The sequence below is a fragment of the Theobroma cacao genome, chromosome 9 (genome assembly GCF_000208745.1).
Source record: "Theobroma cacao cultivar B97-61/B2 chromosome 9, Criollo_cocoa_genome_V2, whole genome shotgun sequence".
In the NCBI taxonomy this organism is placed as follows: Eukaryota; Viridiplantae; Streptophyta; class Magnoliopsida; order Malvales; family Malvaceae; genus Theobroma; species Theobroma cacao.
The window spans coordinates 4422383-4491194 of record NC_030858.1 but is presented as its reverse complement, the minus strand read 5'-3'; the positions used below and the strand labels follow the sequence as shown (position 1 = coordinate 4491194).

General features: G+C 34.5%; 10 protein-coding genes across 15 annotated transcripts; 6 read left to right on the top strand and 4 right to left on the bottom strand.

Annotated features, from left to right (window-relative positions):
* On the top strand, positions 7588-11707 carry LOC18588368 (IQ domain-containing protein IQM1). The gene is made up of 8 exons (XM_018126441.1): positions 7588-8026; positions 8668-9312; positions 9433-9498; positions 9869-9957; positions 10113-10200; positions 10311-10541; positions 10642-10743; positions 10960-11707. The coding sequence occupies exons 2-8, from the start codon at positions 8719-8721 to the stop codon at positions 11410-11412; spliced, it is 1623 nt and encodes a 540-aa protein (XP_017981930.1). The 5' UTR covers positions 7588-8026; positions 8668-8718; the 3' UTR covers positions 11413-11707.
* Positions 15398-16817, top strand: LOC18588367 (EPIDERMAL PATTERNING FACTOR-like protein 4). Of its 2 annotated transcripts, XM_018126442.1 has the most exons (4): positions 15398-15518; positions 15745-15891; positions 16173-16216; positions 16342-16817. In XM_018126442.1, exons 2-4 carry the CDS (start codon positions 15786-15788, stop codon positions 16567-16569), a joined length of 378 nt encoding a protein of 125 aa, XP_017981931.1. In that variant the 5' UTR covers positions 15398-15518; positions 15745-15785; the 3' UTR covers positions 16570-16817. The 2 variants fall into 2 exon arrangements, with proteins under 2 accessions (XP_017981931.1, XP_007012785.2); XM_007012723.2 differs by having other exon boundaries at positions 15399-15891.
* On the top strand, positions 19405-25373 carry LOC18588366 (casein kinase I). Of its 2 annotated transcripts, none has more exons than XM_007012722.2 (14): positions 19405-19992; positions 20070-20110; positions 21153-21222; positions 21357-21505; positions 21595-21690; positions 21793-21863; positions 22716-22777; positions 22882-22945; positions 23033-23117; positions 23255-23381; positions 23480-23562; positions 23641-23704; positions 23941-24062; positions 24487-25373. In XM_007012722.2, exons 1-14 carry the CDS (start codon positions 19917-19919, stop codon positions 24766-24768), a joined length of 1392 nt encoding a protein of 463 aa, XP_007012784.2. In that variant the 5' UTR covers positions 19405-19916; the 3' UTR covers positions 24769-25373. The 2 variants fall into 2 exon arrangements, with proteins under 2 accessions (XP_007012784.2, XP_007012783.2); XM_007012721.2 differs by having other exon boundaries at positions 19406-19992; positions 23941-24083.
* On the bottom strand, positions 25718-26685 carry LOC18588365. Its single transcript, XM_007012720.2, has one exon. It carries the CDS (start codon positions 26406-26408, stop codon positions 26034-26036), a length of 375 nt encoding a protein of 124 aa, XP_007012782.2. The 5' UTR covers positions 26409-26685; the 3' UTR covers positions 25718-26033.
* Positions 27528-34179, bottom strand: LOC18588364 (diacylglycerol O-acyltransferase 1). 2 transcript variants are annotated; one of them, XM_007012717.2, is made up of 16 exons: positions 33276-34179; positions 32922-33005; positions 32753-32826; positions 32522-32597; positions 32216-32283; positions 31647-31770; positions 31119-31196; positions 30828-30929; positions 30582-30718; positions 30083-30164; positions 29942-29962; positions 29486-29548; positions 29264-29311; positions 28585-28647; positions 28368-28421; positions 27528-27960 (listed from the first exon to the last, which is right to left on the bottom strand). In XM_007012717.2, the coding sequence occupies exons 1-16, from the start codon at positions 33603-33605 to the stop codon at positions 27856-27858; spliced, it is 1509 nt and encodes a 502-aa protein (XP_007012779.2). In that variant the 5' UTR covers positions 33606-34179; the 3' UTR covers positions 27528-27855. The 2 variants fall into 2 exon arrangements, with proteins under 2 accessions (XP_007012779.2, XP_017982745.1); XM_018127256.1 differs by having other exon boundaries at positions 27582-27960; positions 32922-33002; positions 33276-33605.
* On the bottom strand, positions 35996-45078 carry LOC18588362. The gene is made up of 20 exons (XM_018126778.1): positions 44774-45078; positions 44647-44678; positions 44457-44555; positions 44151-44227; positions 43561-43606; positions 43117-43177; positions 42954-43007; positions 42726-42806; positions 42338-42377; positions 42003-42115; positions 41467-41577; positions 41186-41302; positions 40978-41061; positions 40556-40611; positions 40283-40495; positions 38579-38730; positions 38011-38080; positions 37727-37833; positions 37021-37451; positions 35996-36828 (listed from the first exon to the last, which is right to left on the bottom strand). The coding sequence occupies exons 1-20, from the start codon at positions 44966-44968 to the stop codon at positions 36193-36195; spliced, it is 2775 nt and encodes a 924-aa protein (XP_017982267.1). The 5' UTR covers positions 44969-45078; the 3' UTR covers positions 35996-36192.
* Positions 45212-48009, top strand: LOC18588361 (glycylpeptide N-tetradecanoyltransferase 1). 3 transcript variants are annotated; one of them, XM_007012710.2, is made up of 3 exons: positions 45212-45476; positions 45654-47039; positions 47679-48009. In XM_007012710.2, the coding sequence occupies exon 2, from the start codon at positions 45735-45737 to the stop codon at positions 47037-47039; it is 1305 nt and encodes a 434-aa protein (XP_007012772.2). In that variant the 5' UTR covers positions 45212-45476; positions 45654-45734; the 3' UTR covers positions 47679-48009. The 3 variants fall into 3 exon arrangements, with proteins under 3 accessions (XP_007012772.2, XP_007012773.2, XP_017982834.1); XM_007012711.2 differs by having other exon boundaries at positions 47672-48009; XM_018127345.1 differs by lacking the exon at positions 47679-48009 and having other exon boundaries at positions 45236-45480; positions 45654-47315.
* LOC18588360 (telomere repeat-binding factor 4) lies at positions 48635-52250 on the bottom strand. The gene is made up of 6 exons (XM_018126586.1): positions 51921-52250; positions 51666-51841; positions 51096-51183; positions 50332-50415; positions 48944-49202; positions 48635-48850 (listed from the first exon to the last, which is right to left on the bottom strand). Exons 1-6 carry the CDS (start codon positions 52068-52070, stop codon positions 48819-48821), a joined length of 789 nt encoding a protein of 262 aa, XP_017982075.1. The 5' UTR covers positions 52071-52250; the 3' UTR covers positions 48635-48818.
* On the top strand, positions 59119-64261 carry LOC18588358 (lycopene epsilon cyclase, chloroplastic). Its single transcript, XM_018128326.1, has 11 exons — positions 59119-59666; positions 60217-60388; positions 60545-60680; positions 60769-60879; positions 60971-61073; positions 61522-61665; positions 61750-61857; positions 62689-62785; positions 62865-62993; positions 63459-63591; positions 63855-64261. Exons 1-11 carry the CDS (start codon positions 59373-59375, stop codon positions 64018-64020), a joined length of 1593 nt encoding a protein of 530 aa, XP_017983815.1. The 5' UTR covers positions 59119-59372; the 3' UTR covers positions 64021-64261.
* LOC18588357 (disease resistance protein RPS2) lies at positions 65253-68376 on the top strand. Its single transcript, XM_018126578.1, has one exon. It carries the CDS (start codon positions 65524-65526, stop codon positions 68212-68214), a length of 2691 nt encoding a protein of 896 aa, XP_017982067.1. The 5' UTR covers positions 65253-65523; the 3' UTR covers positions 68215-68376.

Genomic DNA, 68812 nt, shown 5'->3' with positions numbered 1-68812 from the left:
AAGTAATCATATTGTAATTTCATTACCTTTACACTCATTTCAACCAAATAAAATCAATCCATATAAATCGAGTAATCAACTTGGCTTATGAATTTCTTAAAACTTTGGCTCGTGCCAAAACTCATACTCGGTGATACCTTGCGCAGGGCATCCAACCGAGTCCGCCAAGGCTGTTAAAATTTTTGTATACACTTAAAATATATTTTTAGCTTGAGAAAAATACAGTCATTCCTTAGCGTTGGCTGAGTTCCCCTTCACGTGGTGGTTTGGCGTGAAGTGAACCCTAAACTTTACCTCAGGAGATACCCTACGCGCCTCTCCGTTCGAGGTAAGAATATAATGGAGTTTACCGTGCCCCTCTAATAGGCTGGTCCACGGAACCCCCTATGCAGTGAATAATTAATATATACTCCACCAATCAATAAAATTCATTCTAGCATGACAAGGCAATTTATCGCAACCTAGCCTCACAAGGCTGAATACACAGTATAAATAATTCTAACTTCAAAATCAGTTTAGCCATTCATGCTCATATATTGTCATAAGCCATTCAATTTAAAACCATAAATTTACAACACAAGCAGGCAGTCTCCAATTACTCTATTTTCAAAATCAGTATTCGATTTTTCAGAAAATTTATAAAATCATTTTATAAAATCACAATTTTTCTTAAAACATAGCAATTTACCATTTAAACCCATTTTTCATAAAATCACATAATTGTATAAAACTACTCTAGATAATTAAGACGACAATAAGTTTACTCACAGTTTTCGAAAACTAAATTCGGGTACTCCAACTATTACTCATCGGGTGCGATTTCTTTGCCCTTGCCAGAGGATTCGCCATCTTGACAAATTGCACAATTAAGAGGTTTACAACTTTGGTACTAAACCAAAATAAAACTAATTTATACTACTAATGCATGATATGAAGTGCAAAATGTCTAAATTTTGCCTAAACGAGATGTTAGCATATTTCGGTCTTTTACCCGATAAATCGATATACGCGTCCGTTTAAACTCCAAATTAATTTTTTTCAGTTTCTATACCTCAATTGCACCCAAATTGACTTAATATTTCTCAGTGTGGTGCAAATTATCAGTCTCGATAGTAAATTACGAAAATACCCCTAATGGGTAAAAATTAGTATTTTTGCTCCGAAAATTCTCATTATTTTTCTAGGCTCATAATTCATCATTATTCATCATAATTCCTCAAATAAACATCAAGATCAGCAGACAATATTCCCTTAGAAAATTCGGCATAATGGGTTTCAATGGGAGAAAATTATTTCTCTAGCTTATTTTTGCTATATTTCAATATAACCTAACTAAAATCACTTAATTCAATTAAAATCAACCAAAACTCAAGTTCAAAACTCATCCATGGAGGTTTGGCCAGCATGGGTGTCCATTCTCACTTTCTAATTTTGCATGAAAATGAGAAAAAAATGCATGGGTAGTGAAAATCACAAGGAAAATCAATTAAATTTACCTTTTTAATGCCTGATTTCTTGATTTCTCTTGATTTTCCTCAAAATTTTCAGCTAGGGTTCTTATTTCTTTTCCCCCTTTTTCTCTCCTGGTTTGGACGGCTGAAGAAGATGAGAATTCTGGAATTTTGACATTTTTTAAGGCTAAAATAATATAATATTATTTTATTTATTTTTTTTGTTTTATTAATTCCTTAAATTCTAGCCATCCATTTATTTCCAAATTTTCACCATACACTTGTCCCACATATCCATAGCTTAGATAAAATTCTCAGACTTATCCAAAGTCTTGGTGGAGTAATTTTTGAAATTTACACTTTTACTCCCGTAAAAGTCAAAAATTACATTTTTGTCTCAAAAACTGAAAAATTGTCCATAGACATATTTTTCATCCCTTATACTCATACCATCCTCCAATTTATCAAATTTGATCTAACTTCTCTCAAAGTCTCAAATTTTGTCCGTGAGTGAAAAAATTACGATTTTACCCTTACACTCCAAAAATCACCGAAATTAAACTTTTTCACTACCAAACCCTCAAATTAAACTCCAATAAGTTTAATATAATCAATCTTAATCAAACGGGATTAAAATTTTCCATATTCGTCCTCAAGTGGTAAATTACAATTTTGTCCCTAAAATACTTAAAGTCTGGATTAACTCCATATCGGACCTCAAACTCTAAATCCTCATTTTAAATCAACCCATGGGTTTTAGTTTTCTCAAATTCATCATCGATTCTCTGTTTAAACTAGTTCAAGACTTATTTGACTGAACCGTACCATTAAGGACAATACAGTCATTTAACTTGTTTTTCGGGGCAATTCAATATACAAACATGCTATCCAAAGCATGTAAATGATATATCACAGATAATATAGGGTCGGGTGTTACAAATCAAATTACCGAATTGGTAAAGAGTAATACATTTGTTTGTTCTTCTTTTTGTGTGTAAGGGTAAATTTCCAATATTGTTGATTCCGAAATACAATTAAATAAAATCATTAAGATCCTAATTTATGTAGGGAAACCTTACCAACATTGTTATTTTTGAATCACTAGATTCCCATTGCTTGGATCAACTTGAATTTCAATATTAAATTACACAGAAAAATGATAATAATAATTGGATATTGTTCCTTTTCTTTTGTGTTTGATTTGTATTCCCTCATGACTTAAAAGTTTAGAGGTAGGCAAGTCTGTTGGAAAGTTAAGAAGTGGCATGGTTCAATGTTTATCAAACTCCTTCTTCCCTTTAAAAAGTTTTAAAAAGGAGCTGTATATAGTTTGTTAACTAAACTCCTTTGAGGCGGCTTGTTGGAACTTGTCAACTTAATTTTTCCCTGAATTAATTTCTTCTCCATTTCTGTTTCATTTTGCCTTTTAATATTCTTTGCGCATCCCGTGTATTGAATTTTCCTGTTAAAATCCAGTTTGCTTTCCAGCTTGCTTCCCCACCATCAACAAATATCTAGAAACCTTATTTTCATACCATTCTCCTTTTGGGTCGAATTTCTTCAGAGATTTGTTGAGCAGTCAGATTAGGAAATTTTGTTATTCCATCTTTGTCTGCTATATAGAAACTTAAAAAAAAAAAAAAAAAAACAAAAAGAAAGACACAGAATCTTAGGGTCTACTCTTAATGCTAAAATTTTCTTCAGCGTAACTTCATGGTCTTTGCTTATTAGTATAATTCCCAAAAAAAAAACAATTTATTTGAGATTCGAATATTCTTCAAATAATTGAGCATGTGGGAATTAGAAAAACATTTAAAGGAGATGTTGCATAATATAATCCAATAAAGAAATGAGAAGATAGTGTTAAGGATTTGGATTTTGGAGTATATAATTTCTTAGGAGCATTTGTTTTTAGGCATAGTTGCTGTTCTGGACTACAGCTAAGCTCCCTCTATATATTATACTCAGTACTTGCCTTTTGTATTATTTTTAGTATTATAGGATTAATACGTTATGTAATTTTCTAACATTGATGATGATGATGACGACTGAGGAGTTGGTTTGTGAGAAGAAAAGCAAAGAAATAGAACCAATAAGATGGAACTGATGATCCCATTGGATTTTTCAATCAGATTCTACTAGATAAACTATGTATGCCGACGTGCAACAAAGAAAACAACTAAATATGCCGACATCCTATTGAAAATACAGTATTAGATTGCCAGTAGCTTTACGGATTACCAACATCGGAGGCATTGATCAGAACTTGGAAGTCCTTAGAGACAGAACAAAAGCAAGTCGATGAGGAGAGGCTTTGCAATTTTTATTAATTTCGTGGTGGTCAATCTTATTCTAACTTGGCTGTTTCGTGTTTGGTTAAGCCCTTTTGACTTATACCAATACCAGGGGCGGAGCTTCCTAATGGAATGGGAGGGCCAATTTTAAAATTTTTTTATTTTTTTTAATTTTCTTAATGATCTCTTCAAAATAAATTTTTATTTAATAATTAATATAAATAAAGAATAATAAAATAATTTCATATGCCTAACTCAATTTTTAATTTTTTTTATTTTTTAAAATTTATATTATTTTTATTTTATTTACTCATATGTTTTAAATTTTTATAAATTTTCTTTTCTTTTATTCTTTCTCTTTTCTTTATGATGTCATATGTAGATTCTATCTTCTACTTATCATATTCTTCTTATTTTTTTATTATGTGAATTTTATTTTTCATGATTTTAATTTTTAAAAATAAATAAATTATTATATAATTCTCATATATAAGTTACAAAGTTGCACTGTTACTTAAAATTTCATCAATATATTATTTTTTATTCAAAACAACCAATGTCTCTTAGCATGTATATTGTAAACTTTAAGTATTAAGGATATATATATATATATATATATATAAATTGATAGAATGAACTAATTATATTTCTTTCAATATAATTTTATTTATTATATTTATTTTTAATGCCTCTCAAAATAATTTTATAAATTATTTGATAAAATTGGAGTCATTATGGTTAGCATATTGCTAGTGAAACCCAACAAATAAATTCTAAACTAATATGTTAAACCTATCAAATTTACAAAAAAATAAAAATAAGTCTACTAATTCAAACTCATTAAGTTTTAATATATATCTAAGCTTATCATAACATATTATATCTTAACAGTCTAACTTAATAGTGTATTATAATATATTATATCTCAATAGTTCAATTCAATAACTCAATATGTTAATTAGTAATTTAAGAAGTAAATAAAAAATAAACGAAGAGTTAGAATATACAAAGTAGAGAGATAATTCATTTAAGTTTAAAAAATTATTTTTATTTTATTCTTGTACGTAAAGAGTGAGAGAGACTTATTTTATAATTTTATACAGTCATATATATAAATGATATCATCGTTACTATTAATATGTATTTTTTTATATTCAATTTGTTTGAATTTAATTCAATTTTTAAAATTAATAATAATTAAATTATATATAAAATTTTTTATTTAATATTTCTTTTTATTTAATTAAAAAAATACATTAACTCCACCTCTGACCAATACCGACCTTTATTAATGACTTGCTTTTTATGGATGAAAGCTCCTTGCCCTGTACCTCTTGCTCAATACTCTCGCCATGTTTTAAAATATTGACAGAAGAAGTCACTGTTAGAGTCCGCGTGTGAGAATGACGAGGATGCCCACTTTGCGGCAATATTTCCCAAACGTTGACTGCAACAAGACCATGCAAGAAAACAATTTAAATAAATAAATAAATTCTTAAAAATGTGACACACACGTCACCAATTGCCGACGGGTCAACCACCCTGAATAGCTATAGCGGAAAATAACGTTTTTTTCTTTTTAAATTTCAACGCAGCATTGTTTGTGAATTTACGAATTAATTTCCTCGAAGTTTAGTAAATCTGCTCTGCTTCCACTCTCCCCCTGTGTTTAATTACGAAAGCGGAAGAAAATGTTCTCCAGTCACGAAATACACTTTGGATAAACGAGAGTGGACAAATTAAATATTAATTAATCAATTAACACGAAATATATCTTCTTCAAAGCATGACGTTATTTGGTGAAAATCGGCGGCTTGATTTTTGTCACATGTATCGTTTCGACAAAGCAAGTGCTTGTGCCATGTTAAATGTTTCAAAAAATATATAAATTATTTTAATTTCATATTTATTTTGAAAAACTTATAAATGTGGACCATATACATCTTATCATTATAAGTTTTTGGAGAACGAATAATAATTTAATAACAAAGTAATATCAAAATAAATTTAATTTTTACAGAATTTATATCAAGAAAATATATAAAGTGATCGATAACAATAAAGATATGGTCAAATTTGATAAGGAAGAATGTCACGCATTTCAATCTCATTTCAAGCAAGTAAGAGGATTTTATAAAATTTATAAACATGAGTGTTACACATCCTATTAAGTTAATTTTTTTAAAAAATGATAATGAATATCATGATACTTTTTATTAAATTTTTTCTTTGCATGAATTTTTCTTATAAATTCACTTGTTGATATCATCACTTTGTTAACTTAATAACAAATCTTTTTTAAAACAAAATAAAACAAGTAGGATGTAAATGTGAAAAACACTTGTTCAAGTAACTTGGTTGATTGGTTACACAAATGTGAGTCAATGTAAAAACAAGCTAAGACTATTATGTAATTTCGGAAAAGCAACTATTAGAGATGTTAGTCAAAGATTTGATAAATAATTCATGAAGATACTAAGAGCTGTTAATCTTGTTTTAAACACTGAATAGTTTTGTTTTAAATATTAAAAATAATGTATTTGAATATTTAACTCATTGATTAATGTATGCTTTTTTTATTTAAAAAATAAAATTTAAATTTTTTTTCTAAATTCAAAAAAATATTAAAAATAACTTACATGATTTAAATCTGTTTAAAGTATCTTTGCTCATTAGTTGAAACTTTGGTTTGGATTAATCAAATTTTAGGTGTGACCCCGGTAGAGGGAAAAGAAAAAGGTTGAGGTTCCCTAGTCGCCAACCCAATCAAATCGAAAGACAAATTGACGATCTTGATTTTTGACCAATAACTTAAGTTTGATTTTGACCCACGTACTCTGCGTTCATTTTAAATAAAAACATTCCCTGCCTTCACAAGCTACTGCAGCCATGCTGTTTCCCTCCTTCTTTGCTTATTAATTAATACTACTACTACTTAGATGGCCACTGTCTACTAGCCAAATTAATGGCTCCTTCATCAACAACTTGTAGAAAAAAAAATTGTGATGCAGGCTCACTTCCATATTAAAACATGAAACATACACACGTATATAACAAATAAGATTTACAAGTATAATACTAAAAGATACTTATAAAATTGAATAATATAGATATAAAATCGAGGCTTTTCATCATATAAATTGAACAAATAAGAATAGGTTAACAAGAAAATTATCCTAATGGTATCTTTTGGTAATTAATACTATTTTTTCCCGAAATTCCAACCAATTTATATATATTGTTTTTACTAATATTATTAAAAGGAGTTAATGTACATAAAGAACATGTGTTACACATATATTAAAAACATCAAATATATAAGATAAAGTAAAAAAGATGTCAAGCACAGTGATCAGTACTTGACCCAGCTGGAAAAGAAATGTAAACTCTTGCATACCTTTATGGTCTCAGCAATAAAATTCTAGTCTCATTTGTATATGTGTGGATGAAAAATCAAAAATCAGTTTTCTCTTTGACAAGAAAGTGGGGTTACAAAGCAATTTCGTGTCGCAAAGAAAGGGCAGTCAAGAAAAGTGGTAAGAAATTGGCAGTGCAGGGGCAACGGCAACCGTGAGCAACACGAACAGGGAAAGAGGAAAAATATACTTGGAGCAAAAAAAGGCATGTGCATGACCAAAGCCATGACCAAACACTCGTTGACTATTATAATACAACACAACAAAATCCCAGGGCGTGTGTGTGTGGAGATTTAAAGCAATCTCGCGTTTTTACATGGAAGCCTTACAAGCTTACTTTCTTTGACCAATCTCATCTCTCTCTCTCTCTCTCTCTCTCTCTCTCTCTTCTTCTCTTTGTATATCTCCAACCTTCATTTTGTAAGCTTTCGAACTTATGGTCCCCAAGCTCCAGCTGGTTTCCCGGAAGGAAAGGGAATGACCTTTAAGAAGCCCTACAGATTTTCCATAAAGAATTCCAACATTTCAAGCTTTGAATCCATCAAACCAATAGTGGTCTTTAACCACGAGGCCTATAACCGTTGAATTAGACCCCTTTTTTTTAATCCATTTATAATCCAAAAACCATCTCAGTTGATAGGTACGAGATTTTGGAGGACTGCCGTGGCCGTTTGGGGTAGGATTTGTACGTATTTGAAGGTTTAAGTGGACTCATACTTTTTTCCCTATTAGTTTATTGTACTATATAATAAGAGAAAGGGCAGTCAGAGTTAGTAACATCTTTTTGATTTACTCGAAATCTTCATTGAGAGAGAGAGAGAGGAAAAAGGAACATATCTGAAGGTCTGATTCAGGGTATATACAGGTAAAGAGATCATATGCCAGTCAGTCATGTCTTCTTTGCTACATAGGATGCTTGATTGAAATGGTTTAGTCGTCCTCTATATGGAGTCTGTCTGTTGGTATTATTTCAGATTTGTTCTGGTTATAATGATTCTGAAGTGATTTCCTTTTTTTTTTTTTTTTATCTTTTTTGGGTTAGATCACTTGACATTCATGATGGCAGTTGCATAGGACTTGATGTTTTTCTTTTTCATTTCCTTCAATTATTGGAGTTAATGATCAGTTGCAACTTGCAAATGCTTTGCCCTTTATCTTTAGCTTTAAGCCTTTAACTTAGCCTTTTTCAATTTTGTTTGGGTCATGAATATACATTGTTTGTCATAGCCAAGGTCACATCAATTCCGAAAAGTGAAGACGAGGGAGGAGGGGGGATTCTGAATTCTTACCGACCAAAATGTTTTGTTGAATTCAAGTATTCAAATATCAATGAAATTAACAAGATGAAATCGATTTCAAATTAAGTATTCGTCTATGGACTTTGTGATACAACAATATCTAATTGTTTAACACGGAACTGGCCATTTTCCTGTAAGAGTTTTGTCTTTTACAGCTTCATCCCATCTGTATTATCTTGTAATTTAGTTTCTCAATCATGTTGAGCAGGTACACGATTGTCTTGTCCTAAAACCAAGTCTGTTCGATAATTGAAGGCTTATGGGATTGTCACTTTCCTTGCTTCTATCGGCCTGGCAACAAATTCTTAGCCACAGGTTTTTCGGTTTGGCCTACAACATCAGTCTCAGTTCAAAAGATGGAGAGGTGACCTTGAGGGTAAATAGCTTCAAGAGAACAGATTCAGAAACCATGACCAACTCAATTGGAATTGGGTCGGATAAATTTCAAAGAAAAAATTCGATAACATTGAGAGGTTGCAAACCTGATAAAGTACTGCTTGAAAAAGCTTTTTCTTTCAAGAATCTAATTCAAGATAGTCAGCAGTCAGGTTCAAATGCTTCGAATGGGCTTACGCATAAGCCAATGCCCACACTCTCTCTACCAAAACCAACGATATTGTTCTCACCAAGACCCGTTAGTGAGCTTGATGCGGCTGCTGTTAAGCTTCAGAAAGTTTACAAGAGCTACCGGACTCGCAGAAACCTTGCAGATTGTGCAGTGGTGATTGAGGAGCTATGGTGGAAGGTTTTAGACCTTGCAGAGCTCAAGCAAAGTTCTGTGTCATTCTTCGATGTTGAAAAACCGGAATCTGCAGTTTCACGGTGGGCAAGGGCCAAGACAAGAGCAGCCAAGGTGCTTTTTAACACATTCAGATGCTTTTCAAGTTCCAACGACAATTTTATGTTTCGAGTGACCTTTGTGCCCCTTTCTTTGATGTAATAATAATGTTATTTTCTTCCTTATTAATTGCAGGTAGGAAAGGGTTTGTCCAAGGATGAAAAGGCTCAGAAACTAGCCCTTCAACACTGGCTTGAAGCTGTAAGTCCTTCAAAATATTTTAGAATATACCGTTAACTTTGTAGCTGCAACTCGAACTTGGGTTTGAAAGGCAAGAACTAGATGTCAACAAGTTTTTCTTGATCCACATTTGAGCCATCATGGAATATAGAAAAGTTTTTTCAAGACTTTTTGCAGACAAATAATGAAGAAATGACGAGATCCTTGAAACTGTTAATGGATATTCAAATTTACTTTTAGATATTCAACAGTTGAAAAGATATGGGGCTAAACAAATAAAGACATATAAGACTTTATCCTCTTTGGTTCATTCAGTTTATCTAGACAAAATTTGCAATATCTATAATCTAACTGTATGGCTGCGCCTTTCTCTTTCTTTGTGTTCTTACAGATTGATCCACGACATCGTTATGGGCATAACTTGCACCTATACTATGACATTTGGTTCTCAAGTGAGAGCACACAGCCATTCTTCTACTGGTAATTATTTTATTTTGTTGTTCGCAGCCTTTCAAAATTCTACTACCCAATACTTAGAGAAGTAGGTGTAGTAGATTAGTGCTCATCACATCCCCCAAAGTCAAAAAGTGCAATGTATACAATCTAAAACTTTTTCTTTGTTTTCTTTCTGAAAGGTTGGATGTTGGAGATGGGAAAGAAGTAAATCTTGACAAATGTCCGAGGAAAAAACTACAACAGCAATGCATCACATATCTTGGACCAGTACGTTCTAACTAAGACCACTTGACAATTTGAGTTTCAATAATAGCTGCCTATGTATACAATACAATAATTGTTTAACATCTATCTACCTTTTCAATAACTATTTGCAGAAAGAAAGGGAAGAATATGAGGTAATAGTTGACAATGGGAGGCTTATTTTTAGGCAGAGTGGCTTACCGGTGGATACAGCAGGGAAATCCAAATGGATATTTGTCCTTAGCACAACTAGGTCCTTATACGTGGGTCAAAAGGAAAAGGGTAAATTCCAACATTCTAGTTTTCTGGCCGGAGGTGCAACCACCGCAGCTGGAAGATTAGTTGCTCGTGATGGAGTTCTTGAGGTACGAACACACTCATGCATGCATGAACGTAATTGTAATGTCTTGTTCGTATAATCCTTGATAGTATTTGTTACTCACTTTTTGCGTCATTGCTTTTCAGGCTATATGGCCATACAGTGGTCACTATCACCCAACGGAAGAGAACTTCATGGAATTCATTAGCTTCCTCGAGGAAAATCATGTAAATCTCACTAATGTTAAGGTAAACTCTTAATGCCCTTACTGTTTAATTATTATGGGGTCAAAAATTAGTTAAGTAATACAACTCTCTTGCCTATGGAAATTGGATTTAATCTATAAAATCCTCTTTCTTCAATTGGCCTTTCAATTAGTATAGGAAACTTCTCCATTTTCCAACCAGATACTACTTGGATAAATTTGCTCATGGTGCTTGCAATACTATTGTTTTTCTTTACAGAGGTGTGCTGTTGATGATGACTACATTTATGGGCAAGCCCCAGCCGAGGAACCCAAACCAGGATCAGTTGTCGGTTCTGATGAAACCAGGAAAGCTGATGTGCGTGATGGAGCTGACAGCATCAGGGGGGCAACAGCCACAGATGATAATCACCAAGATGAAAAGACTAACACCAAGGGTGCCAACGCGGAAGCACCGGTGTTCCATCTGGCCAAGAGATTGTCATACAAGTGGACCACGGGGGTTGGACCCCGTATCGGGTGCGTGCGGGACTACCCTAGCGAGCTACAGTCGAAAGCACTTGAACAAGTTAACCTGTCACCTAGGGTTACTCCTGGCCTCGTGAAGTATGGTCCAATTCCTTCGCCGCGGCCCAGTCCAAAGATCCATCTTTCCCCAGGCATTGCAAGCATGGGTCTGCCAAGTCCGAGGCCCATAGCAGCAGCAAGCTAAGCCAGTTTTCCGAAGGAGATGGCCTACTAGCTTGCATGCTCAAGGCACCGCTCGTGCCGAAAGAGGACTTCGGAGAATTCACGTGGGAAGATAACAAAGTTACTAACCAAAATATGCATTCTTTATTTTTTTTATTCATCATTTTTAAATGTAGTTAATTTCCTAGATGTAACTGAGCCAGGCAATTTTTGAATCCTACTTCTGGCTAAAGGTTTTTAGTAATAAATAATCGTGAAGATTATTCATGTATTTGTACTTCTTGTTGTCGTATAAAAGTCGAATTCTTTTTAAGCAATTTAAATCGAAATGGAGAGTCCACGTCGAGGTGGTCACGTCTTTCTTGTTAAAAGGGACTGAGGTAATAATTATATGTGCACGACAAGAAGAAATACATGCATAAATCACCTTTTGCAGAAAGCCAGAAGATCGTGGAAGCCATATCAAACCTCACAGTCACAGTGACTCATCAAATCATAACTGAGACAAACACCTAAATAGGCATTATAAATGTCAAAATCATTCTTATAGAATTCTATTTAATAGGATCAAGGTTCAGAGTATCTTGATTAGGGATATCGATGGAGCGAGTTTGGAGTGGGGATCTGCTTCAACTTTGTCCCCATCCTTGCCTTCACGGGGATCTAGAGAGGAAGAAGAAGAATTCCCGCTCCACATTAATTTATTTCTTTTATGAAATTAAAATATCATATTTAATTTTTTTTAATTTATCAAATGAAAATTCATCTTACAAATTTTGACCAAATAAAAATTGTATTTAGTTTAATTTTATATTACATACTTTTAAAGTAATATTGTTGTTATTTTATTAAATATAAAGGTGTAAAATAAATTAACAATTTATAAAATTATTATATTATGTAAAAAATTTTATTAAATCTATGCATAGTGAGAGCAGGGCGGGAGCCATTTTATTACCCGTCCTGGCCCAGACTTCAATTTTCCCTTTTATCTTCTTCGCGTCGTCACATTTCAATCCATCGGGGTGGATAGCGGTGAAATTGACGAACTATTGCTACTCTCCTAACCCCTAAACTTAGGCAGACACGGACACACAGCGCCAAACCTTCCCATCTCTCTAGCTGGTCGGTCTATGCAAGTAGCGTAGCCATGCTAGGTGGGCTGTGTGTACCAGTGGCTACTATGACACTGCCAGCTTAAATGCTAAACCACACAAGCCACAATCATCTTAATCTAAAGGTTGATTGTTTGTTCTTTCTTTTTATTTACTGTAACTTCCCTTGTCACGACTCATGACCAACGCAATGTTTCTCCAGCAGTTTCATGCAGGCTGAAGTACCCCCTTTTTTCTTTATGCTTAATCGATCGGAATTAACCAGCATTTACTACTGCTACTACTTTTTTTCTTACTGTGATTAAATAGCCTTTTTTGTCTTGACTCATGTCCAAGCAACTTCTCTTCTCATGCTATAATATGCAGAAGCAGAACCTGCTGCTGAACAAGCTTCTTTTTTCTGTTTTTTCTTTCACTTTAATTACTTTTGCTCCATCATCAGTGCTGACATTAGGAAGTGAGAAGTGGTCTGCTGAGTAGTGAATTATACAGTAGTAGTATATAATAAATGAGGAGGCAGCGCCACCTTAAGCTATGGGGTTTCCCGAAGCTCGCCTGAGGTTAACTTTCAGCAATGGCAAAAAAAAAAAAAACCCTGGTCATAACCTTTCCCCTTATGCTAAGCGAATGAATAGGAAAAAAAAACATGGTTTGGAGATATATATTTACAAGGATTTGAATTTAAAAGTTGGAACTGATTCACTCTTTGTTCTTTTTCTCCTTAAAATGTCCGGTTATCAGCTTTCTGTTTCTCATGAAGTGATTCCTATCTTTGTAAATCTAGCAAATTATTTTGATTAAGCACTTGCTTCTCAGCCTTTGCTTTTATGTGTTTATTAGTTTCGTTGCATCCCTACGAAGATCGATATGCATGTTAAAAGTAGTGTGTGATCAATTCGTGAGCAGTTTGTTCATAAATTCATCTTGAGGAATGCTTACTTTCTCGACGGGTTATTATTCTCTTTCCTGGTTGAAATCGTTGCGCTGTTGCTGGCTGTTGCCTGATGTATATAAAGGTCTAATGAACTTAAAGTTTGATCTTGTTGTTAATATCTTGTTCATTTTGTTTGATGTTCATTTTAATATTTTTGTTCATTCTGTTTGATGTTCAGGCTTTAGAGCTTAAGATTGAAAGTGCAAATTGAGAAAATGATTCTTAAAAGAAAAAGAAAAGAAAAGTTGGAACTGATTTATCAAACAAATATTTTTTCTTCTGACGTGAAAGTGTTAGGTCTTCGGATACAGACAACAACTTTCTGATTTGGGCATTGTTACCTGCCTTGCCATGGGGTTGTACTACTACACATTTCCAACAAGTCCAAAAGTCAAATTTACAAATATATCAACTGCTTCTATTTATTTGATCATGACCTTTTATTATTATTTTTTCTGCCATAAACACTTGTTGTGCATTAAGATTTATAGAGAAACTTTGTATAGTTAGAAGTCCTGAGAATTAATTAGAATTTAAGTGTGCGGTTGACAACTGTCTCAATGCCTCCGCCATACGTACGTACGTCCTCGTGCTAAACCTGGCATGACCAAACACTAGGCTGTAGTAATGTTTGTATGTATATTTTATATTGTAAATAATAAATTAACTTTTACATGTAATCAATTGACATTTTGATGGGGAAAAAGAAAAGCGAGAACAGATCAATTAATTATACAGGGAAGAAGTCCAAAAATTAGTGATGAGACAATGATGTGAGACAGTGAAAGAGCACGACTTTGAATGGAGCAGCTCTTTTCAAAGAAGACCACTACATTTGCTCTGCTGTCTGACCAGTCGCCATTTAATCACTAAAATCCACGCTTTTGTTGTTAAGCCGATGGTCCTGATTAAAGGGGTCGTGTCTGTTCCTTATCAAACCAACCTGTTCTGAAATTGACCCAACTTGCGCTATTTTACTTAAAAACTCTCATTTTCCTTTCTTTTATATGTGTGTATGCCTTGACACAGCGCGTAGTTTCCAATTATCCAATTGTACTTACTTCTTTTCTAGTCAAGAGATAGCGCTCTGCAACTCTGCAGTGTAGGCACGCAGCCTAAGGATTTTTACTGCATTTCCAAGTTTCATAGGGCTGGCGTTGGGCTATTACTAGGGCCATAAAACGGGAAACCATCCTTTTTGGAATGGCCACACTATCAGTGCCTCAGTGCAAGTTTGATTGATAATTTCGTTTATTCAGGAAATAAAGAAGGCTAAATGAAAAGTGAATTGGTTTCGATAAAAGGGGAATGATTAATTTTTTCATGATTGATCGATTTGTTTAATTCTTTAATAAAATTAAAATGTGAATTTATATTATTTATTTTTATATTTTATTAAAATTAAATTTAATTAATTAGATGTTGATAAAGGATAATATTATAATCTATAATATGATATATGACAGTGGATTAAATTTTAATATTATATCTAAATTTAAAAGTATAGATCTATGTAAGAAATCAATCTTATAATAGATGAGAGTAGAAACTCATTATGTAAAAGGCAAGATTAAGTCCTCTCTTTTGTCTATAATAATATAAAAATATCAACTATTGAAAAGTTAAAAAAAAAGAAAAAAACTAACAAAAAAAAGAAAATATTAATGCATTGAACACTAATAGTTAGTGTAATTAAAATTATTTTCGTTATCAATCATGTATCAAAAATTAAATATAATTTTTAATTTTTAATTTTTATTAATATAAATTATTTATGCGTACACGAATTTTATGTACTTTTACTATAGTAGTTAATTGATGAGGGAAATTTATATATTAACATAAACAATATAATTAACGAGTAAAAAGTACCCATAGCAAAGTTGTTCTCGGTGCTACTAGCAAATATAAGAGTGCCCACTGAACAAATAAAGAGTTCTAGATATATACGTATACAAGAATTTTCAACTTACTGTTCCCTTTCAAAATCTACTACTACTGATAGAGTTGTCAAAAGGAAAAAGGTCCATGATCAGGAAAGCAAGTGTTCCCTAGACCCTAATCTGTTTGATAAGAAAGGTAGAATAACTTGTCTGTGAAGCAAGATCTCTCCACCAAGACATCTGGGGGGGAGAGAGATTTGCGTAGCTCCTTTATCCAATTTGTTTTATTTGTATTTTTGAACGAATATAGTGGATGGTGCTTTTCCCATATTTGGCTTTTTTCTATAAGATTGCTCTACAGAGTTTCCAATTCCTAACTGTTCTGCTTGTCCTCTTGAACTGAGCCCTCCTCTCTCTCTCAGAAAGATCGTCATCGCATTGAGATTGGAGGGTTCTGAGGAAAATGAAGCGAAGAACGTGTTATTTTCTCATTGTTGCTCTGCATATAATAAGCTGGATTCTAGCATCAACCAGGTCTTTAGCATCGCATGATGTTGCTCCTCAACAAGGTTTGTTATATATTCATTCATCTTAATGTACTGCAGCTCCATTTGTCTGATTCACATACTTTTCGCTAGATAATTACTTTCTTTGCCAATTTTTGGCTTTCCCCCCCTACTTTCAGCGGCAAAAGTTTCTTTATAACCTTTTCCTATACTGGTTCTGGCCATAACTTTTTCGTTAATGTGGATAAAAGAATCCAACTCCGAAAGATTTGGTTTCACACAACTTTTCCCTTGTCAATTTCTTCTGTTGGTGTTTTACTAATTATCTAAACTTGATCAAACAGATAAAGTTCCAGAGTTCAAGGGGGGTCCCATTGACTCTAAACAGGTTCATTAAGTTTACTGTCTTCCTTTCTATTTTCAGACGTGAATGATGATCTTGTTCTCTTTTTGAGGTTTATCTTTTGCCTAGTTTTTGACCTTCGGGGTTGTTCTTATATTTTGACCTTTCAGGGTCTTGAAAGCAAGGGTGGAGTCGTTTATGGGAGCGAAGAAACATGTAGTAGAATGCTGGGAAGACTTGGATCAAGGCCACCAAACTGTCGGCGCAAGTGTGGACGCTGCACTCCTTGTGTGGCCACTCAAATTCCTGCAACTTCTGATAAACTGGGAATTCAATATGCCAATTATGAACCTGAAGGATGGAAATGCAAATGTGGCTCCACTTTCTTCAATCCATAAATGTCTGGGGTCAATCCCAACAGCTTTTCTAGTTCTCCTTCTCTCTCTCATTATATGTGTGTGTGTCTTTGTATATGTATATCTATCTGCATTGCCCCATGTAGTATACTCAATTTCACTTTTATCTTTCTTTCTTTGTTTCTGCTCTTTCTTTTTCTTCTTCTCTTCTTACTAAAAAAAAGGAAGAAATTTTGGGTGTTGATCTTCTAAGGTAGCTACTGAAATACATGGAAAAGATTTCAAATTCATGTTCAATTTATGTTGGTAATGGAATGTTGGGAACAGCCATGCACCATATATCAATTTAATCATATAATAAAACTCGTTGAAAATTTTTTTAAAAAATTCTTGAACAAGGTTATATTTTGTTTATTTAATTTTCTTTATCTGGCTACGTACCTTATATATCAAAATTTGAAGATAATTAAGTTCAAAATCGAACGTTGTGTCCACAAATGATAAAGGATAATCTTCATCGTAAGGTATGTTTCGGTATTAAGATATATATAGGTAATAATTGATTTTAGTGTAAATGGAAGATTGATAGAGTAATTGTATGCCTTATAAGTCGATGGAATGTGGAAATTTTGTTTTTGTTTTTTGGAAGGCTATGGAAGTACATTATTAAAGCATTGCGTTGAATGAAGACTTTTCTTACTTGAAGGCACATGGAAATACATTATTAGTATTATTTAAATCATTACATTGAATGAAGGCTTTCTTTACTTATATATTTATGGTTGTCATGAAGTTTTTGTAGTTGGTCAAATTTGGTAAACTTGTTCATTCAGTGAGTATTCACAAGTTAATTCAATTATATTTATATTTTAATTAATGAGATCTATTGTTTATTTGACATATAAGAAACATAATCATTTAATAGTTTATTGAATTTATCAATGTCCAATCTTGAGAAAATATTAATTATAAAGATTTTATATTTTTATAAATATATGTAATAGTTTTTATATTTTTTATCAAACCATGTCTAGTTATGTGGATTTTATCTCAATAGTTAATACTAACAATTGTAAACATAAAGTAAACAAATATTTTATTTAATTTAGTGATTAAACTAGCAATAATGTATTTGTATGTTTAACCAATTGGCTTATAGGCATACATTAATTTTAAGCGTAATATTCAAACAAATTAATTAACTATTTAAGAAAATTTAAATAAATTTTTATTCATTTATTAGATTCAATTAATATATGTATTTTATTTTAGATCAAATAAAGTATTGATTAATTATCATCAATCAAATTATCAATTATAATTTTATATCCATGTAGTGCTGACATGGTACTGATGTGGATAATGAAAAATATGATGTTATCATGTTTTTATGTCATATCGATATATTACATAATTATCCGTTATAACATGTTAACATGTCATATAAGTATTACATTAATATCACGAAACATAAATTTACATGTGACGTGTTAATTAAGTTAATTATTAATGATAAAAGTTATTAGACTTAAAATAAAATTACAAATACTTTTTTAGTTTAAAATAAAAATATAAAGATTTTATTAAATACAATAAAAATATTAAAACTTATTTAAAATTTTTTGAATAGATTAAAGACTTTTTTATATATTATATTTTAATTTTATCAATTTCCCAATTGCATTTCGAATATCAATCATTTTCGTGTAAAGAACTTAAGATTATATTCGCATCCGAGTATTTGACTAATTGGTTAGTGCATTATCTCCTACCTAAATAGTAGGGTTCAAATCCCCCATCTTTCAATTAAAAAAAAAAAAAAACTAAAGACCATGTTCTTATTAAAACAGTCTTAGTGGATAGATTCCCAGCTTATATTTTTTAGGTACATGTTCAATCTTAATGTCACATCTCTTGATTTTCTGTATGGTTAAGGGGTAACAACTGAACACATGTTTAAACCAGTTTTGAAAACTTTTTCTATTATCATCTGTGCATCAAATCAATATGTATTAAAATGATTAATAATTAAATTTTAAATTTACATTAAACAAGTTCAAATTAGGTTTTGATCTTACTCAAGGAAAATTTTTAAAATTTTTTGTTGCGTTTTATGTAACATATGTATGATAGGGCACAACTCATGAAAGGTTATTTAACATAATTTTATGAGAATTCTATTAAAACTGATTAAATAAAATCAAAAATTTAAATTTATAGAGTGAAAGATATTGTTATAATAAATAATATGTACAAAATTTGGAAAATTTTAATAAGTTTCGATATTTTTCAAAATTTTTTTTTATTAAAACTTATAATAAAGTTTTTATCGTTGAATATAAATAGTATTTTTGTATATATATTATTAAATTTTATTAATGCATAAATCTTAATTTTTAAAATTAATTTGTATTTAATATTTTTAACTAAACATTTACAAAACTTAATTTAATGAATTCTATATAAGTTCCTCCGGTGTCATCTTCTGGTGGATGTAGCCATGTGCTGCAAGTTGAACTCTGGGCTCGGCAGAAATTCCTCATTTTAATGGACCCATGGCCCATGTTCAATTGGATTGTAGACATTTCAGACGGCTCAATTGGATTTTTAGCTCGGGTCATATTTGCACCGAGAGCATGCATAAACTAAAGTGGTCGGATAAAAAGATCACGTGGCGAACTCACTCCTCCGATGGATTAAAGACAGATAAAAAAGCACGTGACGGGGGAAGCCCTCCCCTTGACAGTGGCGCGAAAACACCTTTTTTTACTCAAGAGGAACTTTCGCATCCTTTGCACGCGTACTCAACACGCGTGGCCTAGCATCTCTCGGTCTCTCTCTATCAAACCCAGAAATTTATTTTTATTTTCATTTTTTAAAAAAGAAAAAGGAAAGCAAGAAAGCGAGGAAAAAGAAAAAGAAAGAGAGAGACCCACACATAACAAAAACACACATCCTCCGTCGTTTGTTCGCTTCGATTGGATCAAATCCATAATGCGAGAAAACAAAGTTTATAGAGAGAGAAAATATGCAAATTTATCTGTTTTTAGAGAGAGAAGCAGAAATATGGTTTCTTAGCGACGTCTCCCCTCTTTCGATTAGCCTAACCTAACCCTAGTGTTTTTTTGTTTAATTTTATTTCTCTTTTGATTTAAAACAAACACGGAACTCTAGATCTTTTTGATTTTTCTGTAGAATTTTTTATTTTTTTTACGTGATCGAAAATTTGGATGTGTTGGAATTGTCGTTGCGGTTGATTCGGTGTTTAGTGTCACCGTATAATTTCCTCGCTTTTTTTATTTGGGGGATTTTCGAAATTAGGGTTTCAGATTATTGTTAGGGTTTCGAATTTTATTTATTTCTTTTTTTAGTTATTTTAAGTCGAGTTGATGGAGCCTCGTGTGGGTAATAAGTTTCGTCTTGGTCGTAAGATCGGTAGCGGTTCTTTTGGAGAGATCTATCTGGGTTCGTTAAATATTCTTTTTCGTTTTATTTTTCCTTTTCTTTTAGTATAATTTGGTGATTGATTTTTTCCTCTGCAGGTACGAATATTCAGACGAATGAAGAGGTTGCCATTAAGCTTGTAAGCAGTACTTGCTTATTTCTATTTTTGTTGAATTTTGTATGATTTTCTTGTTTTTGTCGTTTGTTTATTTCCAACTGTAGTTTGTTGCATGCTAATGTGTTCGTTTTATGAAATAGCAATGTAGTTGTTATGCTGGTTTACGTTTTAATTCGATCCTGCTGTTCATTAGATTTCTTGTGTAACACGATCATTTATAACTTAGTGATGCAGTTGAGTCATAGTTTATGTTGAAGCAAAAAAGTGTAGAAATCTGCTATAGTATAATTAATTGGTTTCTAGATAACGTGTAGCGGAAAAATAAAGAAAAATGCTCCTATTTAAGTCAAGTTTGATTCCAACTTATAGTAGGCCATTTGAGTGTATTGTCTTGGATAGAAGTATACTGTTCATGGGAAGCATGACAGTATTTTGCTTGACCTGGTGTTGAATATTTTTTACAGCCTTTTTACAGTTTTTTTGTTTGTGTTAAACAAATGATAATCATAGTTTGTGGACTCCCTTTATGCAAAAAGGGGAAACAGTGAAGCAAACTATTAATTAAGTTTTAACAGGGTGGGATTATCATTTCTCATCAAATGGAGGATCAAATTAGTTCATAAGTAATTTCTTTTTATTTTCTAATGGTTGGCTGGCATCATAGTGGATTAGAAGAATATACTCTGTGTGGTTATCTCCCGAGATCAATAAGATTCAACTGCATGACTTCCTTTTTAAGTCTTGATTATCATGGTATGTACATTATTCTCATAATTTTCTTGATATTCGGTGCGAATTGATTGAACGTCAATCAATGATACTTATTAGTTTTTATGAGGGGGTGTTTTCATTTTGAATAAGATAATTAGCTAATAACTTTCTCCTTGAATTAATGGTTTGATTCAATTAATTCAAAGTTCTAATGTTCTGTACAATAATTGCTTTCTTATATTTAGTAATTTGATAGTGATTTTCTCCTTTGATGCTGTTGTTTTAACCATAATAAATTCTTTTGGTGTATGAGAAAGTTGATGACCTTTTTTATACTTTTTTTAATGATCAGGAAAATGTGAAGACTAAGCATCCTCAGCTGCTATATGAATCAAAGTTATACAGGATCCTGCAGGGAGGAAGTAATGATACTTTGAGTTGTCTTTTGGTTTTCTAGAACATAAAGTTCTTGTTTCAATATTTCATATTTATAAATCATACTGTTTCTTATGACTGCAACTGTTGACTTTCCCCTTCTTGATTTTCCTCTTGGCAGCTGGGATTCCAAATGTGAGATGGTTTGGAGCTGAGGGAGATTATAATGTTCTGGTTATGGATTTGCTTGGACCTAGTCTTGAAGATCTATTTAATTTCTGCAGTAGGAAACTCTCATTGAAGTCAGTTCTCATGCTTGCAGATCAAATGGTAGTTTCGTTGAATTTCATGTATCTGCTAATTCATTTCCTTTATTTTAATGTCTCATCACTTCATGCGATTTTGATTTTTTTGCCCAGATCAATCGTGTTGAATTTGTTCATTCAAAATCGTTCCTACATCGAGATATTAAGCCCGACAATTTTCTTATGGGCTTGGGAAGGCGTGCGAATCAGGTTTCTGCATTCTGGTCAAAATATCATTATGATATATGTCTTTTTTTTTGGTTATATGTTGCAGGAGATTTTAATGTTTTATTTCTTTTCACTTTCACGTAGGTCTACGTCATCGACTTTGGTCTGGCTAAGAAATATAGAGACAGTTCAACACATCAACACATTCCTTACAGGTGAGAGGAGTTTGCATGTGTGTGATCTATTGTATTTTACATGTAGTTTAAAAGGAGTGTATTGGTTCAATTCCCCCCAACCCCCCTCCCCCTCTTTCCCCTTAAATGGAAGAAATACTTTTATTTAATCCCTTCTTTATTTCACATCTTCTTGAGTTATTTACTAATACCAATATGGTCATCTGAGCTGATTCTACTATAAGATTCTCTTGATTGCACCTTTATTCCTCACCTCCTCGTTTAGAAGGGGCGACTTCTAAAGGATTCCCATATTTTTTCTGTGACTATTATAGATTTATGCATACAAATCTACCATATATTTTTGGCATGAAAATGTTCACAGAGAAATGATATTATACTCAGTACATACCTCATGTCAATGTGAATGAATTAATATGATGCAAAAAAAAAAAAAATTCAATCATTGGACATTGCTGATAAAATAAAGTTGTTAACTTTTATTTTGGGCTCTATTACCTTAGAACACATGTTTCCATTTCCAGTTTTGTTCCATAATCAGTCTGCAATTTAATTTACCTGTCTGGTCCTGGTTTGTTTTGTCTTCTGAGTTTTGGGATTCTCCAATAAGGTTGGTTATAACATTTTAACTTATAGCTGTAATCTTTTAGCATGGCATTTATTTGTGATTTTCCAAGATGAAGCATTGTGAAGAACTGTCACAAGGGTAGTACCTGTACTTGTAGTGGTGGACATGATGATGCATCCGACTTCTTTGCTTTGCACTGGCATGTTCTATGTTTCAATATTCTTTTTACTGATTCTTCTGTTGATAATATGTGGTGGATGTCCCTGGCCAATATTTTATATTCTACCTGGTAATGACTGTTTCAGGGAAAATAAGAATCTGACTGGAACTGCAAGATATGCAAGCATGAACACACACTTGGGCATTGGTATGTATGGTCAATGGTTTACTTCTGGTGTCTTTTCTTTAATCTACAGGCCTTTCTTTGAGTCGTCATAATTTTGATTCTTTCTGTCCTTGTATACCATGTAGAGCAAAGCCGTAGGGATGATTTAGAGTCTCTTGGATATGTGCTTATGTACTTCCTAAGAGGAAGGTGATTCTTGCTACCTATGCTACTTTTTTGGTTGTATTGTGTTCATTTCCTTAATAGTTTCTTTATTGATGCCTCGTCTTTTAAAAGTCTTCCTTGGCAAGGTCTGAAAGCTGGAACTAAGAAACAGAAATATGAGAAAATTAGTGAGAAGAAGGTGTCTACTTCAATCGAGGTAAGGATGTCGTTAAATATTGCAGTTGCATTAGGTTTTGATAAAGGGAATTTGAAGCAATAGAAAGAGGTAGATATGTGGCTTAGAGGTTCTGATTTTACATTCAAAATTGTGACTGAAGATTGATGCTGTTTCAGGCCTTATGTCGAGGTTATCCAACAGAGTTTGCATCATACTTCCATTATTGCCGTTCACTAAGGTTTGATGATAAGCCAGACTATGCTTATCTTAAAAGAATATTTCGTGACCTCTTCATTCGTGAAGGTTTGAATTTACAGTCTTAGCATGCTATCAACATGTGTTGATTCCACAGATCACAGGGACATCACATCTTCTCATTGTTCTTGTTCATTGCTGAACAGGCTTCCAGTTTGATTATGTCTTTGATTGGACCATTTTGAAGTATCAGCAATCACAGCTGGCAACTCCTTCAGCTCGAGCCGTTGTGAGTGCTTAGTAGGGTGTTTTACTTATGTTAGTAATTGGTTGGGAATGCATGTTTTGTAATGCTTCTCTTTGTTAGGGCCCTGGTGCTGGAACAAGTTCTGCCATGCCCCCTGCAATTGCTAATGCCGACAGACACACAGGTAGCTGGTGCTCCTTTCATATGATTGATTACTGAGGTTTTGATTACTCAAGTGTGCATGTTTACATCCACACGCGCATACACAATGTTATTCCTTTCCGAATTTCTTAAAATTCTATTTGATATTTAATAAGAAAATGAAATACATGCATTAGTATCAATTGTCTGATCGCCTTCTTTCGAGTTGAAAAATCAAATTATGCTTGGAATTATACCATTTGCATCTCTTTGTTGCAGTGGGGGAGGATGCTCGAGCAGCTGGTTTGTCATCCATGGATTCTTCTCGGCGGAGAACATCAGGACCCTTGATGACTTCTGGAAGTTATGCAAAGCAGAAAAGTCCAGTTGCAAATGACCCTGTAATTACTAAAGATTCTATGGTAAATTTTTATGATTATGTGGTTATGTGCATTGCACATGTATATGGTTATTTGAGATTTGTTATCAATTTTGCATTTTATGCCAGTTACTGTGATGCGTCCTTTTCCTTTTAGGATATATCTCTAGCTTTCATTTGTGGTGGTACATGACGACCAATATTAGGATATATCTCTGTCATCTGCAAGTCCCTTTTGAGTTGAATTAGGAGGCTTGGCAGTCATATACTTATGTCCAAAAGTTGGATCTGTGCTTCAGTTTCCCTGTACAACATTTTTTAATAGCAGATTTTGGTAATTTTGAAATGCTCCTACGGTGTAGTCCCATTTCCTTTTAGCATTAGCATTGTATATATCATTTTGTTCTTAACTTTTTAGTGCTAATTTGGATTTTACTTGGATTAAGTTTATGGGGCAGTCGGGTGGATCCTCTTCGAGGCGAGTTGCTGTTTCTAGCAGTCGTGATGCATTTGCTGGTAGTGAGGCTGAGCCCCAGCGTTCTCGTACAACCGATGCTAGCCCTGGAGCATTGCACAAAATTTCAAGTCAACAACGAAGTCCTGTTGAATCTTCTGACGCAAAGCGGACATTGTCTGGGAGAAACACCTCTCATGTCAAGAACTACGAAGCTGCGCTCAAGGGAATTGAGGGCCTGCAATTTGAAAGTGATGAGAGAGTTCATTATTAAATGCTCAGCTATATGAATTGTTGTAAACCATGAAATGGTTGATGTACTACTACTACTACTACTACTACTAGTACATTTTACAAGAGAGTATGTTTCCTTCTTTGAAGAAAGAGGGGGGGGTGGCTGAGTTTTCAAGGAATTTGTAACTTGGGAGCTCCTGGTTTGATCTGAGTGCACCCAAAGCATAAAGTTGTCCGCTGATGGAAAGCTTGTGAAGTGAAAATTGACTGCATCAAAGTAGTTGCCTGTGAAGGCTAGGCGGTGTGGTATGGCTACTATTTTCCTAACAGTTTTTAACTCCTGTTTTTGTGGTGCCCCTTTCATATTAAAATATCATATGCTTTCTCAGTCATCTGGGACTTGAGGTTTGAAACTTTTATGGCATTGTAAATTGTGTACTGTATTCATGTTACTCCTTGTTCTGACGTTTTCGTTTTTGTATTACCGCTCCTGAGCCAAATCTATATATTCTTTTTTCTTATAGCGTCATATCTATCTTTACATACAAACATATTACGGGAAAGTAGGATTGAAGGCAAGGTTATTCTTGTGAACTTAACAGCAGAAAGCGATAATCGATTAATTGTGAGCATTGCTTTGCCTCAGGCCTGTTTTTGTTTTTCCTTTCATCTTGTGGGATTTTCTTATTCCGATGACCGATTGGAATTGACCCTGAGCTCCCCGTTCCTACATCAGGTTGGTTGAAATAAAACAATGTCCAAGAATTGGACAGGTGGGTCACAAGTAAGAAGTTCCAACTCAGGGATGCCGATACTGCTGCCGGCGTACCGGTCTGCTGGTCTCATCTTCCTCGCCACATTGAACGATTGCCTTGACCCGCAATACCCAACCCTCTGCTGCCAGCCTTAAAATTCTCAAAAGCAATCCAAAACCGATGCAAATGAAACGAAGGAGTTGCAGTTATTCGTCAGACAATCACCAGTAGTTCTACCACAAGCATTGAATATTCATGTTCCCATTGTCAATGTAATTATGCCTTCAGAATCAGATAGCTTACAATTTGGGAAGAGACGAACGAGACTTGAACCACAAACAGAAAGAAAAGTTTAAACTCATCATTTTAATTAACAATTCTAAAGATATACCCAGGTATACAAAGCAATTTAAAACGATTATTAATTCAACAGGACCACTGCGTTAGATCTCAAACATCTTTGGTCTTTACCCACGTATTCATTCAAAGGGCTGTGAAACAGTAGAGAGATTGAACCAACCAACCAAGTAGATTAAATTGACCCACAAATTTACCACCATCCATAAACTACCCTAGAGTACCTATCCTTGAGCCACCTAAAACTCTTCTTTAAAGACCCTTTCACCTTCCCTTCAACAGTGTAAACCTTATAGCTAGCCACCCTCTTCTTCCTCTTCAACTCCGGATCATTGAAACTCCAGCTCTTTGAAGAAGACCCATTTGTTGACTTGCCTTTCTTGAACTTAGCATCAGTATTCGGCATGTGGGTCTGGCCAGGGCGCGTTGTTGAGGCATAGGATGCACTGTAACACCTAAGATCTTGCATGCTGTGGATACCGTTCCCATACGACGAAGTGGGTCCGCTATAGCTCCCTATCTGCTGCGTTCTTCCATCGCCACATGATTTGGATCTCAAGTCTTCCATAAATTCTTCTACCGTGGGAGCTCCCACAGGGATTTTGGGGAAGGGAATTGCTCTCTTAATCTCTTGAAGCTAGGAGTTTAAGCTTCTCTTTCTCAAAGCTGTAATGCCTATAAATTTAGTGGAATTTGTGCTTTGGAGTGTTGTGGAAGTATAGAGTTTGATTTCATCGAGACGAGACGATTTTTCTTGTATGATTCTACGATGCGCTGACTTTAAATAATGCAATTGCGTCGGTGGTTCGTACATAAAGTTGGCAAAAGGTTGGGTGCAATAAAGCCAAATCCACTCATTCACATGACTTAATGTAGCACTTGGTTACATTCAACCACATCTTTAATTTACGTATTCTACCTGCTAATTGCTTCATTTCAAAAGACAAAAAAATAGTATCTACTTGTAATACTGAGTTTGCCGGTGTACTTGCAATAGCTTCACTTAATTTCCTGTCTACATGTTCTCTTTCATATCACTTCATCAATCTAAAAACATTCATTAAAGCAGTAAAGTTGACCAAATTTAGCGTAACCCAAATGATAATTAAATAAGGATAAATGGTTCCCACTTTCCGTCAGCCGATTTCTCGATGGTGTGGCTCTACAGGCTTTTTTATTGTTATTATTTTTACTGTATAAATACATTTCATTTCTGGGACAAAGGCTGCTTTGTTGGGCTCCACTCGGATCAATATCCAGCACACGACTCTATTAAATGATAAAAATACAACGGACTCTTCTCTCTTTCTTCTTCTTTTGAAATGAAGCACTTTAACTACAAAAATCATCACAGTAACGGAGATTGCAACTTCCCAAGCGAGAAAAAAACCAAGTTCAGTCTAGACTGCAAACAGAGATTAGACAATTTCAGAAACGTGCGCTGTAAACAGGGGAGGCAGACTTTGAGGATTTGCTGGAATTGGAATAGCCTCATTTCTTATATTTACAGGGAAGCAATTGAAGAGGGATCTTGCACATGTTTATAGGCCACGAGATTGTTGCCTTAAAATCATGACAAGTTACAGATTGAACCAAAATTTATTTGACTCGAAAACATCCCAAGTCAAACTCCCACGCCTTACTAATTCCAGTCACGTTTCTCAAAGAGTAAATTACGAGTAAACTCTAGACAAGAGGCCGAGCGTGCATCATGTACAACTTTCCACTGATAAACACAACAGTCAGCGGGATGATACGTGTACTACATTTGTGGCACTGCTAGTGCTTTATGCTTTCAAAATTGCTTGTGAATTGATGGGATTAACAAATATCCGCTCAGGAAAATGATATTATGGGTCATCAAAACATCTCAGCAGGAAGTGAAATATACAAATCCAAAGCAAGCAGAGCAATGCTACATCAGATAGATGAGTTACCGTGCAAAAAACCAATCTACAGCCGCTACTGGATCAAGTTGCATCCCTAGGCACCAGGTCGTTGTAAAATGTAGTAGATTAATCTGCTTTCCCTTTGCGATTCATCAAATCATGGTAGTATAGAAGCACACACATTGGCTGACCAAGAATGGAGAATATGAACCAGAAAATCATATTTCCCACCTGGAATTGGAAGGAAAAATGTCAACTGTCATACGCCAATAGACAGGCATCAGCATACCACAGGAACACGATATTTTAGGTGATAGTCTATATACACTGCATATCCTCGAGCAAAACAAATAAAGGAACAGAAAGAATTCTAGTTGTTAATTTCCCTTTCTTCGCTTCCACCATATGATACCTAGGCTCTTGCTATGCTCAGAATACCCCTACATGACTACAACAAGCCCACTGGCATACACTCAGGTGTTCCAGACTCTCAGAATCAGAGAGCAACTTAACTTCTTAACATTTACTCAGTATAATTTAACCCTAAAGATGTTAATTCGGAGTGGAAGTTTGATACTGATAAATAAATTTTGAAAAGAAAAGAAGTTCATAGATACAAATCAAAGTAAAAAGCATACCATTGAGCTTCTGAACTTATCTTGCAGATAATTTGTGATCAAGACCAAGGGAACCTGGTAAAAAATTAGGCAGAAAAATGAGAGAAAGAAATCTTTTCATAAATCTCATGTCTGATATTGATTCTTGTTCTACTAGTACTGGTGCATATCAAAGTGCTAAGTGACTATTGATCTTCATTTCAATATATTAATGTACCAGACACAAGTACATTCTTACCTGAAACATGATGCCGATAAAAGCCCATAACTTAAACATGTGGCAAGGAACAGCAATGCAGAGCTGTAATAAGTAAACAGAATTATGAAACAACAGAAGCAAAATCAACGCAGCAAAATAAATTTATAGGATGAAGGAATTAAACAAAGCGTGCGATGGTATACAACAAAAAGATATCTACTTCCTAAATTTATAAACTAATAGTGTAAATTTTTTTTTCGAAAAGCAACTAATACTGTAAAAGTACTTCCTCCTTTCTACCCCTTTGCCCAACATATGCTCTTGTCGTGGCAAAAATCATAAGAAACAAGCACTGGCATCTATTATTTTTATTATTGTTCCCGTTCTTTCCTCCTTGAGTTGCCAGTTATCCTCAATGATAAGGTAACAGCTCTAAACAGGAAAATAGGATCCTCCCAGACAGTTATGACAGCATAAGATTACTGATTGTTATGAATCTTGATTACACATTTATTTCACAGTGTGAAGTGAAGACGATCAAATGTCTGAAAGAAAAGGTAACAATTGGTGCATAACTAAAGTATAAATATTAAATAGTGAGCATATTCAACATCAGACAACAATAATGCAAGAAAATTAAATAATTATGGAATCTCCACCCTATTCTCCATCCACCGAAGGTAAGTTGAAAGAATAAGACCTATGGGAATATACATACCTCATGGAATACCGCAGAAACTAAAAAGGCAATAACAATGGCAACTCCCTGAAAAAAGAGGGAAAAGAAAAAAACATTAACACAAATAAACAACTGACTTGGCAAGTATCACTATTGGGAATAAATAGAACCATAACATAACAGCATGCTTGATGGAAAGTTGCCATATTTCCATCACTTGAAAACTAACGAGGTAGAAATCAAGACTTAGGGGAATTTCACCTTTGGTATACCGTTCCTTAAGCATGGAAAATAGATATGGCGAACCATCCATTTGTGAACAGGCTGTAATCAATTAAAATTCTGTCAACAATGATGTAGATTTTTCCTTTTAACTGGGAAAACAGAAAATGAGAAAGATAACATTTACTGCTAACAAAGAGTTAAATAGAAGGTTGGATATAACACATTGGAAGTATTTTGCTATTCTGAAAATTTATTAGAAAAAGGGAGAGCATAACCAGAGAAGGGAATTCAACAATGCATGAAGATTCCAATAGCATTGTATATTACAGTTGAAACAAGAAAATCATAAGAAAGAAGTTCTAAAATTTTGGGCCATATCAAAACAGCATAATACGACAGCAATGAGAAGACCAAAAAACTCTGCAATAATTTGTATTCAGTATAACAAGTAGGTTAGGGAAAAAAACAGATTATGAGTAAAATGAAACGTACCATATTCCACATTCTCCAATACTGATGACAGCCATAAAATGGAAAATCCATGCAAAAAACACAAATTGTTCACATTGAAGTTCACCAAAGCATTGAAAGAAATATAGCCCAAGAAAACAATTTAGGGCTTCTAGAACTTACCTCCTCAACAGTTTTTGCATTCCACCAATCTTTATAGAACTCACGATCCCCAAAACGGAGGAGCTCAGCTAGTATATTTAACCTGTATTTGTAGATCATAAATAAGGGTAATATGCTGCCAAAGTTTTTTAAATGATCAGGTAAGGCTGATCTCTGCACATTGTGCAAGTGAGCTAACATGTGTGCATGCCTAAGAGCGTGTGTGTGAGAGAGCGCAATCTTTCACATTAATACTCCATCTTATGGAGCAGATTCTGACTAAATGGTTAAACCTAGAACCAATATGCACCATGGTCAGGTAAGATATTTGTCTTTCCTAGCTCTCCAACATTGTGAAGGAGATAGATGCTGTCTGCTTGACATGGTTGGCAAAAGTAAACTCAATTGTAGCTATCAATTAAAAAATCAATTACTTAACCAAAATTACAACAGAAATCTTTTATCACAAAACATAAGAGAAAAAAATTGTATTGTCCAGAAATAATAACTGCAGATATACCAGAGGTGAAAAAAGCAGTAGAACATGCAGAGCCACACGTATAAATTTGGAACTGAAAGCTTCAAAACTCTCTCTATGGCGTATAAAAGGTTCCCCTTCAAAGGGTGTTGAGAGTTCTGAACAATTGGATTGATATACTGCAGCATTATATACATACATATGAAAAATTTTAGCATCTAACAAAAAAATCCTGAAACAAAAGGCAGAATAAGGAACACTAGTACCAACTGAAGAATTGGCACCCACCTGTTCTATTATGAAACCCATGAGTCCGGTAAATACTATTAACTTGATAAATTGACGAACCACCCAACTTTTTCGAACAGCTGGTGTACGAGGATAGCTTTGCTGCAATGGAAATGATCAACAAAAACAAGAGATTGACAATATCAAGCCATGCTGTTTAATACAATTACAGATTAAACAGTAACGCATACAGATTCTAGCTTAGGCATTGGGCACTCATACACACTACATATCCAGCACTAGACAAAGGATAATTATCAGTCTAGGCACCAAAAAGAATATAATTCTTACCTGGTAACATAATGTGGGTGCTACCATGAAGTATGCCAAACTCTTGAAGCTAACATCATACGAGGGGTCCACATCTCCCTGACATCAACAAGAGGATCATATTGAATGGATCAATAATAATGTAAGTAGGAAACATGACATGAATTGAAGTACAAAGAAGGGGGAAGATGGAAAGAGCAATTTCTCTTCCTATTCTAATGAAAAAAATTGCACCTAATATTTGACAGGATTTTTTATGTGAACCAAGGAGCATTCTTATGATCAAAAACTTATTTTCTAGGCCATATTTCTCCATTCCCAACCAAACTCAAAAAATTGCACATAAATCATTGATTGCAAATGGTTCAATTGTAAAATGAGAAAAAAGCGGAACTGCACGAGGTGGGGGGGTGTTGAGGGGGGGAATAGAGAGAACTACAAGCTTTTGTCTGCAGTAAGCCTGCACAATTTTGATTTTCTTTTATCACAAATACAAACATGCTGTTTACATTAATCAACCTCGAAACCTCAGAAGTAATTTTACTGTACCTTTTCCGCTGACTTGGCAAGTGCTCTCATATCATTGTTAGTATGAGCATAGGAGACCAATTTTAACCAGACAATACAAGCAAACAGCATCAATGCCACGCCTGATAAAAATGCAGAATCACACCTGCACAATACAGAGTGAGTCCAATAATTAAGAATGTTCACAACTCTCCTCTTATTCTTTAAGAATCAGATTTGAAATACTGAATGAAGCACAACACAACTACATAAGACCTAAAAAATAAAAACATTAAAGAAAGAACGATGTACCAGACAGGAAAGCTCCTTCACTGAAATTTTGTTAAGTTATAGCTGAGAAAAGGGCTTGAAAATTCTTACGTGACCTTAGCCCAGGCATTCATCTAATGCAAACTTAGATAAATGTATATAAAATATGTATAAGAAAGAAGTTGAGCATCTTGTAAACCTAGTAGGCTAGTGCAACCTAAACCTTGGAAAGCTGACAAAAGAACATATTTCAATGCTAAGTAGACAATTAATAGATAACAATATTATTGGAATAAAAAGCAAATCCAAATGAAAGAATGGAAGGAAAAAAGAAAGTTCACCTGAGATTAACAATAACTGGATACAAAACCGCAGTTGTGCTAATGATTGCATGAAGAAAAACAACAACCTACAATATAGAAATTTAGCAGTCAAGTTTTTGCAACTCAATAGCACAATGCATTGTCTGGTTCTCTAGGAAGAGTTAGTACACTTTTTCAAGGGCTGAAGCCAAACATATGAAACAGGGAAGCAATTTCCAGATCACCAATTCTTTTCCATTCAAAGTTCAAGTAAAGTAAAAAAAGAAAAAGGAAAGAACAAGCTCTATTTCATCAATAGCTGCAGCCCGCAGTTGAAGCACTTACGGGTTCAGATATATAATTCCGTTGCACCAACTTTTCAACTACAAAGGCCGCAAGTGGGAAAATCGGGAGAGTAAGACTGCAATGTGCACCAGCAAGCAGAACATACTGAGTTAAATGATGATCCAGCCCACAAAACCAAGATGAGAACAATAATCCAAGAAGACATGCCTTCCCACACATGTGATATTCTTAGCAGAAATTAAAATTGAGCTCAGATTAAGGAAGCATTACCAACACATAAAAAGAGGCCAGTCACTCAACGATCTTGAACTAAACCAAAATCCAGATCGAATCAACCACCCATACTGCAACATTTAACAACAAGAAGAATAATAATAGGCCATTAATCCAATAAACCATAAGTCCATTAATACCAACCAACTAAAATTCAAACACAAACCTTCATTAGGTTTTCAATAATAAGCCGGCTGTTTACAGCTACAAGCACTACTATACAGAGGTTGAACAGACCCGCATGACTCTGCTATCATGTTGAAAATATCGCTAATCAGAGCTAGAAATACTAAATTCACACAATTCAAGCATTCTATTATTTTTAAAGCTATCAGACTTGTAATAAACTGTATCAAACCCTAACTAACTACCAGAAAAAACTTATACTTAAAATTTAAAATTAAAATAACAGAAAAATATATAAACATTCAACAGAAGTAAAACTTTCAGAAGTGGAAACCGCAAAATTCTACTTCAAACCGATGACTATCTCAAATAAAAAGCATGTATAGATAAAAACCTGTTTGAAGATGGCGCCGGAGCTGAGAGGGCTTTCTTTGATCCTCCGATGAGCGGGCACACGAGGCCGATACGTGAATCTTGTATCGGAACTATTTGGCATCTCGTTTGCATTTTCTGCAACGTTACTCATCAAATTGGCCGATTCCACTCGATCTCTATCGTCCACGGCCTCGCCATTCCCCGAATCGTCACGGTCCGGAGCTCTGGCTGCGGCGGTGGTGGAGGTTCGACGACGAATTGACAAGAGGTTAAGATCTGAGTCGCTGTGAGAGCTGCTGGTCACCGTTGCCGTGCTCCCTAAAATCTCCGGTGAGTCGGATATCGCCATTCAAAAATTAAAAAATACAGAATAAAAGAAAAGGGTTGAGTTCCAGAAGGAAGAAGGTTTAGCGAATTGGTATCAAAATTAGAAGCGTGTGCGTAAACAAGTATTCATTCATTCAAAGAAGATAGAAAAAAAAAATTAAAAGCGGCGCAGAGCAGAGCAGAGACAAGAGCGAAATTTCGCGAAGTGGCGATGAATGAGTGGAATGCTTAAACGGCTTTTGATATTTAGACTTGTATTTTTCTTTTAATAATAATAATAGAAAAAAGGAGAGGGTGATGAACTGATGATGCAAAGCGGTGGGTGTACTTTTGAGAGGTGAAGGTGACAAAGGAAATTCTCAAATATCGTAAATTAGCCGCTTTGGTCCGGTCCTTTGGAAGTTTGCTCCGTCAATATTTTTCTTTTTTTCTTCCGTTTTTCTTTTCAAAGAGAAAAATATGCTTGTGCTCCACAGAAGAGATGCAGCAAAGCAGGACTGGAAATTAGCTTTCCCCTCTTTCTTATACCCTGTTCTTCAAGTGCAAGTTGCTACGCTGCATCCTCCTACATGATTTTATGGACCATCCTCCGTTGTTTTCTTCTTTGCATTTTTACTCGTATACATGTTATTATTACTCTAAATATTAATTTAATACTCCGCGAGTAATATGAGTTTGATTAAGTATTGTATCACGTATTAATCCTATTCATTCATGTGGCGATCGGTAATTAGTCAACAAAATTAAGGAAGATAATGCTACGAGGAACGAGAAGCTATCTTGGGATCTAAGAAAATGGTAGGCCAAGCCGTTGAGCACATGCTAAGATGACCAATTAACGTTTAGGCTTTTCACTTTTCAGGCTTCTGCAGCAGCTAATCTAAAAGATACTCGTACTGCTAATTGCTGATTACTAGGAATCGTATCCGTGTGGAACTCCTGTCACGGGTGTGGTCTGATCGAGGCATGAAGCCATTGTCCTAATTACGTGTTTCCTTGTATGAATGAAAATCATTGAATCTTGCATTATATTGTAATGGGTCACGGCTCTTTCTGCATTTTATTCTCTCATTTTTGTGCAAGGAACCCTCTTGGAAGCGAAAAAATAGAAAGAGAAATGAACATTTTTAAATTTAGAATATATTATTTTAGTCTCTTATTGTTACATCTTAATTGAATTTTTTTTTTTTAAAAAAATTTCTAAGCAGTCATGAGCAATAAATTTTTACATGAAAATTTTGAGTTACTCTTAGAAGAAAAATATATTTTACGAGGCTTGCATCCGGTCTGAAATCTTTTTATCGTTTTGTCGGTGATCGAGGCCCACGCCTTGAGGATATTGTAAAGAAATATATTCAGAAAAAACAAATCTTTTAGTGCAACGTGGATTTTTTTCGAAAGTAGCAAAGACAAATGTACAAATTTTCTTATCTTATCCTCCATGGATAGGTTGCGATCCTTTAGAAAAGAGAAAAAAAATTTTTGCTAATTTTCTTAATTTGATGACACAATATTATACTTTTATTTCGGAAAGAGAGAAAAAAAAAAAAAGAAGAAAACCTACATAAGCATGTACTCTGCCAAAACATTAATTGTAAAAAAACAAGGAGTAAAATCTGTCAAAATGTTTATTGTAACTGATACATAGCCTCTCAGATCTCTGCAAAAGTGCCAACCGCCTTGTCCAAATGGCGGGGTTAATAGCAATGAAGTACTGAAACAGAAATTAAGAGCAAAGCAGCGGGGCAAAACTATTACTAACTCCTGACAGTTTCAGACCCCCCCACCCCGGAATCTAGCATGTATTTCTGTTTACATTCTACTCTCTTTAGGAAGCCCCATTCTGCATTTGGGTTTTGGCCCAAAAAGTCATAACATATCTGTTTTTACCTGAAAGTTTGGTTATTTCTACTCCTACCATGCAAGGTTAATATTTAAAAAAAAAAACTATGCAAGGTTAATTAGCTAAGGTAAGATTTTATACCATATTTTTTTATTATTTTCCATTAAATAAATATAACAAATAAACAAAGTTACCTGTATAAGCAAATAGTAATTCCTCGTCCATGCAGATGATCTTATTCAAAGCATGCAATTGAAGGAACTTGGATTATAATATTTAATTAGAAGTAGAGATGAAAATTAAGCAAGTCAAGTTGAATTTGGATCATATCATTTTAAGTTACATATATTTTTTTAAAAATTTGAGTAATTTTAGATTTAAATTATCATGAGTTCAGGTTATTTGACACTCAAATTAGTCACATTCAAATTATACATATTTAAATCATTTCAAGTTTGAATTATTAACTTTTAAACTACAATTGAATTAATTTGAACAAATTATTCAGATCAAATCAAATTTTATCGAACATAATTAACCATAGCCCAAAAAAAAAAAACAAATAAACATGTGCCAAGAAAAATTAAACCCCATATAAGAACCTAAATTACCAAACATGCAACAATAATTGCCCACGATACCAAATAAGCCTATGGCTATAAAATAAGACTTTAAAACAAGGGGGGAAAAGAGAGGGAGAGAAATAAACTTGCTAACAGCTCCCAACTGGCTCCAATCTCCACTAACAATGATGGGCAAAATCTCATCAAAGGAGATCAGCAACATTCGCTGGCAGCTCCTCAATAATCACATTATAGAACTTCTGGATGTCAAACAACATCCTTTCATCATCCCCGATCACAAAGTTTATTGCAACACCCTTCCTCCCAAAACGTCCACTTCGTCCAATACGGTGGAGGTAGTTCTCAGGTTGAGTAGGCAGATCATAGTTTATAACAAGAGAGACTTGCTGGACATCAATACCACGAGCAAGAAGATCGGTGGTGATGAGAACACGAGATGACCCAGAACGAAATTCACGCATGATGATGTCTCTTGTATTCTGGTCCATATCTCCATGGGTGGCAGAGACTGTATGGTCTCTGCTCCGCATTTTGTCTGTCAGCCAGTCAACCTTGCGTCTGGTGTTCACAAAAATGACACTCTGAGTAATGGCTAAGGTTTCATACAGATCACATAGTGTCTCAAGCTTCCATTCTTCCTTATCAACATTGACGTGAAACTGTTTTATACCCTCCAGTGTGAGCTCATCACGCTTCACAAGAATCCGCACAGGTTTATTCATAAATTTTCTGGTAATCTCAAGGGCCTCAGGTGGCATTGTTGCAGAGAAGACACCCACTTGCACTTTTTCTGGCAGAAGCTGGAAAATGTCATAGATCTGATAGCAAGAATTTTTCAATCAGAACAATTAAATAATCAAGGGAAATTCCCTTATCGTCAATGACAATGTGATCAAGTTTAAAGGAAATAGAAAAAGAGAAGGAATGTCAAGCATCGAAAATTGAAGAAAATAAAAAAAACCAAGAATAAGATTAGAACATATGATAAAGATTTATGGCATAAAACTGACCTGATCCTTAAAACCTCGTGACAGCATTTCATCTGCCTCATCCAACACAAACATCTTAATGTGATCAGCACGAAGTGACTTCCTTCGCAGCATATCAAAAACACGACCAGGAGTGCCAACAACAACATGAACACCACTTGATAAGATGCGTTGGTCTTCACGGACACTGGTCCCACCAACACAAGCATGAACCTTCACACCAAGATAGTCTCCTAGTGCTCGCATAACCTTCTCAATCTGTTGAGCTAACTCTCTAGTGGGTGCCAAAACCAAGGCCTGACATTCCACCAAACTATAATCAAGTTGTTGCAGAATCCCAGAACAAAATGTTGCTGTCTTTCCCGTCCCAGATTGAGCCTGTTGAATCACATCAAGTCCCTTACAGAAGGGAACAATTCCTCTTTGCTGAATTGCAGAGGGTTTTTCAAAACCTACAAAACATAAGCTTGCTTAGTTGATGGACCGTGCATGGTATGAGGTGAAAAAGCAAAGGGACACTTCATAACGCATCAATATTTTAAATCACTTACCTCTACTCATCACTCAAAAAAGCACATCTATATTACAAAAGGAGGTATAGAAACCTCCTAATTCTATGAAGTGGGAAAAGCAAAAGTTGCAAAATAATAGTAATAACAATAGCATACAAAAGACAACATCATTACATATGTACAGAGACGCAAAAAGAAAGCAGAATTATGTCTACCGTATGCATAAATTCCCCTCAAAAGATTCTGTAGCAAACCCATGGCATCAAAAGTATCATAAACTTCATCCCATGAGGCAATAACATCCTGTCCATCAGCTAAAAGGCTGTAGCAATCAACATTTCAAAACAAGAAATTAGTATCTGTGTTACAAAAAGAAACAGAACGCAAAGCATTTAAAAGCTAAACTGTTTTATTAAACAAAAAGAATAAAGACAACATCTTTAAACAAAAAGCTAAATGCATCTAACTAGACAAAAAAAAAAAAAAAGAGAAAACTCACAAGTCATTCATTTTACTATCAAATTGGCGAGCATCAAATTGCGATCCCTCTGGTGCAGCCCCTGCCATAACTGCATAAAAACACAAAAAAAAAACTCAAAACAAGAAATACTTAAAATGCAAGAAAAGAACCGATAATTGAATTAACTATTGACAATGCCACAATATTTGAGACAGAAAACCAGGATTTCAATTCACACAACAATTTCTTTCGTTCCCTGGCCTTTTTGTCCTTTAAGGAAAACTACCATTACAAACAATTCTCTATTTCTATGTCTAAGGTTCCTCTAAACCAAACAAAATAAGCATTAAAAATACAAGAAAACCAAATCGACAAACATAAAAATAAGTCCTAAAAGTCCAATAAGTATCAATACAATTTGGCTACCAATACGTATCAATTAAATCCTAAATATTTCAATACAGTCAAGAAATTAAAAAGAAAAATATCAAAAGGATGGCTAATTAGAATAAGTTGCAATATTCTCACCAAAATAGGTAAAAAAAAAAAAACTATGAGCCAAATATTAAAATAAAAATGTAGAAAAGGCCATTAGAAAAAAACATACCTGGAGATGATGATCGATGAAAATCGAAAAGTCGCTTTTCAAAAAAAAGAAAATCGAAAAGTCCAAGTGATAAACAGAAGCTTATTCTGAATAAGGTTTTCGATGAAATTAGAGTTTTTTCCCAAACTCCTCGGATCAACGCCGCGGAGTTTTAAGGAAAAAGATGTTGGAGAAGAGCAAAGTAAGAGTGAAGAGAGGGTGACAAGGGTTCGGTGTCTCAAATACATGCAGTTGCCCTCCAAGGGCGTGGGCCTTTTTTGTTACGTTTCCGGATTTGCCCCCTGGTTCGTAAACCGAGTCAAACCGTTTAAATTTTAGAAGGGAGTTAGATTCGGATCACATATGGGCTTTAGGCCCAGACCGTATTACTCATAAATCCGTTGCTTTTTTCCATTGTTTTTATATTAAGCTCTTTGTTCTAAGTTACAATAAAATTTCTATAAATTAATACTCCTTTGATCATGAAATTTTATTAATTAATTTATATATTAATTAATAAAAAATAATTTATTAAAATAATTTTTTATTTTTTAAAAAATATTAAACAATATATATACTGTGTATTGTGATTATACGAATATTACTTAATAATCGAATTACGAATTATCATTATTTTATGTATTTGTTTAATCAAAACAAGTTTATGAATGTGATTAGTCTTCTTAAATAAAAGTCATAAATCTATCCATTTTTACAACAAATTAAAATTACATTGGGTATATACTTAATTAATATACTTCAAAAATATTAAGTTAATAAAAAAATCTAAAAAAACATATAGTATCATAAACGGTAAAACCAAATATAGTATTTTTCGTTTCAACGATGTAAAGAAATCGATAATTACAAATCTGAAAAGTTAATGCAGTAAAAAAGGTTAGAGATGAGATTCAAAGAGACATTAATTTCAAGAAAAAACAAGTAACATCAAAATTATATTTAATAAAAGCTTCTTAATCGAGTCATTTATACAAATAATTTTAATGTATAAGAAAAATATTAATTTATATATCAAGTGGGGATCTATGTGTTTTTTTTTTAAATGTAGTATCTTATGAGTTTAGGGAATTATTAATTTATCATTTTAGCTTTAAGTTGAGAATTGTCGAAAATAGTATTTAATCGAGATTATTAATTTATTAAGTATTAATTTATAGAAGTTTTTATTGTATATTGTTTATGATTTTCTATTTTAAAAAAATTATAAGTATATTAATTCAACTGCAAACAAAGTATCACAAATTTATACTTTCAATTCAAAAATTATATTTATAAAGTAGAGCAAGACTTATAACTTCAAGACATATCTCTTATTAATATAAGATTCATAACATTTTATCTAATCCACTTGTGCAATACTCTCATTGTATTGACTCTTTTAAGTATAGAATAGAAAAATCTACCTTGATTCGAGTCTATCTTAATCTTAATATTTCTTATGAGAGTCTCATATTTAGTTTATCTCGATCTTGATATTTTTTATAAAAATTTCATATCAATAAAGAGTCGAATAAATTTTTATATTACTTATTATGAATGTAAATTTTCAATCTAAAAAACTTACTTATTAAATAGAAAAAGTTTTTTGTGATTATGTCATTTAAATTTACTTAATAATATCGTATTTATCAAATTTTGGACAAAGTTAATTGCCGACTGATTAAAGTTGTCCCATCCGCGAAAAGGTTCAGATAAAAAACGGACCCACGAAGGAAACACAATCCACCAGAACTCCTAGGTTCTGGCGAAGTCAATGCCCTGGCACAAGTACGAATGTCGGCATGATTATAAGATTGGTTTTGGATAAGCTTCTCCAAATTTGTCCCTTTCCTTCTTTTCGCGTTCTTCTTCCCACGTACAAAGGCAGGTAAGACTGATTTCTCACCCTTTCCTTTCAAAGGCCGGATTGATGTTGGGCTGCAAAAGTTGAGAGAATAAAAGAATATCCGAATGGATTGATTCCGTTCTATTAGATACCAAAGGTAACATGCCATGTTGCTTAAAGCTCTCATGCAAACTGTAACCACGTTTATCTGCTACAGAATTTCACAAGTAAAATGACTACAACATTGTACTCACTCAAATCAGCCGGCACAAAACATGTGATAATCATTTTATGGGCAATTCAAAAAGTAATTACCTTTACAATCATTATAACTGATGTGTTCGTGTTAATCTATTGGAGGATTATGGCATGCTGTTCTACCAGACCTTCTTGACCATTTGACCAGGATCAGGCATGACTTGAGAGTTATGATACATGTTGATCACTACCGTCTTGTTGTTTAGTAAGAAAAGCACCTTTGGCATATCCTATGTTTCAGCTCTATAATCTTTAGCAGGCTTCTCAGTTCTCATGGCCACCCCCAGATTGTGGTATATCTCTGTGACTTTCAAACACAATGGCTATGGAATGTGCACAAATGACTTCCAAACTGTGATATGACATCTACAAGACCCCCATAACCACCAATTGCAGTAACCTGACAAGAAGAAGTTGGTCAAAACATGAAAAGTATTAACAAATACAAAACACAGTTCAAATTAAAGAAGAAAAACTAATAGCAAGCAAGCATCACTGAATGGAAATGGAAATTTGGAACATACACCAGATGGGTGCAATGAGACTGAAAATGCTGATTGAGGAGCACATTGTATCTGTGAAAGTATCATTCCATTCATGTCAAAACGGCCGAGTACAGGGTCTGCACCAACAGCTAATATCTGAAATGGAATCACGCAAATTATTAGGTGGAAAGAAGAAAGAAAAGACTAAGGCAACCTGACTTATTTGAAAATGACACATAAGTTTAAGAACAACATTAAGTAAGCCATATTGATTAAAAGTCACAAAGTTGGTCTGCTTCAAAAACCCAATTCCAACGTACTTGATTGTCATCAAATACTACATCCTGTATAGATGCACGGCTGGATATATTTGAAATGCATTCAGATGCAGGGAGATTCCAGACTGACAAGCTCCGACCACTGCCACAAGCCTGCAAAGTTAAAAATGTTTCATTCAGGAACCAGAACAGCACATAGCACATAATAAGCTCCTACCATAAATTCTCTTTTATTTGATTCAGCCAATACTTGAAAAAAACCTTTTCAATATGATTAATAGGTGTCTGAAAGATCCATGTTAAAGTGGGGAAAAGGAAGTGCTCATAAGACCCTAGAATAGGAATCTCTCCAATTAAAATATCTATAGACTTCAATTGCTGAAGTCTAAGAGATTATACTCCGGTAACTGACTTCTAAGAGATTTAACCAGGCACAACCACCAACAATAACGAGGCATTTCATTCAATGTTATTGAAGGCCAAATCTTTGCTGGGCTGCACAATATCTTATTTGTTTGATATTTATAATGAGAATCAATCATAAAAACACCATTAGGATTTCACCCTTAAGCTCTTACCAACCAGCTCTCACTTGCATCTAGAGCAATGCAGCTAACACAGGAGATGAGTCCCTTCAACTTATTGTCCTTCAGCAGGTCAATTACTTTAATGCACTTTCCACTTTTGCAATCTATTTAAAGACCATATATATTAGTCAGGTCACAATAGGTCATTATTCAAGACTATATGTTGAATATAGAAAAATTATTTCATTTTGCCATGTCAGTGATGGTGGATCTCACACTAAATATATTCTGAAGCTAGAACTAGCACATGAGAGAGTAAGCTAATTTCAACATAAGATTAAACTAGCTCTCTGTAACTCCTTGAAAATAAGAAGACAGACTGTTACCCCATATTCGTGCAGTCCCATCCTCTGAACCAGTGATAATCTGAACACCAAGAAAGATGATCGATTAGGAAGTTTGCTCTGTATCTCCAACTTAGATAGATAGACGGCTACAATCAGCATAAACTATATGGTAATAGCACAACAGGACCTTTTCTTTTTTTGATGAGTAATATTTTTATTAGCATATAGGATAAATAACCGTGGTTGATTAAATGAATAAAATGACAACCCCAAAAAAGTTCATTTTCTGTCAATTAATAAAATGAAACCCAGACTTAAAACTAAAAGAATAAAGTTGTGACAATAAGGATTATTAATCCCACTGTCTGAAAGCAAAATTAAATTAATAACCAAAATAGAGAATCACAAACAGAGGGGAAAAATTGACCTGATTGGAAGAGGCACGGGCTACTATACAATGCAAATAGTCTGAGTGGCCCTTAAAGACCGTTTTGATTTCACTCTTCTCCTGAAAGCTCCATTGGAAAGGATGTTAAGAGTCAAAGCAGCTAGCAAAATAAAGGGAGGAATTTAAAGCTATATCCCATGAAAATGGAAAGTATTAACAATCATTTCCCAGAGACAACATGAGGAATGGATTCACTTCAAAACATACCACATCCCAGCAATATGCACAGGAATCACCAGCAGCGGAGAAAATGGATCCCCCCTGTTGTAGCAGAGAGTGGAAAAAGAAACAAATTCATAAAACATAATTAGCCACAAATATAAGCAAATGTCAGAACAACCTACAAATTAGAAGGAAAGGTATTAAAGACCTGAGGATCAACAGCAATGGCATTATTCTCAGGAATTGGAGAGAGAGCACCCCATGGACCTCTGAAAACAGCAATTAGTTGATAAGAAAGAAAGCAATTCTTTTTCAGTGACTTCATAGTTTTTCCAAAAGGAAAAATAGCAGCCGGGAAAATAATATATAACCAGGAGAACACCAAGAGTGAAAATAAGCAGAAAATAATGTATCACAGGTTCAAAATCATGCATAGGTTTAGACAGAAGACATTTTACAAATATCTTTTGGACTCAGAAAGCAACATATGACATGTCTTGTACATTAGAAGCTCCATGCATAGTCAAACCCACATAATAGGAGAGTGAGGGGAGCAAATGGAGTGAGCCTCTAAAGATTAACTTTAATGAAGAAGTAGAAGGATATGCATTACCACACACAAAAGCATCTACTACAAGCTGTGATTACTCACTTATGTTGGGGATTGACCAAGTCAAGAACTGGCTTCATATGATTTCCTGCAAAACATTAAACAAATTGGCAGATTAAACACATTCAGCAAAAGCAACACGTAACATCATTGAATAATAAGTATGGGCAAACAAATATTAATTGTAAGATATTATTTGAGGAAACTATAAGCTTCAAACAAAAGATAAATGATTTACTGACTACTATCAACTTGAACTTCTAAAACATACTTCCAGAAGCAACAACTTCCTAAAGTTCAATGTTTATAGTCATACCAATGACATGTTGACAACCTCAGCTAAAATACATGCGAAATTGCATTTCCTACCCAGAGGAGCATTTGAAATTTTGAATGATAGGAAAATACCTGCTGGGTCTCTGCTCAATCTAAGTTTCAAAGACAAAGGATGGTAAAACAGATGGAAAACATTGAACACTAAAAGAAAATTTCAGAGATCACCACAAGAGGACATTAAATTAACATAAAATAGAATAGTACTCTCACATAGAAAACACATGGGTGATATAAAGTGAAAACTTTGAATGCTATCTTATCAAAAGAATGAGTTAAACAGTTCCAAAATCTGGTACCTTGGAAGGTAATAGGCACCTCCGATTCAGTAAATTCCTTCCACCTCCATCCTTTAATTTTACCATCATCACCACAACTGCAAAAATGCTTTAAGAATGTGAACTGCAATAATCAAGGGCTCATAGACCATTGGAATGAATTCCAATCAGACTTGGTTAAGTTAATGAATAACAGCAAGATTCAGCTTGAGCTTGAAATAAGCTCAACCATGCTACACAGAGCAATTTCCTACTCTTAATGCACATAATTATATGAAACAAAACTACAAAAAGGATAGATTTTAATAACATCATATTGAATTAAACCTTAATAACAAAGAATCTTCGCCATTGCCGTAGAATTTCACATCATACGCAGGTCCATCATGCCCTTCAAGGAATCCCTCCGGCTCAGCCGGTAACAGCCTGTCAAATTCCACCACAAGCCAAAGCACAACCAGTTACTCTCACTCAAATTCAAAACAGTAACTAATTAACTGATTCAAAGTTCTTTTACCGTTGAGCCCTAGCACTGCAAAAACCAATCGGCTGCAAGCAAACGTGAAATTCAAGTAAGAATCATTTCTATTCTTCAATGAAACTCTTCTTTATATATATGAAAAAGAAGGAAGAGGAGGACTCACAAGTTTGGAGACGCAAGAGGAAATGGAGTAAGAAGCGATCGAACCATCGCTGGAGGCGACGACGACGCATTCCGGGTTAGGGTTTAAGGAAGGAGCCCAAACGGTTCGGAACACGGTTCGGGTTTGGATCTCTCTGTCCCTCAATATGCTCTCCCTGTACGCTTCTTCGTCCCAATTTGTTGCATCTCCGCACATTTTTCTTAATTTGAATGTTTATGGGGGCACGGCTTTCGTTCTCGCTGGGGCTCCGAGCAGCTTTCCCTTCATCAGTTGTCACCATCGTAACTCAGGAGCTTGAAGAAGAGAGCGGTGGGAAATGTTGGGCACTGTAAACGATGTCGTTTTCAGAGGCTGGAAAACGGGCTAGGAGCCCGAGATTCATTTGGGCCTTTTGGGCTCAACCGGAGTTTGTATGTGGAAAAGCCGACGTTTAGTTGGTAATACCGAAAAAACACAAGAATAGAAATTTACACTCTTTTCTTGACTGTCACCAAAGTGAGTTTCGGCATCTCCAAAGCCGCTCTCTGGAGAAAACCCTAAAGATTCTCCCCCCTCTTAATAAAAACCGAACAAAGACTAATCTTTCTATTGCTTTTTGTTTGAAGATCTGATTTTATATTTTCTCATCTCAATATCTGCCCCATAAATCTCTCAGCATTTCCCCAGATTTAGAATCTGCTAAAGTTTTGTCCTTTGAATCCGAGTAAGTTACGTATTTCTAATCTTTTTCACTTAATCACGCAGATCTATTTACTAATTATATCACTTTGCATATACTTTTTATGTCGTTTCAATAGATTTATTTAATAGGTTCTTGCTTGTTGCTATGCTTTTTGGCCCAGTTTTTAATTTTGGACATGCATTTTTTTTATTTGTTCAGGTATATGTTGAGAAAATAGCTGAGATATTCAGATAATCTTCTGGGTATATTAAAGTAGCTGAAATTGATTGATTGCCTGAAATGAGTGATAACAATTCACCACCTGGGTCGCCCAAAGGAAACTCAGATCAGAATTCTGAGGCTATCCAATTGCCCAAAGATGATAGCTCACTTGAAACCATAGTTCGAAGGTTTCAGGATACCATGTCCTTAGCAAAGAAACACAAGTTTTGGGAAACTCAGCCTGTTGGTCAATTTAAGGATGTTGGGGACACAAGTTTACCTGAGGGCCCAATCGAGCCTGCGACCCCATTGTCTGAAGTCAAACAGGAACCTTATAACCTTCCGAGTCCGTATGAATGGACCACTTGTGATATGGATTCAGAAGAGACTTGTACTGAGGTTTACAATCTTTTGAAGAACAACTACGTCGAGGATGATGAGAATATGTTTAGGTTCAATTATTCCAAGGAGTTTCTGAGGTGGGCTTTGCGGCCCCCTGGTTATTACAAGAGCTGGCACCTTGGGGTCCGTGCTAAGGCTTCAAAGAAGCTTGTTGCTTTCATTACTGGTGTCCCTGCAAGAATAAGGGTGCGTGATGAAGTTGTGAAGATGGCAGAGATCAATTTCTTGTGTGTTCATAAGAAGCTGAGATCAAAGAGACTTGCACCTGTGATGATTAAGGAGGTTACTAGGAGAGTTCATTTGGAGAATATTTGGCAGGCAGCGTATACAGCTGGAGTTGTTCTTCCGACACCAATTACTACCTGCCAGTACTGGCATAGGTCATTGAACCCCAAGAAGCTTATTGATGTTGGCTTTTCTAGGCTTGGGGCTAGGATGACAATGAGCCGAACCATTAAACTCTACAAGTTACCTGATTCTCCTGCCACCCCTGGATTCAGAAAGATGGAGCTTCGTGATGTCCCTGCTGTCACTAGGTTGCTCAGAAACTACTTGAGCCAGTTTGCTGTTGCTCCAGATTTTGATGAGAATGATGTGGAGCACTGGCTTCTTCCTACTCAGGATGTCATAGATAGTTACTTGGTTGAGAGCCCAGAGACGCATGACATAACTGACTTCTGCAGCTTCTACACTCTTCCTTCGTCTATTCTTGGCAACCAGAACTATTCAATTTTGAAAGCTGCCTACTCTTACTATAACGTCTCCACTAAGACTCCATTGCTTCAGTTGATGAATGATGCTCTTATTGTTGCTAAGCAGAAGGATTTTGATGTTTTCAACGCACTGGATGTCATGCATAATGAGTCTTTCCTCAAAGAATTGAAATTTGGACCAGGTGATGGGCAACTTCACTACTACCTCTTTAATTATCGGATACGAAGTGCCTTGAGACCATCTGAGCTTGGTCTTGTACTCTTATAGGTTGGTATATTTCAGCTTTGGTTCTGCAGTTTTGTTTCCAATTTAGGTTTGGATTGCATCATATTTATTGTTCCACTGCATCCACGGCTAGGGATGGGGTTTGCAGTGCATGCAAGAGCAGCCTTTATTGTGTTACTGAGCTTTAATTGCTTAGGAAATACAATATTGCTGACATCGCAGATTGTTCAATGGACACAAATAATGTTGAGATTTTGCATGTGGTTTATTCTCAGTCTTTATAATGCTCTTGCAGTTTTTCCTTGCCTCTTCTGGTTATTGTCCCTGTTTCATATTTGATTAATTCCTTTAAAGATTAAACAAAGCTGCAGCAACTGCAGTTATTTCATTTCATTATTTATCTGGCGATGAATTTTTGCATGGTCAATCTGAGGGGAATGGAGCAGACTTGCCTAGAATGACTGTGTGGTCTTTTGGCAAGTTTTCATGAAAACAACTTTTCGAGTTGCATTTAGCTTTGTCATATTTGCAATAATCGCATAAGAGGTCTCCAATTGGATGGTGTAAAGTAAGCTCTTGTTCTTTCATTTTTGACATGCAACAAATGTTAATGATATACTTAGCAACTATTTTCAACTTGCAACAAGTTTAATTAATTTGCTGCCACTATAAAGAGAACAGTATGACTTCCTTTATCGTTCAAAGACGCCGCAGTGGGCATTAGCGCGCTCATCCTCTGTGGACTCATCAATGGCGCCGCTGTAGGAGGCCCAACACTGGCAAACCATCCGGGCTTGTTATTCGTCCTTCTCAATGGAATAAAAAGGAAAGATGGGGAAGTGGGAAAAATATTACCTTCGTAGTAGTAGAATGTGGCTCCCACCTCCTGGGTAAACAAAAGCCTCTGTACCTCTCTAGTTATGTTACGAAGAAAAGGAAACAAGCCAATTTGAAGAGTGATTTCTTTGAGTTTGACTTGATTAACTTATAGGTGGTTTTGAGTTTTGGCTTGAAATTGATTAAATCTTTTACATATGATAGAGCTTTATTTGATTACAGAAGCTTAGATATCATACCGATAAAATTAAAGAAAATAATTAATTGCCACTTGTTAACCTTTAGAGTTATATTTGATATTAAATACTATCAATCAATCAAAAATCATTAATGAATTTTTTTAGTCAAATTGTTAGCATTTGATGTAAAATGATTTCTAATGATTTTTGTTTAAAAAATTTATTTTGAATTTTGTTTAAGGTTGATAAAGCCTCATTCAACTTGAGCGATCCATCCCTATACCAAACTATTTTGATTTTAAAATTTAACTTGAATCAGATGACTAAACCTACCTAAAACGATCCAATCCTAGTTAACAGGAACATGAAGATGAGGTGACCCGATTTTTCATTGACCCAAAGTTACAAAATCCAGCCTGACCATAGCCTTCCAATTGTCACCTTGGTGATAATGCTCTTATTCAACCGGCACCTTCTTCCTCACATGCAAAGGCCATTAATCATTAATTTGTCTTACACATGTAATTACGTATTAGAAATTAAGTATAAAAGCTTATTTTTCCATTTTATTTCGGTCAATGCGTGGTCCTCTGGAAGAGAAAGTATGGATAACTCTGAGAATTCGGAATGGAGAACATTGAACTTTTTGCTGCACTAGCAAGAAGCAACAAAATTCAAATAACTGGGGAGTTATCTCTCATATGAATTAGTCAAGTCACATCCCAAGAGAAAGAAGAGAAAACACTACCAACAATATGTACATGTTCTAATTCAAGGGGTCATCTCTATTGTTAATCCACATTTCCTAGGCCATGAGCAGAATTTCACCTCGAGAACCTGCAATAAATAAAACATACAAAATTTATAAGAAATGGAAACATAATGCTTAATCAAGCAAAAATATGAGCACGAAATATAATAATACATTACATGTTTCAAAAATCTCTTTGGCCAACTGTAGCAGTGAATCCATATCTTCAGCCATTTTTGAGACTCTTTCTGCCTCTTTAACTGCTTCAGCTGCAACAAACGACTTATTTTCTGCTTCAGCAATCAAATAGGCAGCAGTTACTGAAGCTTCTTCAACTGAATCACAAGTTACATGCTTAAGCCGCATTCCTTTCTGATTTGGGCTAGGTGTCTTTGTCCCAAATGTCTCATCTTTTCTCATCTTGTACCGATTCTGCACCTGTGTTATTATGATAATAAAGCAAAACAGATTTCATATTTCAGATCTACTATAAGGTTACCCTAACAAAACAATCCGCAAACACAATTTACTTCCACAGCTTTAATAAATTCTTTCGTGGCTCACCCACATTTTTTTTTCTCGGAAATGTATATTTCTTAGCAGTATATACTTCCACAACTATGACAAATTTTTTCTTGGCTCACAACATTTCTTTCTCAGAAATATATATTCTTAGCGGCTAGAAGTGTATTAGTTAGACTTGTGATCATCACTACAAACTTGCATACATATTTTTTTAATATTTTCTATGCACAAATCTTGAGCCTTCTCAAATCAAGAAATGGGTAAAGATTCGAAAGCAAAATGCCTAAGATAGTCAGAAATAACAAAAAGGCAACAAAAATTTGTAATAAAATCTAAGAAACGCTATGGTATTTGAACTATTAACTTTTGAGTAAAGTAACTTTTATTCTATCTTTAATTAAATATCTTGGTAAAAATTCGAATTATAAGAATATTATAAGTGTTGTACATATCCCCAAAGTTATATGTTACTCCATAGAATGATATGTCAAATAGAGGGTAGTAGTAATCGCAGCATCTAAATGGCTGGAATTTCTTAATATATAAAATTTTGCCATTACAAGGCAACAAAGATATTCAAGAAACGTTCTAACTAGTCATATTCTGTTAAATTAATCATCTATTAGTCTGTCAGAAGCTCATATACTCGAAAGATGTCAATTGCTGGTAACACTAATTAGAATATCACATTGATGGAGGATATGCGTTTTCCTGTTACAAAAGAAGTTTTATCAGCAATTTGACTCCAATTATATTTTCCTTTTGTTCCAATGAAGACATATGAAAACAGATAAAAGGTCATGTAGACTCTTCTTCACAACTCATATCAACAGAGCACTTTGATCCCTAACTAGAAGTGCAGGACCATTGTGCAACAAAGAAGCCCAAAGTCATCTCCATAATTTATCTCCTATAAATAGGATCTACAGCAATCCTATATGAAGGGCGATTATTTTATTTATAGTAATCTAAATGACTTGAAACTAAACATTTCAAAAACTAGTAGATGGCCACGGATAAAAAGAAGGATAGAATCATTCACCTTTTCTAGTTTTTCTACTGCAACCAGCCTTTTCAACCTTGAACATAACTGCTTCCTAAAGCTTTGGGGCACCTCTTGCCTTTGCTGCACAATTTATTAAGGAAAGAACATACTCATGATTTTGATAATGTAAGCAAACAACCAGAGAGAAATTAAGTTACAATGCTGAAAATAAGAACCCAAACAATTAAGATAGAGAGACATCAAAACAGTAAAGGAGCAAGAATTTTGAATACCATCATCTAAGTATTCACGGTCAAGCATCATTTGGTATTTCTGTGCACCTCAAATGAAGATTTGGAAAAGAAAAGGAAAGAAAAGGAGCTACATGGAGGCTGTAGCTAGCTTGAGAAAATTCCAGGTTTGAAAAGCCCTTAGCAGCAAGCCTAACATGCATAGCAGGACCTTAGGCCCCGAGTCCCTGACATAGTTTCTTTAGAGGGGAAGCTCCTCTAGCACAACAGAAATTCACATGCATGGTTTCCTAAGATCCAACTGTTCCTCAAATTCAGTCTTAGCATCAATAATGAGATGTATGGATTTTTTAACAGCCATTTTTACCTCTGGGATGATTAGAGACAATATCTCAAAATCAATCTGGACATATACACAAAGTAGCAGCAAAAAAGTCTTCTACATACACAAGCCCACGTAGACTTTTGAGATAATCAAAATGTTCTTTTCCTAACCAAACAGGTACCTTTCTGCGCGGAAAACAAATTAATGATCATGAAATGATGACAAAAATGAAAATTACATGGTACCTCAATGTAGCTGATAATTGCTCTGTTATCTGATCCGTTTGGCTCTTTCAATGCTGATACAGCTTCGATAATCATTTCATTGTACCGGCTACAATTATGTAATAATGTCAAACAGCACAGTACACAAATGCTTATCACAAAGAAACTGGGGGAAGGGAGAAGAAACAATTACTAGCGATAGAGCAGAAAACTAAAATTCGAAATTTAGTATACCATCAAAACATCTTTAAGAAGAAGCAGGCTTGACCCCTTCATTTCATATTAAGAGGAAGAAAAAAATTCGTTTCTCCTTGATAACTTCATGCAACTATATAGTAACTAAAAATGATAAATTAACTAAAACTCCACGAAATTCACTACCATAATCACGGCAAACTTCTCAAATTAACTACCAATGCATCAATTAAGAGTTTGGGGGAGAATTAATGTATAGCATTGTTATTTGTTACGAAGCATTATAAAGGTTGCTAATTTGTTAGGAAATGCATACAGTGATGAACAAATGGCCAAATAAATGCATTTTGGAGAAGAGAGACAGAGAGCGAGAGAGAGAGAGTAAAAAGTGCATACTTTGAAGCGAAGCTTTTTGACGAATCATCAGCGACTGGTTTCGACAAGGCATTTCGCTTAACAGGAACAGAGCTCTGCGGAGTCGAACCGTCGGAGTTTGCTTTGGGCTTTGACGTCCTTGATTTTTCCCGGGAACCATGGCCGCCGGAACCACCACTCAAATTCCGCCACTTGTCCTATACAAACAGAATGTCAGATAAAGAAAATAAAATAAATTTTCAAAAGAAACTATTGAAAGATGATGGGGAGGGGGACCTTCAGATCAATGTTGGAGCGAGCGAAGAGGAAGGGGCTTAACTCCGGGTCTCTTTGGATTGATTTCCAATTCCCTTTGCCATATTTGGCTACTCCTGCTCTCAATGCTTCTTCTTCTTCTGCTGTCCACTTCTGCTTTGGATTCCCCATCGCTCTATCTCTCCCTCAACGATGCGCAGCGCCGCTACTGCCGCCAGCGCCACTCTTTCTTCTAAACCGACGGTGACGTTTCAGCTTTGAAAATCGTTCGACTGCTCGGGTCACGTGCCCGTTTACAGACACATACTTTGCCTTTGTTTACTGGTCACTAAAACGACAGCGCTTCAATTTTTTGCGGCTTTTGAGAGGAGTGGGCTTTTTACAGAGTCCACCAATCGTTCTGCTCCACCTGGAATCGAAAGTGAGTTATACCGCCTTAAGTGTTATTGTAGAATAATGGTAACATAATTATATTTATAAAGCTGATTAAATTTTCCATTACAACTGATGGTTAAGAATCATTAGCCAAAGTTAAACAGTCGTTAATCACCTTCTGGTTGAAGAAAAGGCCAACTTGAACAGTAGGGAAAAGAAAAAAAAAGTTAAACAAAATTAAAGAATAGGAGGAGGCAGTTAGTTTATAGTGACGAAAGTCGAATTTTCATGACGACCAATGGTCAGCCAGCCCGATACGGTAAAGTGGGAAGATGATGAGGAGGCCAAAAGGTGGGAAAGGTGAAATTGGCTAGTTGCTTCTGATAGGACCAAAAACAATTTTGCTTGCATAAATTAAAATTTGTTGGTACTTAATAATTTTTACAAGTCAATGTATGTTATATATGGGGCCTTAGTGTTGCCCTGAGTTTGTCTCTTCGAGGAAATTAAGGTTCATGTTTACGGTGTACTGTTACTTAAGGGTAGGTAGCAGCGAGCAAAGGGAGGTGTCGAGGATTTTCTTTAAAATTTAGAAAGTTATTAAAAAGAAGGGTACCAATAACATTACCAAATGCCAACAACCCATAGGTGCATGGCAAGTTGCCAGTGATTTAATTGTCAGGGCTCGGAAGAGGAACAAATACAGGCAAAGGCCCAAGAAATGGGGTAGTGAACTCCCAACCAATGCCTTTTTTGGAGGCAAGGAAGCGGTTGGGAGAAAGCAAAGTAATGAACGGACCACAACATATGGGTCTGCTCAGTGGAGTCTAAGCCCGGAAGCCATTTCATCAAAGCCGGACACTTGTCGTGATCATACCCGTCTTTGTTTTTATTCGATTCCTTTGTAATACAGGGTAGCCCCTTATAAAAGGGGTCTCGAATCCGCATGAACATCAAGGAGCGCAGTGCCAAGTGCAAAACTCATCCCAACTTGTAGTGTGTGTATCCGAGTGAGCAAAAAAGAAGATACATGGCTATGGGTGGGAACAAGCAGAAGAAATCTTTCTCTTTTTTCAGTTTCTTCAAAGCTAAGAAGGATCGTAGGGAGGATCATTCATATTCAGCCGCCGAAGACGTTTGGAGCACACGAAAGGTGTATCCAAGTGATGAAGACAATACGCTCAGGGTGGTTGCTGAGCCTGGTATTGACAAGAAAGCTTCTGCTTTCATTGCCAATTTCCATGCAACTCGTGTCTCAGAAGCAATTCATCACCAGCTCGCAGGCTGAATATGAGACCGCCCCCTCATATGAAAGCCACTTCTCCTTTAGACCACACTAGCTAGCAAGTTCCCTTCCAATGATCTTCTGTTTTTTTTCAGTGAGACAGCAAATTGTTCTTAATCATTATCAGTTTGTTTATAGTTTCTGAACAAAAAATAAACATTTGCGAATTCTTATAAAGAAATCAGTCGGGCGAGATTTGCTTCTGTTCAAGTTTTTATGTATGATTGTTTCCTTCTTTCATTGGACAAAATACATGGACAGTCTCAGTCCTGTATCCTGTAAGCACCCTGTTTTTTGCTTCTATACTAATATTAATTCTACCTATAAATCATACAACACCATAAATCAATTTCCGTGTTCCTTGCATTTGGACTTAAATGAACAGAAAAGCTGATGTTTCAAGGTACCTGGTATTGGCTGAAAACTGAGTAGCTTAAGTTGCAGGGTTTCTCTACACTTTGATTCTGGGATAGAATCAATGTCAGTTCATGAGCTTCGGCTAGTGGAAATAGTAAATGAAAAATGGAGCTCCAAGGTACTAATTTAAGTTAATTCACGAAGATTCATACTTGCTAGCAGTTTCCTAGCTAGTTGATGAAACAGCAATGAAGGCTGGTGTTCCTTAAACTCTGAAACTTAAGCAAATTTCAGGTTAGTATTGGGCGTTACCAACGTATATTTTGAATTATTAAAGAATTAATATATCCGATGCGTACCCTGAGCCGAGTAATTCAAGCAATTTTCCGCAGTTTTGGTTCGAGCAAGAATGCCTGCCTTGCTGCTGCTTCTTGGTTAAGCTTAAGCAAGTAAGCATTCAGACAGAATATGAAATAATTGGTACCTCCATGTGTGTGGAATCTGACAAATCTCCACTAATAGGAGTTATGGATTGCTCCGCACAAATGTACTACGTGATGTACACATATATCCTCTCATCACTCTTGCTTTAATTTAACATTTCACTCATCACATGTCACAAACATCCTTTCGCATTTCCTTTTATGTTTTAGCTCCTTTTTCAGTACCATCTTTCCTTTTCTTCTTGCCAGCTTTCAATCAAAGCCAAATATTCTCCCGCAAAAGCATGGCAGAGAGGAAACCCACAATAAAATCTGGAAATAGTTACAAATGCTAGCCAAGACGCTGCAAAATTTTCAGCTTCGGAATATCATTGGCAGTAACATGAAAAGTTGCACCTGTACAATAATGAATCAGAGCAGTGCCAACTGTCAAGCACTTGAAAACCAATGGCGAGGGTCGCCCTAAAACCTCCTGAATTCGTTCGTCTCTAGAGAATGTGCAAGCATCTGGCATCCTTGTAGCAAATGCATGAACGTATGATCTCTTTGTTTTGCACTTTGGTCTATGCAATGACCCCATGTCTTCCAGAAAGGAATCTTGCTATCATTGAAAAACACTGTCTCTATTTTTCTAATATTGCTTAAACAATACAAATAGATGCTTTATTAAAGCTCAATCTGTTGGTTCAATGCCTTTAATCACGTGTTCCCTTAGGTATAAGATTGTTTAATGAAAATATCTGAGGAAGTATTTCTTGGCTTAAGGTATCCATTGCCATACGCAACTATATTCTTAAACTTAAGATTTTAGATTTTTTTTTGTGAAAAATGTCTTACACCTTCACAAGGGTAAAATATTTTAGACGAAATAATTAAAAAAATCTCTAAATTATTTTAAAAATTTTAAATAAATTTTTTATTACGTTCAATCAAGTATTTATATTTTTCTTTTAAATCAAATAGGACCTTATATTTTTATTTTAAACCAAATGAGTTTTTATAACTAATAATTAACATAATCAAAATATCACTTATCATTTTATGTCATGTGCTGTTAACACAGATAATGACATGTTATAATTAATTATGACATAATATACTTATATATTATAATTGATAATGACATAGAATGCTAATATAGTATTATGATATGATTATGTGACATTTTCACTTTTTATATCAACACCACATCAGTGTTATGTGAAAATAAAATGATAAGTGGACTAATAGCAATTAATCAATCATTAGTTATAAGAGCTTATTTGAGTAAAAATAAAAATACAAAAACTTAATTAAACGTAATAAAAAAATTTAAATTTTTTTAATAATTTAAGTAGTTTTTCAAATATTATGCAAATATTTTTAAAAAAACATTATCTTCCATCCAAATAATAAAGATTGATGAATTTATTCTAAAAAATATTTTACTCCAAAACAGCATGCCCAAAACCAGGAGTAGTATAATTTTTTCTTCTCTTTTTTAAAAGATTGCTGCTACCTACCATGAGTAGTATAATTTGACTACATAACACGTACATGTTAGGTATTTTATCATTTTGTATATATTTAATGTAGTAAATGTTAGTATGTCTTTTTTAATAAAAAATAAGAATAAAGGTTAAATTTATTAATTTATAATGTGATAAATCAATTTTACATCCATTTTTAATAGATGTAATTTTTTCATAATTTTTTTTAATTTGATTCAAATATGGTCGAGAGTTAAAATATTCTAATATTAAGATGATAAACAAATGTATATTTTTAAGTTACTAATTAAAAGAAAATATATATAAAAAAGGAAAAAAAAGTATAATATTTAGAAAAGTCTCTGAATTAATTTTTAAAAAATATAAATAAGTCATTATTTTATTATTATGTTCAATTAAATTTTTATATTTTTATTTTAAATCAAACATGCCTTTTATGACTATCCATTATCAAATATGCCTTTATATTTAAAGTATAAATCATCAACATGTCACGACTAGCCTCACAGTTTTATCTCACAAAAGGGCTTTCACATGTCGATGTGGGATTAATGGCCCATTACGCCATGACATTTTCACCACTCCAACAAAGGTCCATTATTTTCATCACTCCAAACAGAGATACACTATCTTCAGTGTCAAATTGCTAATAGTTAAAGTTTATTCTGATACCAATTGTCATTGTTCACATTAAATTGCAAGGTATTGTTCACTTTGGTTTGGTCTCATAAAATATTTCTTATAAGTTGAAGATGATGTATGATTTCACTTTAGTACACAATCAATGTACGATTTATAACTCTTCATTAAGACCATGACATCTTTTATTGATGTAGAATTCATGGCTCCTTGTTGAGAACGCGGCATCATAACCATTAATCAAAGATTAGTTATCAAGATCTATTTTATCTAAAATAAAAAATATAAAAACTTAATTTAACGTAATAAAAAAATTAGAATGATTCATGAGTTTTTCTAAATATGTAAAAAAATTTTGATAAAAAATTTATAATGACCCTATCATATGGCAAGAACATCGAAATTTGAGGTAAAATCGTTTTTAAATTGTATATTTAAATTAATCTATATATAAGGTTCAAATTCTTCTTCCTTTAACATGTTTGTAATTATTTTTTCACGTTTTTATTTTATTAAGAAAAGTTGACAATTGGAAAGCATTTAAAACGGTAGGCAAACAACATTTAATTAATATGTACCTAAAAGCCGTGACTTTTAACGAAAAGTTTATTGATGTGATAATGACATCAATGCGACAGGTAAATTCAACATGTAATTCTGTTCAATTCATTGTTTAAAAAAAATTAATGAGAAAATAAACCCCTATTGCATTATTGCATTCATTATCATTATCTACTTGTCCAAGTTTTGGTGATGGTTTGAAATTATTGACACGTTCGATTGTCGGTTTTGTTAAAGTTAAGTTTAAAAAATATTATTTAAATTTTAAAAGTTTTAAATTCTTTATATGCAAAAGAAAATGCAAAAATATATCCCTTTATTTATAATTTGACTAGAAAGCAAATAAAGGTTTTGAAAAATTAAAAACAAAAAAAAAAACTTAAACATTTTATGAATAAAAAAGTTAATGATTTTATTTTTGGCTTAAAACGATAGCGATTAGATACCCCTTGATCATTTTTAATCAATTATGATCTGTTTGTTCTATACTTGCGCATATGATAACTTAAAAGTAAAAAAAGGAAAAGAAAAAGAAATAAAAAGATATGGAAATATGAAATAAGGACCAATTACTTGCAAAATGTTTGGGACTGTAAGAAATTTACATGATTGGTAGAGAAAAGAAGGACCAATTTGAAAGAAAGGAAATAATTGACCAGGAAAGAAAATGAAATCGAAAAATATTAAAAAAAAAGGGGGATCAAGGTTAAATTTGTCAATATAGTATTATTTAATATTGAATTTTATTAATATGTCTCAATTCTATTGAATTTATTATTATATTTTTATTGATTTTTGGAAAAAAATAATAAAATTAAAACATATTTCACAAGAAGATATCTTGTTAACGTAAGTAAAAAGTTTTTGTCAATTTCATTATTTCATTTAAAAAATAATAAAATTAAAAATATGACAAAATTTAATATAATTTAATATTAACTTAAAAAATAATAATATTAAAATAATATTCATATAATATAAAAATAATTTTCTCTCGTGCATCATGCATGCCAATTGTCAATGTTATTTTTAAAAAAATAAAATCTCTATAATTAATACTCTTGACATCATAAAAATTATTAATTAATCAAGATATTATTTAATTGATAAATTCATAAATAAATTAATTTATATAATAATTAATAAAAATTAATTTATGAACATTTATTTTAAAATATTAAATTTAATATATGTACTACGTATTATAATTATACGAATATTACTTAATTATCCAATAACGTATTATTATTATTCTACATATTTCTTTAATCAAAATAAATTTATAAATGTAATTAGTCTTATTAAATAGAATTCATGAATCTTTTTATTTTTGTAACTAACTAAAATTACATTCAATATATACTTTAATTAATATATTTCATAAACATTAACTTAAAAAAACATATATAAAAAGAACAATAATAAACATAATCATGATCTCAGTATAACTATAACAAATAAAATGTGTAAACCATTATATAAGTATAACATAAAAAATTCAAATTACACCCAAAAACAATTGTAACAATAGGTGTTAGAAATATTTAACTTGCAAGTGAACTAAGAAACAATCACATTACATAATTTTATTTTATAATACGAAAATATTACATCAGAACTTGTTAATGTAATAAAAAAATTAAAGATAAAGTCCAAAGAGGTATCAATTTCATAAGAAAAAATAACATTTAAATCATAATTTACAAAAATTTTCTAGTTGAGTCATCTATATATATAATTATGATAATAAAAAATTATTAATTTATATATTAAATAAAATTTATATAAAATTTAAAAATATATTATTTTATTAATTTAACAAATTATTAATTTATCATGTTAATTTTAAATTAAAATCGATTAAAAATATTATTTAATTAAAATTATTAATTTAACGAGTGACGAGATCGAGAATTTGAGATTAAATTCGTCACCGACGTCGTTTGGCTCAGCAGATTACGATAGGGGCTGGCTTTCTGCGGAGAGTTGCCCAATCCATGTAATCCACGTGGCAAACAAGTGATGACAGCTGAACATCTCAGCAAATTAAATGCCACCAGACAAACTCCTTCCCTATCTCCTGAGCTTCCTGAATAGTCTCCCGACTGACAAACACTCAACACAATCTGTAGAAACCGAGGAAGAAAAAATGAAACGCTTCCAGTTTTATTAAAGACGAAGAAACGAAGAAAAGGAAGAAAAAAATAAGCCACTTTTATTCTCAAAATCTGCACTTCGTTGCATTTAGAAATAGCAATGACGTGAAGAAGTGAGAGCTTTCTTGCACGCTTTTATTCTCAGTTTTTTGGTTGTTTGAAAGGTGATGATAATGGAGTGTGTTGGAGCTCGGTACTTCGCGGCAATGGCGGTTTCTACGTGCGCCGCGTGGAGGTCACGGAGGGGAAACCTGATGAGGACAAAAACGGTGCTTTCCAAGAATCATCGGTTTATTTCGTTCAAGGTGAGAGCTAGTGGAAGAGGGAGCGAGAGTTGCGTGGCGGTTAAGGAAGATTTCGCTGACGAAGAAGATTTCATAAAAGCGGGTGGCTCTGAACTTGTCTTCGTTCAAATGCAACAGAACAAGGAAATGGATAAACAGTCAAAATTAGCGGATAAGGTTTTCAACTTTTCTTTTCTCTTTTTTTCTTTTTTGAGGAGTTTGATTTTCATTTGATGGAAACGAAAATTAGGAGATACGGAAATTTTCTTTTACCGGGGTTGAATGGAGGCCCTACTGGTGGTTAAAGTTGTGGCTTTTGAGCCACTAGAAATTACTGCCTTTTTTGGATTGCGTTTTTAAGTGGCGACATCAAGATTGTAAAATAGTTTTAACAATTATGACACGTGGAAGTCGCGTGCGTTTGGTTAATAGTAGTTTGTCTAAGCCAATTAGCCTTGAATTTTGGTGGGAAATCGGAAGGAATGAGCAATCTTAGTTTGGTTTCTTGTCTGTTACTGCTTGAAGAGTAGGCTTAATATGCATAGCAATTTGTAAATACTTTCTGTTACTTTAAGGAAGATTTTAGAATGTGTAAGTAAATTATTTTTCTTAGAATTTCCCCTAATTAGAAACTAGAAAAGAAAGTATTGCTTTCTTGTAGTGGGTTTACTGTTTACAGGAGTTTTGTTTTGAGTTCGTTTCAGGTTATATATATGCTTTTTTGCAGTTACCGCCGATATCAATCGGAGATAACGTACTGGACCTGGTGGTTATTGGTTGTGGTCCAGCTGGCCTTGCTCTTGCTGCGGAGTCAGCTAAGTTAGGTTTAAATGTTGGACTAATTGGCCCTGATCTTCCTTTCACTAATAATTATGGAGTCTGGGAAGATGAATTTAAAGGTATCAGTTCATTTTTCTTTTATTATTAAAGACCCATTTCAAGCAATTATTCAGCATTTCTACAATTTGATTTATATATTTATAAGTTCTTCGTATAAGAATTCTTATTTTTTATGCACCTTGATAACATGTAAGTTAATCTGATGTCATTTCCAGATCTGGGACTTGAAGGGTGTATTGAGCATGTTTGGCGGGATACAATAGTGTACCTTGATGATGATAAGCCCATTATGATTGGTCGTGCTTATGGACGCGTTAGTCGACGCTTGCTCCATGAGGAGTTGTTGAGGAGGTAATCACAGCTCCTTGCCAATAATGTTTATGGTCATTGCTTCTTCTGGATACCCTACCATCATTATAATTTGTATTAATTTCCCTAGGTGTGTCGAGTCAGGTGTAATGTATCTTAGCTCAAAGGTTGAAACAATTATTGAAGCTACTGATGGTCATAATCTTGTAGCCTGTGAACACAATCGTGTTGTTCCTTGCAGGTAGGGTAATCTCTTTTTCCCCTACTGCCATTCCTGAATTTTGACCTTTTATTATCACAGCTCCTTTCAAGCGCCTAATGTATTATTATAGGCTTGTTACTGTTGCTTCAGGAGCAGCTTCAGGTAAACTGTTGCAATATGAGGTAGGGGGTCCAAGGGTCTCTGTGCAAACAGCCTATGGTGTTGAGGTTGAGGTAGGAATGTATGATATGCGAATATGCTACTTCAAATTACCAATTTATCATACAGCTTCAATTGTTGACTGCTGTAGAAAATATCTTAATTTTACTGGAGCATGGCCTTCCCGTGCTGAGTTGATTTTAACAAGCTCTATGTGGTACCTTTTTTGATATGGCTTTTCTGTTCTTATTATAATAGTGAAGCAGTGGATTGTCTAATTTTTTGACCATCAGAAACAGTATAATTAGAAACAGAAGCAGTTTCTTTTTCCTTTCATCAATTATATCAATTATATAGGATGCTTATGCTCGTTTTTTTTTTTTTTTTGGGGGGGGGGGGGGTGTGGGGTGTGTAAGTTTATCCTCCTAAAATTACCCTTTATGTGGCAGTGATGGGAGAAAAAATTTTCTATACTTGTTTGACACTTGTTATAACTCTACTAGTTTCATCTTATTATGCCAGGTGGAGAACAATCCTTATGATCCTAGCCTGATGGTTTTCATGGATTACAGAGACTATGCTAAACAAGAAGTTCCTTGTTCAGAAGCCCAATATCCAACATTTCTTTATGCCATGCCCCTATCATCAACAAGAGTTTTCTTTGAGGTTTGCACCATGCGATTAATTTTGTTATTGCTCATATTATATTTCATGATAACATGTAAAATGATTTAGAAAGTTGCACTGCAGGAAACTTGTTTGGCTTCAAAAGATGCCATGCCTTTTGATTTATTAAAGAAGAAGCTCATGTCAAGGTTAGAGACCATGGGAATCAGGATTTTAAAAGTTTATGAAGAGGTAATCTGCGTAACCAAATTATGATATCAGATCGATGGAATGCTCAACACATTCCACTGTAATGGATAAGTAATGTTTTTGATTGTTGCTCAGCTCCAAAACAGGGCTTCATGTCAATCATCTCCTTGCCATTTTATAAGCTATTGACTGTTTTCATATTAATTGATTAGATGAACCCACTTCAAATGAAAACCGTCAACTTTTAACTTCTCAATTACCATCTACGTGAATAGCAGGCCTTCAGCCTTCTAGCATGATAATTATTGTTTGTTTTATGAATTTCCTTTTTTTTTTCACTGAAGGGTTTACAAAATGGAACTTGTTTAAATTCTCAATTTATCCCCAACATATGCTATTTTTTAGGTTTCATAGTCAAATGACACCTTTTCTCCATGAGTTACGTTTTTTACTATTTCCTCATGTATGATTATAAATAATCTGAGACAGCACCTCAAATTCAGAATTTCACCTTCCAACTATAATAGTACAAAATCTGAGAACACAGCGTATCAAAATAGCACACCGAATTCAGTATTCAACTTTCTATCATGGTAGCACATAATTTACAATTGAGTTGGCTTCTGTTCATAATTGTGGTCAATGATGGAGTGCAAAGCTCACTGTTCTTAATCCTGGCTTACATAAAATTAATGCCTGTCTATATCTCCTCTTCTCAATGAGTGGTGTATCTCTATTCATTCCTGACATTCCTGTTTTCCAACTGCCTCAAGAACTTCCATGTGTTTCTGCAGATGATACCAAATTTTTGTTAGCAAGATGGCATTTCTTGGATACTAAATATTAGTTCTGAAACCTTTCAATCTTATGCAGGAGTGGTCTTATATTCCAGTTGGTGGTTCCTTACCAAACACAGAGCAGAAGAACCTTGCATTTGGTGCTGCCGCAAGCATGGTGCATCCAGCTACTGGTGAGAATAGAATTGGGTTAATTGATGTTTCCTTGAGTAATTTGGACTTGATCGTGCCTACCTAAACCTTCTTAAACAGGTTATTCGGTCGTCAGATCATTGTCAGAGGCTCCAAATTATGCTTCTGTAATTGCAAATATCCTGAAGAAGGATCATTCTAAGGGCATGCGTACCAGCGAAAGAAATAATGGGAATATCTCAATGCAGGGTATGCCATGCGATTTATCCGCTTCGCCTCTGAACTTCACTTTTGTTTTAATGGTTTGTAAATATAAATAAGATCTTTCATCTTAAGCAAGACCACCGTAATAGCAATGAAATATTAGTTTTCCATATAAATGATATGCTGCATATGCATGTATTTATATGTTTATATATGTGTTCTAGATATTTCAGTGGTATTATTCAAGAGCATTATGCATATTCTGGTGTACTAATATTATTAATTTCTCTTCATAAATATGATGTGTTAATTGGCATCCTTGGTGGATGTTGTCTTTATGATGCGTCATTTGTCTCTTGCTTGGCTGGTGTGTTTCTATTTGCTGAATTGTTCTTGAGGGTACTGGGATATTCATTGTGATGTGTGATGCGATGGTGCTTTATGTAATTTTTTAAGAACCTAATGTGTGGTATTTGCCTTCTGATGTTGTGTTATTTTAATTTGTTTCAGCTTGGAAAACTCTTTGGCCACAAGAAAGGAAACGGCAGAGGGCATTCTTTCTCTTTGGGCTAGCACTTATATTGCAACTAGATATTGATGGCATTAGAACATTCTTCAACACATTCTTCCGTTTGCCGAGTTGGTATGATTTAACTATTCAATATTTACCATCTGTTGGTGTTTATTTATTAAGAAAATCTAGAGATCTAACTGTTTGCTCTGCACAAGCTCACCCAAATCTTCAGTTTTCAAACTTTGGATTGAGAAACATAACTTCATTCATAACAAACAAACCTATATTAATAGATTTTTTTTTTGTTTTTAATAATATTTTAAACAAATAAATGTTTGACTAGCCTGAGTTGCCCCAGCTTAAAATTACTTAATGGATATAGTTTATTGCAGGATGTGGCAAGGATTTCTTGGTTCTAATCTTTCCTCAGCCGATCTTGTTCTGTTTGCCTTCTATATGTTTGTTATTGCACCAAATGATCTGAGAATGTGCCTTGTCAGGCACCTACTCTCAGATCCAACCGGAGCAACTATGATAAGAACATATATTACACTATAGGTGGTATCTTTTGCATTTCTTCCCTTGTTTGGTTCAATTTGGAATTGCCATTCAAGCAAATATTATTAGGAGCCTATCCACCGCGAAAATAAGTAGGCATTTGTATATTTGTGCATTTGCATGTATATCTTCTTTTGTTAAATACAATGGTAGCATTTTTCTTCCAAAATGTTAGTGCATATATATTAATATTATGTACTTTTTTGTTGAGCAAATAAACTCGAGTTGCAATTATTTTCAAGTGTATTTTGTCTTTAGCATCTGATCAGTTTTCATTTTCTCATGGCTTGTTCACAATTTCCCTCCTCATTCAGTAGCAAACTTCGACCGACCGAAAAGATGGAGTGGGAGTTTATGCTTGGATGTTAACTTAAGTCTTTACATTCGATGTTTAGTCAATGAAATGATTCTAACTTTCAAAAAAAAAAAAAGTCTTTACATTTGATGGCAATTACGATGATATTTTCACTCGGTCAAACTTGTCCATAGATTTTGTCTTGACAAGATGTTCTGCTGCCAACATTATACTAAACAATTTTAGTGGGTTGAATAAATTACCTAACATGAAAGGGGCCTGGTCCGCCTGGAGGTTCCATTTGCACTCAGTGGAAGCTAAAAACATAGAATAAAGGATCAGCTTGTAAAATCAGTTTGCCCTTTATTTAAAGTGTGTTAGTGAGAATTACTGATACGGCCAGGTTGGATGCAGGTTGTAGTTTTGTCTTTATTTATTTATTTATTTTAGAGATTGTGTTATCAGTTCATGAAATCTGCAGTTTGATAATTGAGATGTCCATCATAAAAAGGTCAAACGATGCCACTATACTCGAATTACACTAGGATCTATCATTCTGTTATTTAGTTTTGAGGAGGGCATTGCGTACAAAAGAAATTTTCTGGACAAAAATCAGAACTAAAGAAAGCTTGTGGAGTTACAGAGTAAGTTCTGTTTCGGCATCTGATGCATCCGCTCTTGCATCCTACAATTGCCAAAAAAAATTGCAGACTGTGCATTGGAAGCTATTTCAGGAGCTTTGATATTGTATTTTTCTGTTTTCTGACTCTTCCAAGGGAATTGATCCAGATACATGCCCCCCACCATGTATCATAGTTGTCTACACCAAACCGTTTTGGGTCAACTGCCCATGTGGAGACGAAATGACTAAGAACTTGCGCTGGGAAATTTCTTAAATACCACTGGCGGCAATACACGCTTCCAGATAAATGCCAGACCCGTGACATTGGCCAACTATCAGCCATTCAGTTTGAAGGTTTCAACTCTGGCGGCTTTGACTTCTAGACTTTAAGACACAGGCTGGTGATCAATCATTTCAATACCACTGGCGGGTATGGAAATTTCATTGAATTGATTATTCTTAATCAAAGGTTGGGTCTCGACCCTATAGGCACTCGGGTTTACTTGAATTTTGATTCAGAAAGCAACTATTAGCAGTTTTGGCATAACACTTGAGTCTCTGCTCAAGCACATTAAGGTTTTTATCCATGGATTTCATTTCCCCTCTGATCAGCATAGTTGACAGGTTATGCACAGCTATGGCTCCGCGGATAAGCAACGTTATCCATTTGGACAGAAGGATACAGTCGTTCACAACTGAAGTAGATGAACTCAAGGACCAGAGAGATGACTTAAGGTCACGGGTTGAGCGAGCTGAACTGGACGGATCAAGACGTACAAATGAAATCCAGAGGTGGCTGGCAAGAGTAGAAGTTATTGAAGCTGAAGCTACCTCCATTATAGAGAATCTTGGACAGAGTAGGCATGGCTTGGGGTGCTTAAATGCAACTTGCTGTTCAAAATACAATCTGAGCAAGGAGATTATAGAGAAGCTGAAGGAGATAAGTGAATTGAAGTGGAAAGGAGCTTTTGAGAAACTAGTGACAGAGCCGCATCCTGCTCCTGTTGAGGAGAAACCATGTAGGCCAGCTGTTGGCATCAGCCTGATGTTAGACAAGGTCTGGGAGTTTCTTGAGGAGGATAAAGTGGGAATTATGGCATTATATGGAATAGGTGGAGTAGGGAAAACAACCCTTCTGAAGACCGTCAATAATGCATTTCTCGGCCGAGCTCACAATTATGATGTAGTTATATGGGTCTTGGTCACTAAGGAATTTGTAGTGAGTAAGATCCAACAGGCCATTGTGGCAAGGTTAGGATTGCCCTGGGAAGAAACTGAAGCCAGTGAACTACGAACTTCAAAGATTTACAATGTTTTGAAAAAGAAGAGATTCCTCCTATTGCTGGATGATATTTGGGAAAGAATTGATCTCGGGGATATTGGAATTCCTCTTCCTGATGAGGAAAATAAATGCAAGCTGATATTTACAACACGTTCCATGGACGTGTGTACTGACATGGATGCACATCGGAAGCTCAAAGTAGAATTCTTGGACGAGGAGAAATCATGGCAATTATTCTGTGAGAAGGTCGGCAGAATGGAGATTTTAGAGTCACCACCTATTAGAAATTACGCTGAGACCATTGTCAGAAAATGTGGAGGTTTACCACTTGCCTTGATCACAGTGGGGAGAGCCATGGCGAATAAGGAGACTGAAGAAGAATGGAAGTATGCAATTGAATTACTCAACAAATCTCCATCTGAACTTCGAGGTATGGAAGATGTATTTACCCTCCTAAGATTTAGCTATGACAATTTGGAGAATGAAACAACAAAAACGTGCCTTTTGTATTGTGCTCTATTCCCTGAAAGCTATTCCATTGAGAAAGAACAGCTTGTAGAGTACTGGATTGGGGAAGGATTCCTTGACAGTTCTTATGACAGTAATGCCCATAATAAAGGGTATGCTGCAGTTGGTTCCCTAAAAGTAGCCTGCTTATTGGAAACCGGCGAAGAAGAAACCCAAGTAAAGATGAATGATGTTATCCGAAGTTTTGCCTTATGGATAGCATCTGAATCTGGACTAAACAAGGGAAAGTTTTTGATAGAGGCAAGCTCGGGCCTTACTGAAGCGCCTGGAGTTAAAAACTGGGAAGGAGCAGAGAGGATTTCCTTGTTAGACAATGGAATCACTGTACTAAAAGAAATACACAAGTGTCCGAATCTGTTGACTCTGCTGCTTCAGTGGAACAATGGTCTGAATCGCATATCAGCTGACTTTTTTCAATCAATGTCTGCTCTTAGAGTCCTGGATTTGTCATTTACAAGCATCAGAAAGATCCCAGTGAGCATCAATCAATTAGTAGAGTTGCGTCATCTTAATTTAGCAGCTACAAAAATAACCACATTGCCTAAAGAGCTAGGAAGTTTAACAAAGCTGAACCACTTGAATCTCTTGCGCACATACTCTCTTCGAACAGTTCCACGTGAGGCTATATCTGGACTTGCAGATTTGGCGGTCTTGAATTTGTATTACAGTTACAGTTGGGAAGTTCAGAATGTTGAGGGCAAAGCTGAAGTCGGATTTGAGGAATTGGAGACCTTGAGACACCTCCGCATCCTTGGTTTAACCATTTCCACAATAACCTCCCTGAACAGGCTCTCTGGTCTGAGAAATTTAGTTAGATGTATACAATATTTACACATAAAAGAGTGCGAAGGTTTACCACAATTAGAATTGTCTTCAGCTTCCGGTTATGGTAAAACGTTGAGAAGACTTAGCATCAGAAACTGCTATGACTTGAATTACTTGGTAGTGGATGCCGAGGATCGAGAAACGTGGCTGCCTAACCTGGAGGTTCTAGCCTTGCAAGGCCTACCCAACGTAACTTCAGTGTGGAAAACCCCAGTGAGAAAAGCAAGCCTGCAAAATCTGCGCTTGTTGAATATCTGGTATTGCCATAGACTGAAGAATGTTTCATGGGTATTGTTACTTCCAAGGTTAGAAGTAATTTACTTGTTCTACTGCAAGGAAATGGAAGAGTTGGTAAGCGGAGAAGAGAAACTAGAGCCTGACTCACAGGCATTTTCAAGGCTTAAAACTATATCCATCCGTGACCTACCTGAATTGAGGAGTATCACTCCATGGGCATTGGCTTTCCCCTGCTTGAAGAGCATTGCCGTGATTGATTGCCCAAGGCTGAAGAAACTACCAATCAGAAACCATAATTCCTCAAACCTGCCAACAGTGTACTGTACTAAGGACTGGTGGGATGGATTGGAGTGGGATGAACCCAACACCAAATATGCTTTCCTTACCGACTTCACATCAAATTGAAGGAGCATACACTTCGTGATATTTGGTATGTCATGCTTCCATGAAAATGGAACTTTGATTTTCAACCACTATAACCAGGTCTTCCTTTTCCTTCATTTTCTTTTGTAGATATATATTGTCTTAATTAGAAACTCTCAATTTCTAAATATATGGCTGGAGGACTCCTCGGGATCAAAAGTAGGATTAATATCATAATTAAAGTTCTCTGTCATACTCAAAACAATCAGCACTGAGGTTCAACAAACAGATTTGAGACAAAATTGAAGCTTCATACTAAATGAGTTAAAAGTAATATAGAAAAAGAAAATGTAAAAGTTCAAATGCTTCAGGCTAACAGTCATTGAATTTAAATTAATTAGAGTCACAATTAGATTACATCTTTAACAAAATTATGAGTATGACAGTTTCCCATATCTAATATAGCCTCTTTCTAGCACCCTGAAATTGAAGGAATATGAATTGTATGACAACGAATCTCAGCAGATGATGGCTGGTATGTAGGTGGCAAAATGCTGGTCTTCAACTGCATCCTTGAAGGGGACATTCTGTCCAGACAGAATGGCAGAAATGAAAAAACCAAAGCCTCTTTTGTACCCTC

What these genes read in the sequence shown, in the direction of transcription:
- LOC18588368 (XM_018126441.1), top strand. Translation starts at nt 8,719, where the DNA reads ATGGGATTGTCACTTTCCTTGCTTCTATCGGCCTGGCAACAAATTCTT. An exon ending in CCAAGACAAGAGCAGCCAAG is followed by an intron (nt 9,313 to 9,432) that starts GTGCTTTTTAAC and finishes TATTAATTGCAG; the next exon opens with GTAGGAAAGGGTTTGTCCAA. An exon ending in GCATCACATATCTTGGACCA is followed by an intron (nt 10,201 to 10,310) that starts GTACGTTCTAAC and finishes AACTATTTGCAG; the next exon opens with AAAGAAAGGGAAGAATATGA.
- LOC18588367 (XM_018126442.1), top strand. Translation starts at nt 15,786, where the DNA reads ATGAAGCGAAGAACGTGTTATTTTCTCATTGTTGCTCTGCATATAATA. An exon ending in TGATGTTGCTCCTCAACAAG is followed by an intron (nt 15,892 to 16,172) that starts GTTTGTTATATA and finishes TTGATCAAACAG; the next exon opens with ATAAAGTTCCAGAGTTCAAG. An exon ending in GTCCCATTGACTCTAAACAG is followed by an intron (nt 16,217 to 16,341) that starts GTTCATTAAGTT and finishes TTGACCTTTCAG; the next exon opens with GGTCTTGAAAGCAAGGGTGG.
- LOC18588366 (XM_007012721.2), top strand. Translation starts at nt 19,917, where the DNA reads ATGGAGCCTCGTGTGGGTAATAAGTTTCGTCTTGGTCGTAAGATCGGT. An exon ending in AAGAGGTTGCCATTAAGCTT is followed by an intron (nt 20,111 to 21,152) that starts GTAAGCAGTACT and finishes TTTAATGATCAG; the next exon opens with GAAAATGTGAAGACTAAGCA. An exon ending in CAGGATCCTGCAGGGAGGAA is followed by an intron (nt 21,223 to 21,356) that starts GTAATGATACTT and finishes TCCTCTTGGCAG; the next exon opens with CTGGGATTCCAAATGTGAGA.
- LOC18588365 (XM_007012720.2), bottom strand. Translation starts at nt 26,408, where the DNA reads ATGGAAGACTTGAGATCCAAATCATGTGGCGATGGAAGAACGCAGCAG.
- LOC18588364 (XM_007012717.2), bottom strand. Translation starts at nt 33,605, where the DNA reads ATGGCGATATCCGACTCACCGGAGATTTTAGGGAGCACGGCAACGGTG. An exon ending in CCAGTTATTGTTAATCTCAG is followed by an intron (nt 31,771 to 32,215) that starts GTGAACTTTCTT and finishes TGTATTGTGCAG; the next exon opens with GTGTGATTCTGCATTTTTAT. An exon ending in ATGCAAAAACTGTTGAGGAG is followed by an intron (nt 29,963 to 30,082) that starts GTAAGTTCTAGA and finishes GGCTGTCATCAG; the next exon opens with TATTGGAGAATGTGGAATAT.
- LOC18588362 (XM_018126778.1), bottom strand. Translation starts at nt 44,968, where the DNA reads ATGTGCGGAGATGCAACAAATTGGGACGAAGAAGCGTACAGGGAGAGC. An exon ending in CCTCTTGCGTCTCCAAACTT is followed by an intron (nt 44,679 to 44,773) that starts GTGAGTCCTCCT and finishes GTTTGCTTGCAG; the next exon opens with CCGATTGGTTTTTGCAGTGC. An exon ending in TAGTATTTGATGACAATCAA is followed by an intron (nt 41,303 to 41,466) that starts GTACGTTGGAAT and finishes ATTCCATTTCAG; the next exon opens with ATATTAGCTGTTGGTGCAGA.
- LOC18588361 (XM_007012710.2), top strand. Translation starts at nt 45,735, where the DNA reads ATGAGTGATAACAATTCACCACCTGGGTCGCCCAAAGGAAACTCAGAT.
- LOC18588360 (XM_018126586.1), bottom strand. Translation starts at nt 52,070, where the DNA reads ATGGGGAATCCAAAGCAGAAGTGGACAGCAGAAGAAGAAGAAGCATTG. An exon ending in TCAAAAAGCTTCGCTTCAAA is followed by an intron (nt 51,184 to 51,665) that starts GTATGCACTTTT and finishes ACATAATTGTAG; the next exon opens with CCGGTACAATGAAATGATTA. An exon ending in CAATTATCAGCTACATTGAG is followed by an intron (nt 50,416 to 51,095) that starts GTACCATGTAAT and finishes TAAATTGTGCAG; the next exon opens with CAAAGGCAAGAGGTGCCCCA.
- LOC18588358 (XM_018128326.1), top strand. Translation starts at nt 59,373, where the DNA reads ATGATAATGGAGTGTGTTGGAGCTCGGTACTTCGCGGCAATGGCGGTT. An exon ending in CCTATGGTGTTGAGGTTGAG is followed by an intron (nt 61,074 to 61,521) that starts GTAGGAATGTAT and finishes TTATTATGCCAG; the next exon opens with GTGGAGAACAATCCTTATGA. An exon ending in TTTTAAAAGTTTATGAAGAG is followed by an intron (nt 61,858 to 62,688) that starts GTAATCTGCGTA and finishes AATCTTATGCAG; the next exon opens with GAGTGGTCTTATATTCCAGT.
- LOC18588357 (XM_018126578.1), top strand. Translation starts at nt 65,524, where the DNA reads ATGGATTTCATTTCCCCTCTGATCAGCATAGTTGACAGGTTATGCACA.